Source organism: Pezoporus flaviventris, unplaced genomic scaffold, assembly GCF_033815535.1.
Source record: "Pezoporus flaviventris isolate CSIRO_AGI_PZ_B2104156 unplaced genomic scaffold, CSIRO_AGI_Pfla_v1 ptg000334l, whole genome shotgun sequence".
In the NCBI taxonomy this organism is placed as follows: domain Eukaryota; kingdom Metazoa; phylum Chordata; class Aves; order Psittaciformes; family Psittacidae; genus Pezoporus; species Pezoporus flaviventris.
This window is the reverse complement of record NW_026892881.1, coordinates 1,370-72,060: the sequence shown is the minus strand read 5'-3', so window position 1 is coordinate 72,060 and position 70,691 is coordinate 1,370. Positions and strand designations below refer to the sequence as shown.

Genomic DNA, 70,691 nt, shown 5'->3' with positions numbered 1-70,691 from the left:
AATGGTTAGAAATTGACAAAAAAGGGTCACAAAAGAAAAAAAAAAGCCTTACAAAGGGTTGGAATTTGACAAAAACGGCTTAGAAAAGGAATGAATGGCTTTAAAACGGTTAGAAATTGAGAAAAATGGGTTAGAAAAGAAAAAAAACTGCTTAAAAAGGATAGAAATTGAGAAAATGGGTTAGAAAAGTTAAATAAAGCAAGCATTCAAAAGACTTAGAAATGGGGTAAAATGGGTTGGAAAAGGGAAAATAACTGCTAAAAAATAGTTAGAAAAGGACAGAAATGGGTTAGAAAAGGACAAAAACGGCTTCCAAAGGGCTGGAATTTGACAAAAAAGGGTTAGCAAAGGGGAAAATGGCTTAAAATGGGTAAGAAATTCACAAAAATGGGTTAGAAATGGCCAAAAATGACTGAAAACAGGAAAAAATTGGGAAAAACCCAGGAAGAAAAAGAAAAAAATGGCTTAGAACCTGTTGAAACTTGCCAAAGATACGATCGAAATGGCTAAAAATGGCCAAAAATGAGCTTCAAATGGGGTTGAAAAGGCAAAAATTGCTTAGAAATAGCCAAACACGGCTTAAAAGCATTGAGAAATGGACAAAAATGGTTCAGAAAAGGAAATGAAAAAAAGGCTTCAAACGATTTAGAGATGGGCAAATAGGGGTTAGGAAAGGAAAAAAACTCTAAAAAATTGCTAGAAATTGACAAAAAAGGGTCACAAAAGAAAAAAAAGCCTTACAAAGGGTTGAAATTTGACAAAAACAGCTTAGAAAAGGAAAGAATGGCTTTAAAAGGGTTAGAAATTGAGAAAAATGGGTTAGAAAAGGAAAAAAAAACTGCTTAAAAAAGAAATTGAGAAAAATCGGTTAGAAAAGTTAAATAAAGCAAGCATTCAAATGACTTAGAAAAGGACAAAAATGGGTTAGAAAAAGAAAACAATGTCTTCCAAAGGCCTGGAATTTGACAAAAAAAGGGTTAGAAAAGGGGAAAATGGCTTAAAATGCGTTAGAAATTCACAAAAATGGGTTAGAAATGGCCAAAAATAACTGAAAGCAGGAAAAAATGGGGCAAAACCCAGTAAGAAAAAGAGAAAAATGGCTTAGAACCTTTTGAAACTTGCCAAAGATACGATAGAAATGGCCATAAATGGCTTTAAATGAGTTTCAAATGGGCACAAAGGGGATTGAAAAGGCAAAAATTGCTTAGAAATAGCCAAACACGGCTTAAAAGCATTGAGAAATGGACAAAAATGGTTCAGAAAAGGAAATGAAAAAAAGGCTTCAAACGACTTAGAGACGGGCAAAAAGGGGTTAGAAAAGGAAAAAACTTCTAAAAAATGGTTAGAAATTGACAAAAAAGGGTCACAAAAGAAAAAAAAAAGCCTTACAAAGGGTTGGAATTTGACAAAAACGGCTTAGAAAAGGAATGAATGGCTTTAAAAGGGTTAGAAATTGAGAAAAATGGGTTAGAAAAGGAAAAAAACTGCTTAAAAAGGATAGAAATTGAGAAAATGGGTTAGAAAAGTTAAATAAAGCAAGCATTCAAACGACTTAGAAATGGCCAAAAATGGGTTGGAAAAGGGAAAATAACTGCTAAAAAATAGTTAGAAAAGGACAGAAATGGGTTAGAAAAGGACAAAAACGGCTTCCAAAGGGCTGGAATTTGACAAAAAAAGGGTTAGCAAAGGGGAAAATGGCTTAAAATGGGTAAGAAATTCACAAAAATGGGTTAGAAATGGCCATAAATGACTGAAAACAGGAAAAAATGGGGCAAAACCCAGTAAGAAAAAGAAAAAAATGGCTTAGAACCTGTTGAAACTTGCCAAAGATACGATAGAAATGGCTAAAAATGGCTTTCAATGAGCTTCAAATGGGGTTGAAAAGGCAAAAATTGCTTAGAAATAGCCAAACACGGCTTAAAAGCATTGAGAAATGGACAAAAATGGTTCAGAAAAGGAAATGAAAAAAAGGCTTCAAACGACTTAGAGATGGGCAAAAAAGGGTTAGAAAAGGAATAAAACTTCTAAAAAATGGTTAGAAATTGACAAAAAAGGGTCACAAAAGAAAAAAAAAACACCTTACAAAGGGTTGGAATTTGACAAAAAGGGCTTAGAAAAGAAATGAATGGCTTTAAAAGGGTTAGAAATTGAGAAAAATGGGTTAGAAAAGGAAAAAAACTGCTTAAAAAGGATAGAAATTGAGAAAATGGGTGAGAAAATTTAAATAAAGCAAGCATTCAAACGACTTAGAAATGGGCAAAAATGGGTTGGAAAAGGGAAAATAACTGCTAAAAAACAGTTAGAAAAGGACAGAAATGGGTTAGAAAAGGACTAAAACGTCTTCCAAAGAGCTGGAATTTGACAAAAAAGGGTTAGAAAAGGGGAAAATGGCTTAAAATGGGTTAGAAATTCACAAAAATGGGTTAGAAATGGCCAAAAATGACTGAAAACAGGAAAAAATGGGGCAAAACCCAGTAAGAAAAAGAGAAAAATGGCTTAGAACCTTTTGAAACTTGCCAAAGATACGATAGAAATGGCCATAAATGGCTTTCAATGAGTTTCAAATGGGCACAAAGGGGATTGAAAAGGCAAAAATTGCTTAGAAATAGCCAAACACTGCTTAAAAGCGTTGAGAAATGGACAAAAATGGTTCAGAAAAGGAAATCAAAAAAGGCTTCAAACGACTTAGAGATGGGCAAAAAGGGGTTACAAAAGGAAAAAACTTCTAAAAAATTGTTCGAAATTCACAAAAAAAGGGTCACAAAAGAAAAAAAAAGCATTACAAAGGGTTGGAATTTGACAAAAACGGCTTAGAAAAGGAAAGAATGGCTTTAAAAGTGATAGAAATTGAGAAAAATGGGTTAGAAAAGAAAAAAAACTGCTTAAAAAAGGTAGAAATTGAGAAAATGGGTGAGAAAAGTTAAATAAAGCAAGCATTCAAACGACTTAGAAATGGGGTAAAATGGGTTGGAAAAGGGAAAAAAACACCTAAAAAATAGTTAGAAAAGGACAAAAATGGGTTCGAAAAGGAAAAAAATGTCTTCCAAAGCCCTGGAATTTGACAAAAAAAGGGTTAGAAAAGGGGAAAATGGCTTAAAATGTGTTAGAAATTCACAAAAATGGGTTAGAAATGGCCAAAAATGACTGAAAACAGGAAAAAATGGGGCAAAACCCAGTAAGAAAAAGAGAAAAATGGCTTAGAACCTTTTGAAACTTGCCAAAGATACGATAGAAATGGCCAAAAATGGCTTTCAATGAGTTTCAAATGGGCACAAAGGGGATTGAAAAGGCAAAAATTGCTTAGAAATAGCCAAACACGGCTTAAAAGCATTGAGAAATGGACAAAAATGGTTCAGAAAAGGAAATGAAAAAAAGGCTTCAAACGACTTAGAGACGGGCAAAAAGGGGTTAGAAAAGGAAAAAACTTCTAAAAAATGGTTAGAAATTGACAAAAAAGGGTCACAAAAGAAAAAAAAAAGCCTTACAAAGGGTTGGAATTTGACAAAAACGGCTTAGGAAAGGAATGAATGGCTTTAAAAGGGTTAGAAATTGAGAAAAATGGGTTAGAAAAGGAAAAAAACTGCTTAAAAAGGATAGAAATTGAGAAAATGGGTTAGAAAAGTTAAATAAAGCAAGCATTCAAACGACTTAGAAATGGGGTAAAATGGGTTGGAAAAGGGAAAATAACTGCTAAAAAATAGTTAGAAAAGGACAGAAATGGGTTAGAAAAGGACAAAAACGGCTTCCAAAGGGCTGGAATTTGACAAAAAAGGGTTAGCAAAGGGGAAAATGGCTTAAAATGGGTAAGAAATTCACAAAAATGGGTTAGAAATGGCCAAAAATGACTGAAAACAGGAAAAAATTGGGAAAAACCCAGGAAGAAAAAGAAAAAAATGGCTTAGAACCTGTTGAAACTTGCCAAAGATACGATAGAAATGGCTAAAAATGGCTTTCAATGAGCTTCAAATGGGGTTGAAAAGGCAAAAATTGCTTAGAAATAGCCAAACACGGCTTAAAAGCATTGAGAAATGGACAAAAATGGTTCAGAAAAGGAAATGAAAAAAAGGCTTCAAATGATTTAGAGATGGGCAAATAGGGGTTAGGAAAGGAAAAAAACTCTAAAAAATTGCTAGAAATTGACAAAAAAGGGTCACAAAAGAAAAAAAAAGCCTTACAAAGGGTTGAAATTTGACAAAAACAGCTTAGAAAAGGAAAGAATGGCTTTAAAAGGGTTAGAAATTGAGAAAAATGGGTTAGAAAAGGAAAAAAAACTGCTTAAAAAAGAAATTGAGAAAAATCGGTTAGAAAAGTTAAATAAAGCAAGCATTCAAATGACTTAGAAATGGACAAAAATGGGTAGGAAAAGGGAAAAAATGTCTTCCAAAGGGCTGGAATTTGACAAAAACGGGTTAGAAAAGGGGAAAATGGCTTAAAATGCGTTAGAAATTCACAAAAATGGGTTAGAAATGGCCAAAAATGACTGAAAACAGGAAAAAATGGGGCAAAAACTAGTAAAAAAATGAGAAAAATGGCTTAGAACCTTTTGAAACTTGCCAAAGATACGATAGAAATGGCCATAAACGGCTTTAAATGAGTTTCAAATGGGCGCAAAGGGGATTGAAAAGGCAAAAATTGCTTAGAAATAGCCAAACACGGCTTAAAAGCATTGAGAAATGGACAAAAATGGTTCAGAAAAGGAAATGAAAAAAAGGCTTCAAACGACTTAGAGATGGGCAAAAAAGGGTTAGAAAAGGAAAAAAACTTCTAAAAAATGGTTAGAAATTGACAAAAAAGGGTCACAAAAGAAAAAAAAAGACTTACAAAGGGTTGAAATTTGACAAAAAAAGCTTAGAAAAGGAAAGAATGGCTTTAAAAGGGTTAGAAATTGAGAAAAATGGGTTAGATAAGGAAAAAAACTGCTTAAAAAAGGTAGAAATTGAGAAAATGGGTGAGAAAAGTTAAATAAAGCAAGCATTCAAACGACTTAGAAATGGGGTAAAATGGGTTGGAAAAGGGAAAAAAACTCCTAAAAAATAGTTAGAAAAGGACAGAAATGGGTTAGAAAAGGAAAAAAACTGCTTCCAAAGGGCCGGAATTTGACAAAAAAGGGTTAGAAAAGGGGAAAATGGCTTAAAAAGCGTTAGAAATTCACAAAACTGGGTTAGAAATGGCCAAAAATGACTGAAAACAGGAAAAAATGGGGCAAAACCCAGTAAGAAAAAGAGAAAAATGGCTTAGAACCTTTTGAAACTTGCCAAAGATACGATAGAAATGGCCAAAAATGGCTTTCAATGAGTTTCAAATGGGCACAAAGGGGATTGAAAAGGCAAAAATTGCTTAGAAATAGCCAAACACGGCTTAAAAGCATTGAGAAATGGACAAAAATGGTTCAGAAAAGGAAATGAAAAAAAGGCTTCAAACGAATTAGAGACGGGCAAAAAGGGGTTAGAAAAGGAAAAAACTTCTAAAAAATGGTTAGAAATTGACAAAAAAGGGTCACAAAAGAAAAAAAAAAGCCTTACAAAGGGTTGGAATTTGACAAAAACGGCTTAGAAAAGGAATGAATGGCTTTAAAAGGGTTAGAAATTGAGAAAAATGGGTTAGAAAAGAAAAAAAAACTGCTTAAAAAGGATAGAAATTGAGAAAATGGGTTAGAAAAGTTAAATAAAGCAAGCATTCAAACGACTTAGAAATGGGCAAAAATGGGTTGGAAAAGGGAAAATAACTGCTAAAAAATAGTTAGAAAAGGACAGAAATGGGTTGGAAAAGGACAAAAACGGCTTCCAAAGGGCTGGAATTTGACAAAAAAGGGTTAGAAAAGGGGAAAATGGCTTAAAATGGGTAAGAAATTCACAAAAATGGGTTAGAAATGGCCAAAAATGACTGAAAACAGGAAAAAATTGGGAAAAACCCAGTAAGAAAAAGAAAAAAATGGCTTAGAACCTGTTGAAACTTGCCAAAGATACGATAGAAATGGCTAAAAATGGCCAAAAATGAGCTTCAAATGGGGTTGAAAAGGCAAAAATTGCTTAGAAATAGCCAAACACGGCTTAAAAGCATTGAGAAATGGACAAAAATGGTTCAGAAAAGGAAATGAAAAAAAGGCTTCAAACGATTTAGAGATGGGCAAATAGGGGTTAGGAAAGGAAAAAAACTCTAAAAAATTGCTAGAAATTGACAAAAAAGGGTCACAAAAGAAAAAAAAAGCCTTACAAAGGGTTGAAATTTGACAAAAACAGCTTAGAAAAGGAAAGAATGGCTTTAAAAGGGTTAGAAATTGAGAAAAATGGGTTAGAAAAGGAAAAAAAACTGCTTAAAAAAGAAATTGAGAAAAATCGGTTAGAAAAGTTAAATAAAGCAAGCATTCAAATGACTTAGAAATGGACAAAAATGGGTAGGAAAAGGGAAAAAATGTCTTCCAAAGGGCTGGAATTTGACAAAAACGGGTTAGAAAAGGGGAAAATGGCTTAAAATGCGTTAGAAATTCACAAAAATGGGTTAGAAATGGCCAAAAATGACTGAAAACAGGAAAAAATGGGGCAAAAACTAGTAAAAAAATGAGAAAAATGGCTTAGAACCTTTTGAAACTTGCCAAAGATACGATAGAAATGGCCATAAACGGCTTTAAATGAGTTTCAAATGGGCGCAAAGGGGATTGAAAAGGCAAAAATTGCTTAGAAATAGCCAAACACGGCTTAAAAGCATTGAGAAATGGACAAAAATGGTTCAGAAAAGGAAATGAAAAAAAGGCTTCAAACGACTTAGAGATGGGCAAAAAAGGGTTAGAAAAGGAAAAAAACTTCTAAAAAATGGTTTGAAATTGACAAAAAAGGGTCACAAAAGAAAAAAAAAACGCCTTACAAAGGGTTGGAATTTGACAAAAACGGCTTAGAAAAGGAATGAATGGCTTTAAAAGGGTTAGAAATTGAGAAAAATGGGTTAGAAAAGGAAAAAAACTGCTTAAAAAGGATAGAAATTGAGAAAATGGGTTAGAAAAGTTAAATAAAGCAAGCAATCAAACGACTTAGAAAAGGACAAAAATGGGTTAGAAAAGGAAAAAAATGTCTTCCAAAGGGCTGGAATTTGACAAAAAAGGGTTAGAAAAGGGGAAAATGGCTTAAAATGGGTTAGAAATTCACAAAAATGGTTAGAGATGGCCAAAAATGACTGAAAACAGGAAAAAATGGGGCAAAAACTAGTAAAAAAATGAGAAAAATGGCTTAGAACCTTTTGAAACTTGCCAAAGATACGATAGAAATGGCCATAAACGGCTTTAAATGAGTTTCAAATGGGCGCAAAGGGGATTGAAAAGGCAAAAATTGCTTAGAAATAGCCAAACACGGCTTAAAAGCATTGAGAAATGGACAAAAATGGTTCAGAAAAGGAAATGAAAAAAAGGCTTCAAACGACTTAGAGATGGGCAAAAAAGGGTTAGAAAAGGAAAAAAACTTCTAAAAAATGATTAGAAATTGACAAAAAAGGGTCACAAAAGAAAAAAAAAGACTTACAAAGGGTTGAAATTTGACAAAAAAAGCTTAGAAAAGGAAAGAATGGCTTTAAAAGGGTTAGAAATTGAGAAAAATGGGTTAGATAAGGAAAAAAACTGCTTAAAAAAGATAGAAATTGAGAAAATGGGTGAGAAAAGTTAAATAAAGCAAGCATTCAAACGACTTAGAAATGGGGTAAAATGGGTTGGAAAAGGGAAAAAAACTCCTAAAAAATAGTTAGAAAAGGACAGAAATGGGTTAGAAAAGGAAAAAAACTGCTTCCAAAGGGCCGGAATTTGACAAAAAAGGGTTAGAAAAGGGGAAAATGGCTTAAAATGGGTTAGAAATTCACAAAAATGGGTTAGAAATGGCCAAAAATGACTGAAAACAGGAAAAAATTGGGAAAAACCCAGGAAGAAAAAGAAAAAAATGGCTTAGAACCTGTTGAAACTTGCCAAAGATACGATCGAAATGGCTAAAAATGGCCAAAAATGAGCTTCAAATGGGGTTGAAAAGGCAAAAATTGCTTAGAAATAGCCAAACACGGCTTAAAAGCATTGAGAAATGGACAAAAATGGTTCAGAAAAGGAAATGAAAAAAAGGCTTCAAACGATTTAGAGATGGGCAAATAGGGGTTAGGAAAGGAAAAAAACTCTAAAAAATTGCTAGAAATTGACAAAAAAGGGTCACAAAAGAAAAAAAAGCCTTACAAAGGGTTGAAATTTGACAAAAACAGCTTAGAAAAGGAAAGAATGTCTTTAAAAGGGTTAGAAATTGAGAAAAATGGGTTAGAAAAGGAAAAAAAAACTGCTTAAAAAAGAAATTGAGAAAAATCGGTTAGAAAAGTTAAATAAAGCAAGCATTCAAATGACTTAGAAATGGACAAAAATGGGTAGGAAAAGGGAAAAAATGTCTTCCAAAGGGCTGGAATTTGACAAAAACGGGTTAGAAAAGGGGAAAATGGCTTAAAATGCGTTAGAAATTCACAAAAATGGGTTAGAAATGGCCAAAAATGACTGAAAACAGGAAAAAATGGGGCAAAACCCAGTAAGAAAAAGAGAAAAATGGTTTAGAATCTTTTGAAACTTGCCAAAGATACGATAGAAATGGCCATAAATGGCTTTAAATGAGTTTCAAATGGGCACAAAGGGGATTGAAAAGGCAAAAATTGCTTAGAAATAGCCAAACACGGCTTAAAAGCATTGAGAAATGGACAAAAATGGTTCAGAAAAAGAAATGAAAAAAAGGCTTCAAACGACTTAGAGATGGGCAAAAAAGGGTTAGAAAAGAAAAAAAACTTCTAAAAAATGGTTAGAAATTGACAAAAAAGGGTCACAAAAGAAAAAAAAAACGCCTTACAAAGGGTTGGAATTTGACAAAAACGGCTTAGAAAAGGAATGAATGGCTTTAAAAGGGTTAGAAATTGAGAAAAATGGGTTAGAAAAGGAAAAAAACTGCTTAAAAAGGATAGAAATTGAGAAAATGGGTTAGAAAAGTTAAATAAAGCAAGCATTCAAACGACTTAGAAATGGGCAAAAATGGGTTGGAAAAGGGAAAATAACAGCTAAAAAACAGTTAGAAAAGGACAGAAATGGGTTAGAAAAGGACTAAAACGTCTTCCAAAGGGCTGGAATTTGACAAATAAAGGGTTAGAAAAGGGGAAAATGGCTTAAAATGGGTTAGAAATTCACAAAAATGGTTAGAAATGGCCAAAAATGACAGAAAACTGGAAAAAAATGGGGCAAAAACGAGTAAGAAAAAGAGAAAAATGGCTTAGAACCTTTTGAAACTTGCCAAAGATACGATAGAAATGGCCATAAATGGCTTTCAATGAGTTTCAAATGGGATTGAAAAGGCAAAAATTGCTTAGAAATAGCCAAACACTGCTTAAAAGCGTTGAGAAATGGACAAAAATGGTTCAGAAAAGGAAATCAAAAAAGGCTTCAAACGACTTAGAGATGGGCAAAAAGGGGTTACAAAAGGAAAAAACTTCTAAAAAATGGTTAGAAATTGACAAAAAAAGGGTCACAAAAGAAAAAAGAAGCATTACAAAGGGTTGGAATTTGACAAAAACGGCTTAGAAAAGGAAAGAATGGCTTTAAAAGTGATAGAAATTGAGAAAAATGGGTTAGAAAAGAAAAAAAACTGCTTAAAAAAGGTAGAAATTGAGAAAATGGGTGAGAAAAGTTAAATAAAGCAAGCATTCAAACGACTTAGAAATGGGGTAAAATGGGTTGGAAAAGGGAAAAAAACTCCTAAAAAATAGATAGAAAAGGACAAAAATGGGTTAGAAAAAGAAAACAATGTCTTCCAAAGGCCTGGAATTTGACAAAAAAAGGGTTAGAAAAGGGGAAAATGGCTTAAAAAGCGTTAGAAATTCACAAAAATGGGTTAGAAATGGCCAAAAATAACTGAAAGCAGGAAAAAATGGGGCAAAACCCAGTAAGAAAAAGAGAAAAATGGCTTAGAACCTTTTGAAACTTGCCAAAGATACGATAGAAATGGCCAAAAATGGCTTTCAATGAGTTTCAAATGGGCACAAAGGGGATTGAAAAGGCAAAAATTGCTTAGAAATAGCCAAACACGGCTTAAAAGCATTGAGAAATGGACAAAAATGGTTCAGAAAAGGAAATGAAAAAAAGGCTTCAAACGACTTAGAGACGGGCAAAAAGGGGTTAGAAAAGGAAAAAACTTCTAAAAAATGGTTAGAAATTGACAAAAAAGGGTCACAAAAGAAAAAAAAAAGCCTTACAAAGGGTTGGAATTTGACAAAAACGGCTTAGAAAAGGAATGAATGGCTTTAAAAGGGTTAGAAATTGAGAAAAATGGGTTAGAAAAGGAAAAAAACTGCTTAAAAAGGATAGAAATTGAGAAAATGGGTTAGAAAAGTTAAATAAAGCAAGCATTCAAACGACTTAGAAATGGGCAAAAATGGGTTGGAAAAGGGAAAATAACTGCTAAAAAATAGTTAGAAAAGGACAGAAATGGGTTAGAAAAGGACAAAAACGTCTTCCAAAGGGCTGGAATTTGACAAAAAAGGGTTAGCAAAGGGGAAAATGGCTTAAAATGGGTTAGAAATTCACAAAAATGGGTTAGAAATGGCCAAAAATGACTGAAAACAGGAAAAAATGTGGCAAAACCCAGTAAGAAAAAGAAAAAAATGGCTTAGAACCTGTTGAAACTTGCCAAAGATACGATAGAAATGGCTAAAAATGGCTTTCAATGAGCTTCAAATGGGGTTGAAAAGGCAAAAATTGCTTAGAAATAGCCAAACACGGCTTAAAAGCATTGAGAAATGGACAAAAATGGTTCAGAAAAGGAAATGAAAAAAAGGCTTCAAACGACTTAGAGATGGGCAAAAAAGGGTTAGAAAAGGAATAAAACTTCTAAAAAATGGTTAGAAATTGACAAAAAAGGGTCACAAAAGAAAAAAAAAACACCTTACAAAGGGTTGGAATTTGACAAAAAGGGCTTAGAAAAGAAATGAATGGCTTTAAAAGGGTTAGAAATTGAGAAAAATGGGTTAGAAAAGGAAAAAAACTGCTTAAAAAGGATAGAAATTGAGAAAATGGGTGAGAAAATTTAAATAAAGCAAGCATTCAAACGACTTAGAAATGGGCAAAAATGGGTTGGAAAAGGGAAAATAACTGCTAAAAAACAGTTAGAAAAGGACAGAAATGGGTTAGAAAAGGACTAAAACGTCTTCCAAAGAGCTGGAATTTGACAAAAAAGGGTTAGAAAAGGGGAAAATGGCTTAAAATGGGTTAGAAATTCACAAAAATGGGTTAGAAATGGCCAAAAATGACTGAAAACAGGAAAAAATGGGGCAAAACCCAGTAAGAAAAAGAGAAAAATGGCTTAGAACCTTTTGAAACTTGCCAAAGATACGATAGAAATGGCCAAAAATGGCTTTCAATGAGTTTCAAATGGGCACAAAGGGGATTGAAAAGGCAAAAATTGCTTAGAAATAGCCAAACACTGCTTAAAAGCGTTGAGAAATGGACAAAAATGGTTCAGAAAAGGAAATCAAAAAAGGCTTCAAACGACTTAGAGATGGGCAAAAAGGGGTTACAAAAGGAAAAAACTTCTAAAAAATTGTTCGAAATTCACAAAAAAAGGGTCACAAAAGAAAAAAAAAGCATTACAAAGGGTTGGAATTTGACAAAAACGGCTTAGAAAAGGAAAGAATGGCTTTAAAAGTGATAGAAATTGAGAAAAATGGGTTAGAAAAGAAAAAAAACTGCTTAAAAAAGGTAGAAATTGAGAAAATGGGTGAGAAAAGTTAAATAAAGCAAGCATTCAAACGACTTAGAAATGGGGTAAAATGGGTTGGAAAAGGGAAAAAAACACCTAAAAAATAGTTAGAAAAGGACAAAAATGGGTTCGAAAAGGAAAAAAATGTCTTCCAAAGCCCTGGAATTTGACAAAAAAGGGTTAGAAAAGGGGAAAATGGCTTAAAATGTGTTAGAAATTCACAAAAATGGGTTAGAAATGGCCAAAAATGACTGAAAACAGGAAAAAATGGGGCAAAACCCAGTAAGAAAAAGAGAAAAATGGCTTAGAACCTTTTGAAACTTGCCAAAGATACGATAGAAATGGCCAAAAATGGCTTTCAATGAGTTTCAAATGGGCACAAAGGGGATTGAAAAGGCAAAAATTGCTTAGAAATAGCCAAACACGGCTTAAAAGCATTGAGAAATGGACAAAAATGGTTCAGAAAAGGAAATGAAAAAAAGGCTTCAAACGACTTAGAGACGGGCAAAAAGGGGTTAGAAAAGGAAAAAACTTCTAGAAAATGGTTAGAAATTGACAAAAAAGGGTCACAAAAGAAAAAAAAAAGCCTTACAAAGGGTTGGAATTTGACAAAAACGGCTTAGGAAAGGAATGAATGGCTTTAAAAGGGTTAGAAATTGAGAAAAATGGGTTAGAAAAGGAAAAAAACTGCTTAAAAAGGATAGAAATTGAGAAAATGGGTTAGAAAAGTTAAATAAAGCAAGCATTCAAACGACTTAGAAATGGCCAAAAATGGGTTGGAAAAGGGAAAATAACTGCTAAAAAATAGTTAGAAAAGGACAGAAATGGGTTAGAAAAGGACAAAAACGTCTTCCAAAGGGCTGGAATTTGACAAAAAAGGGTTAGCAAAGGGGAAAATGGCTTAAAATGGGTTAGAAATTCACAAAAATGGGTTAGAAATGGCCAAAAATGACTGAAAACAGGAAAAAATGGGGCAAAACCCAGTAAGAAAAAGAAAAAAATGGCTTAGAACCTGTTGAAACTTGCCTAAGATACGATAGAAATGGCTAAAAATGGCTTTCAATGAGCTTCAAATGGGGTTGAAAAGGCAAAAATTGCTTAGAAATAGCCAAACACGGCTTAAAAGCATTGAGAAATGGACAAAAATGGTTCAGAAAAGGAAATGAAAAAAAGGCTTCAAACGACTTAGAGATGGGCAAAAAAGGGTTAGAAAAGGAATAAAACTTCTAAAAAATGGTTAGAAATTGACAAAAAAGGGTCACAAAAGAAAAAAAAAACGCCTTACAAAGGGTTGGAATTTGACAAAAAGGGCTTAGAAAAGAAATGAATGGCTTTAAAAGGGTTAGAAATTGAGAAAAATGGGTTAGAAAAGGAAAAAAACTGCTTAAAAAGGATAGAAATTGAGAAAATGGGTGAGAAAATTTAAATAAAGCAAGCATTCAAACGACTTAGAAATGGGCAAAAATGGGTTGGAAAAGGGAAAATAACTGCTAAAAAACAGTTAGAAAAGGACAGAAATGGGTTAGAAAAGGACTAAAACGTCTTCCAAAGAGCTGGAATTTGACAAAAAAGGGTTAGAAAAGGGGAAAATGGCTTAAAATGGGTTAGAAATTCACAAAAATGGGTTAGAAATGGCCAAAAATGACTGAAAACAGGAAAAAATGGGGCAAAACCCAGTAAGAAAAAGAGAAAAATGGCTTAGAACCTTTTGAAACTTGCCAAAGATACGATAGAAATGGCCATAAATGGCTTTCAATGAGTTTCAAATGGGCACAAAGGGGATTGAAAAGGCAAAAATTGCTTAGAAATAGCCAAACACTGCTTAAAAGCGTTGAGAAATGGACAAAAATGGTTCAGAAAAGGAAATCAAAAAAGGCTTCAAACGACTTAGAGATGGGCAAAAAGGGGTTACAAAAGGAAAAAACTTCTAAAAAATTGTTCGAAATTCACAAAAAAAGGGTCACAAAAGAAAAAAAAAACGCCTTACAAAGGGTTGGAATTTGACAAAAACGGCTTAGAAAAGGAATGAATGGCTTTAAAAGGGTTAGAAATTGAGAAAAATGGGTTAGAAAAGGAAAAAAACTGCTTAAAAAGGATAGAAATTGAGAAAATGGGTTAGAAAAGTTAAATAAAGCAAGCATTCAAACGACTTAGAAATGGGCAAAAATGGGTTGGAAAAGGGAAAATAACAGCTAAAAAACAGTTAGAAAAGGACAGAAATGGGTTAGAAACGGACTAAAACGTCTTCCAAAGGGCTGGAATTTGACAAATAAAGGGTTAGAAAAGGGGAAAATGGCTTAAAATGGGTTAGAAATTCACAAAAATGGTTAGAAATGGCCAAAAATGACAGAAAACTGGAAAAAAATGGGGCAAAAACGAGTAAGAAAAAGAGAAAAATGGCTTAGAACCTTTTGAAACTTACCAAAGATACGATAGAAATGGCCATAAATGGCTTTCAATGAGTTTCAAATGGGATTGAAAAGGCAAAAATTGCTTAGAAATAGCCAAACACTGCTTAAAAGCGTTGAGAAATGGACAAAAATGGTTCAGAAAAGGAAATCAAAAAAGGCTTCAAACGACTTAGAGATGGGCAAAAAGGGGTTACAAAAGGAAAAAACTTCTAAAAAATGGTTAGAAATTGACAAAAAAAGGGTCACAAAAGAAAAAAGAAGCATTACAAAGGGTTGGAATTTGACAAAAACGGCTTAGAAAAGGAAAGAATGGCTTTAAAAGTGATAGAAATTGAGAAAAATGGGTTAGAAAAGAAAAAAATCTGCTTAAAAAAGGTAGAAATTGAGAAAATGGGTGAGAAAAGTTAAATAAAGCAAGCATTCAAACGACTTAGAAATGGGGTAAAATGGGTTGGAAAAGGGAAAAAAACTCCTAAAAAATAGATAGAAAAGGACAAAAATGGGTTAGAAAAAGAAAACAATGTCTTCCAAAGGCCTGGAATTTGACAAAAAAAGGGTTAGAAAAGGGGAAAATGGCTTAAAAAGCGTTAGAAATTCACAAAAATGGGTTAGAAATGGCCAAAAATAACTGAAAGCAGGAAAAAATGGGGCAAAACCCAGTAAGAAAAAGAGAAAAATGGCTTAGAACCTTTTGAAACTTGCCAAAGATACGATAGAAATGGCCAAAAATGGCTTTCAATGAGTTTCAAATGGGCACAAAGGGGATTGAAAAGGCAAAAATTGCTTAGAAATAGCCAAACACGGCTTAAAAGCATTGAGAAATGGACAAAAATGGTTCAGAAAAGGAAATGAAAAAAAGGCTTCAAACGACTTAGAGACGGGCAAAAAGGGGTTAGAAAAGGAAAAAACTTCTAAAAAATGGTTAGAAATTGACAAAAAAGGGTCACAAAAGAAAAAAAAAAGCCTTACAAAGGGTTGGAATTTGACAAAAACGGCTTAGAAAAGGAATGAATGGCTTTAAAAGGGTTAGAAATTGAGAAAAATGGGTTAGAAAAGGAAAAAAACTGCTTAAAAAGGATAGAAATTGAGAAAATGGGTTAGAAAAGTTAAATAAAGCAAGCATTCAAACGACTTAGAAATGGGCAAAAATGGGTTGGAAAAGGGAAAATAACTGCTAAGAAATAGTTAGAAAAGGACAGAAATGGGTTAGAAAAGGACAAAAACGGCTTCCAAAGGGCTGGAATTTGACAAAAAAGGGTTAGCAAAGGGGAAAATGGCTTAAAATGGGTTAGAAATTCACAAAAATGGGTTAGAAATGGCCAAAAATGACTGAAAACAGGAAAAAATGTGGCAAAACCCAGTAAGAAAAAGAAAAAAATGGCTTAGAACCTGTTGAAACTTGCCAAAGATACGATAGAAATGGCTAAAAATGGCTTTCAATGAGCTTCAAATGGGGTTGAAAAGGCAAAAATTGCTTAGAAATAGCCAAACACGGCTTAAAAGCATTGAGAAATGGACAAAAATGGTTCAGAAAAGGAAATGAAAAAAAGGCTTCAAACGACTTAGAGATGGGCAAAAAAGGGTTAGAAAAGGAATAAAACTTCTAAAAAATGGTTAGAAATTGACAAAAAAGGGTCACAAAAGAAAAAAAAAACACCTTACAAAGGGTTGGAATTTGACAAAAAGGGCTTAGAAAAGAAATGAATGGCTTTAAAAGGGTTAGAAATTGAGAAAAATGGGTTAGAAAAGGAAAAAAACTGCTTAAAAAGGATAGAAATTGAGAAAATGGGTGAGAAAATTTAAATAAAGCAAGCATTCAAACGACTTAGAAATGGGCAAAAATGGGTTGGAAAAGGGAAAATAACTGCTAAAAAACAGTTAGAAAAGGACAGAAATGGGTTAGAAAAGGACTAAAACGTCTTCCAAAGAGCTGGAATTTGACAAAAAAGGGTTAGAAAAGGGGAAAATGGCTTAAAATGGGTTAGAAATTCACAAAAATGGGTTAGAAATGGCCAAAAATGACTGAAAACAGGAAAAAATGGGGCAAAACCCAGTAAGAAAAAGAGAAAAATGGCTTAGAACCTTTTGAAACTTGCCAAAGATACGGTAGAAATGGCCAAAAATGGCTTTCAATGAGTTTCAAATGGGCACAAAGGGGATTGAAAAGGCAAAAATTGCTTAGAAATAGCCAAACACTGCTTAAAAGCGTTGAGAAATGGACAAAAATGGTTCAGAAAAGGAAATCAAAAAAGGCTTCAAACGACTTAGAGATGGGCAAAAAGGGGTTACAAAAGGAAAAAACTTCTAAAAAATTGTTCGAAATTCACAAAAAAAGGGTCACAAAAGAAAAAAAAAGCATTACAAAGGGTTGGAATTTGACAAAAACGGCTTAGAAAAGGAAAGAATGGCTTTAAAAGTGATAGAAATTGAGAAAAATGGGTTAGAAAAGAAAAAAAACTGCTTAAAAAAGGTAGAAATTGAGAAAATGGGTGAGAAAAGTTAAATAAAGCAAGCATTCAAACGACTTAGAAATGGGGTAAAATGGGTTGGAAAAGGGAAAAAAACACCTAAAAAATAGTTAGAAAAGGACAAAAATGGGTTCGAAAAGGAAAAAAATGTCTTCCAAAGCCCTGGAATTTGACAAAAAAAGGGTTAGAAAAGGGGAAAATGGCTTAAAATGTGTTAGAAATTCACAAAAATGGGTTAGAAATGGCCAAAAATGACTGAAAACAGGAAAAAATGGGGCAAAACCCAGTAAGAAAAAGAGAAAAATGGCTTAGAACCTTTTGAAACTTGCCAAAGATACGATAGAAATGGCCAAAAATGGCTTTCAATGAGTTTCAAATGGGCACAAAGGGGATTGAAAAGGCAAAAATTGCTTAGAAATAGCCAAACACGGCTTAAAAGCATTGAGAAATGGACAAAAATGGTTCAGAAAAGGAAATGAAAAAAAGGCTTCAAACGACTTAGAGACGGGCAAAAAGGGGTTAGAAAAGGAAAAAACTTCTAAAAAATGGTTAGAAATTGACAAAAAAGGGTCACAAAAGAAAAAAAAAAGCCTTACAAAGGGTTGGAATTTGACAAAAACGGCTTAGGAAAGGAATGAATGGCTTTAAAAGGGTTAGAAATTGAGAAAAATGGGTTAGAAAAGGAAAAAAACTGCTTAAAAAGGATAGAAATTGAGAAAATGGGTTAGAAAAGTTAAATAAAGCAAGCATTCAAACGACTTAGAAATGGCCAAAAATGGGTTGGAAAAGGGAAAATAACTGCTAAAAAATAGTTAGAAAAGGACAGAAATGGGTTAGAAAAGGACAAAAACGGCTTCCAAAGGGCTGGAATTTGACAAAAAAAGGGTTAGCAAAGGGGAAAATGGCTTAAAATGGGTAAGAAATTCACAAAAATGGGTTAGAAATGGCCAAAAATGACTGAAAACAGGAAAAAATGGGGCAAAACCCAGTAAGAAAAAGAAAAAAATGGCTTAGAACCTGTTGAAACTTGCCAAAGATACGATAGAAATGGCTAAAAATGGCTTTCAATGAGCTTCAAATGGGGTTGAAAAGGCAAAAATTGCTTAGAAATAGCCAAACACGGCTTAAAAGCATTGAGAAATGGACAAAAATGGTTCAGAAAAGGAAATGAAAAAAAGGCTTCAAACGACTTAGAGATGGGCAAAAAAGGGTTAGAAAAGGAAAAAAACTTCTAAAAAATGGTTAGAAATTGACAAAAAAGGGTCACAAAAGAAAAAAAAAACGCCTTACAAAGGGTTGGAATTTGACAAAAAGGGCTTAGAAAAGAAATGAATGGCTTTAAAAAGGTTAGAAATTGAGAAAAATGGGTTAGAAAAGAAAAAAAACCTGCTTAAAAAGGATAGAAATTGAGAAAATGGGTTAGAAAAGTTAAATAAAGCAAGCAATCAAACGACTTAGAAATGGCCAAAAATGGGTTGGAAAAGGGAAAATAACTGCTAAAAAATAGTTAGAAAAGGACAGAAATGGGTTAGAAAAGGACTAAAACGTCTTCCAAAGAGCTGGAATTTGACAAAAAAGGGTTAGAAAAGGGGAAAATGGCTTAAAATGGGTTAGAAATTCACAAAAATGGGTTAGAAATGGCCAAAAATGACTGAAAACAGGAAAAAATGGGGCAAAACCCAGTAAGAAAAAGAGAAAAATGGCTTAGAACCTTTTGAAACTTGCCAAAGATACGATAGAAATGGCCAAAAATGGCTTTCAATGAGTTTCAAATGGGCACAAAGGGGATTGAAAAGGCAAAAATTGCTTAGAAATAGCCAAACACTGCTTAAAAGCGTTGAGAAATGGACAAAAATGGTTCAGAAAAGGAAATCAAAAAAGGCTTCAAACGACTTAGAGATGGGCAAAAAGGGGTTACAAAAGGAAAAAACTTCTAAAAAATTGTTCGAAATTCACAAAAAAAGGGTCACAAAAGAAAAAAAAAGCATTACAAAGGGTTGGAATTTGACAAAAACGGCTTAGAAAAGGAAAGAATGGCTTTAAAAGTGATAGAAATTGAGAAAAATGGGTTAGAAAAGAAAAAAAACTGCTTAAAAAAGGTAGAAATTGAGAAAATGGGTGAGAAAAGTTAAATAAAGCAAGCATTCAAACGACTTAGAAATGGGGTAAAATGGGTTGGAAAAGGGAAAAAAACACATAAAAAATCGTTAGAAAAGGACAAAAATGGGTTCGAAAAGGAAAAAAATGTCTTCCAAAGGCCTGGAATTTGACAAAAAAGGGTTAGAAAAGGGGAAAATGGCTTAAAATGGGTTAGAAATTCACAAAAATGGGTTAGAAATGGCCAAAAATGACTGAAAACAGGAAAAAATGGGGCAAAACCCAGTAAGAAAAAGAGAAAAATGGCTTAGAACCTTTTAAAACTTGCCAAAGATGCGATAGAAATGGCCAAAAATGGCTTTCAATGAGTTTCAAATGGGCACAAAGGGGATTGAAAAGGCAAAAATTGCTTAGAAATAGCCAAACACGGCTTAAAAGCATTGAGAAATGGACAAAAATGGTTCAGAAAAGGAAATGAAAAAAAGGCTTCAAACGAATTAGAGACGGGCAAAAAGGGGTTAGAAAAGGAAAAAACTTCTAAAAAATGGTTAGAAATTGACAAAAAAGGGTCACAAAAGAAAAAAAAAAGCCTTACAAAGGGTTGGAATTTGACAAAAACGGCTTAGAAAAGGAATGAATGGCTTTAAAACGGTTAGAAATTGAGAAAAATGGGTTAGAAAAGAAAAAAAACTGCTTAAAAAGGATAGAAATTGAGAAAATGGGTTAGAAAAGTTAAATAAAGCAAGCATTCAAACGACTTAGAAATGGGGTAAAATGGGTTGGAAAAGGGAAAATAACTGCTAAAAAATAGTTAGAAAAGGACAGAAATGGGTTAGAAAAGGACAAAAACGGCTTCCAAAGGGCTGGAATTTGACAAAAAAGGGTTAGCAAAGGGGAAAATGGCTTAAAATGGGTAAGAAATTCACAAAAATGGGTTAGAAATGGCCAAAAATGACTGAAAACAGGAAAAAATTGGGAAAAACCCAGGAAGAAAAAGAAAAAAATGGCTTAGAACCTGTTGAAACTTGCCAAAGATACGATCGAAATGGCTAAAAATGGCCAAAAATGAGCTTCAAATGGGGTTGAAAAGGCAAAAATTGCTTAGAAATAGCCAAACACGGCTTAAAAGCATTGAGAAATGGACAAAAATGGTTCAGAAAAGGAAATGAAAAAAAGGCTTCAAACGATTTAGAGATGGGCAAATAGGGGTTAGGAAAGGAAAAAAACTCTAAAAAATTGCTAGAAATTGACAAAAAAGGGTCACAAAAGAAAAAAAAGCCTTACAAAGGGTTGAAATTTGACAAAAACAGCTTAGAAAAGGAAAGAATGGCTTTAAAAGGGTTAGAAATTGAGAAAAATGGGTTAGAAAAGGAAAAAAAAAACTGCTTAAAAAAGAAATTGAGAAAAATCGGTTAGAAAAGTTAAATAAAGCAAGCATTCAAATGACTTAGAAAAGGACAAAAATGGGTTAGAAAAAGAAAACAATGTCTTCCAAAGGCCTGGAATTTGACAAAAAAAGGGTTAGAAAAGGGGAAAATGGCTTAAAATGCGTTAGAAATTCACAAAAATGGGTTAGAAATGGCCAAAAATAACTGAAAGCAGGAAAAAATGGGGCAAAACCCAGTAAGAAAAAGAGAAAAATGGCTTAGAACCTTTTGAAACTTGCCAAAGATACGATAGAAATGGCCATAAATGGCTTTAAATGAGTTTCAAATGGGCACAAAGGGGATTGAAAAGGCAAAAATTGCTTAGAAATAGCCAAACACGGCTTAAAAGCATTGAGAAATGGACAAAAATGGTTCAGAAAAGGAAATGAAAAAAAGGCTTCAAACGACTTAGAGACGGGCAAAAAGGGGTTAGAAAAGGAAAAAACTTCTAAAAAATGGTTAGAAATTGACAAAAAAGGGTCACAAAAGAAAAAAAAAAGCCTTACAAAGGGTTGGAATTTGACAAAAACGGCTTAGAAAAGGAATGAATGGCTTTAAAAGTGTTAGAAATTGAGAAAAATGGGTTAGAAAAGGAAAAAAACTGCTTAAAAAGGATAGAAATTGAGAAAATGGGTTAGAAAAGTTAAATAAAGCAAGCATTCAAACGACTTAGAAATGGGCAAAAATGGGTTGGAAAAGGGAAAATAACTGCTAAAAAATAGTTAGAAAAGGACAGAAATGGGTTAGAAAAGGACAAAAACGTCTTCCAAAGGGCTGGAATTTGACAAAAAAGGGTTAGCAAAGGGGAAAATGGCTTAAAATGGGTTAGAAATTCACAAAAATGGGTTAGAAATGGCCAAAAATGACTGAAAACAGGAAAAAATGTGGCAAAACCCAGTAAGAAAAAGAAAAAAATGGCTTAGAACCTGTTGAAACTTGCCAAAGATACGATAGAAATGGCTAAAAATGGCTTTCAATGAGCTTCAAATGGGGTTGAAAAGGCAAAAATTGCTTAGAAATAGCCAAACACGGCTTAAAAGCATTGAGAAATGGACAAAAATGGTTCAGAAAAGGAAATGAAAAAAAGGCTTCAAACGACTTAGAGATGGGCAAAAAAGGGTTAGAAAAGGAATAAAACTTCTAAAAAATGGTTAGAAATTGACAAAAAAGGGTCACAAAAGAAAAAAAAAACGCCTTACAAAGGGTTGGAATTTGACAAAAAGGGCTTAGAAAAGAAATGAATGGCTTTAAAAGGGTTAGAAATTGAGAAAAATGGGTTAGAAAAGGAAAAAAACTGCTTAAAAAGGATAGAAATTGAGAAAATGGGTGAGAAAATTTAAATAAAGCAAGCATTCAAACGACTTAGAAATGGGCAAAAATGGGTTGGAAAAGGGAAAATAACTGCTAAAAAACAGTTAGAAAAGGACAGAAATGGGTTAGAAAAGGACTAAAACGTCTTCCAAAGAGCTGGAATTTGACAAAAAAGGGTTAGAAAAGGGGAAAATGGCTTAAAATGGGTTAGAAATTCACAAAAATGGGTTAGAAATGGCCAAAAATGACTGAAAACAGGAAAAAATGGGGCAAAACCCAGTAAGAAAAAGAGAAAAATGGCTTAGAACCTTTTGAAACTTGCCAAAGATACGATAGAAATGGCCATAAATGGCTTTCAATGAGTTTCAAATGGGCACAAAGGGGATTGAAAAGGCAAAAATTGCTTAGAAATAGCCAAACACTGCTTAAAAGCGTTGAGAAATGGACAAAAATGGTTCAGAAAAGGAAATCAAAAAAGGCTTCAAACGACTTAGAGATGGGCAAAAAGGGGTTACAAAAGGAAAAAACTTCTAAAAAATTGTTCGAAATTCACAAAAAAAGGGTCACAAAAGAAAAAAAAAGCATTACAAAGGGTTGGAATTTGACAAAAACGGCTTAGAAAAGGAAAGAATGGCTTTAAAAGTGATAGAAATTGAGAAAAATGGGTTAGAAAAGAAAAAAAACTGCTTAAAAAAGGTAGAAATTGAGAAAATGGGTGAGAAAAGTTAAATAAAGCAAGCATTCAAACGACTTAGAAATGGGGTAAAATGGGTTGGAAAAGGGAAAAAAACACCTAAAAAATAGTTAGAAAAGGACAAAAATGGGTTCGAAAAGGAAAAAAATGTCTTCCAAAGCCCTGGAATTTGACAAAAAAAGGGTTAGAAAAGGGGAAAATGGCTTAAAATGGGTTAGAAATTCACAAAAATGGGTTAGAAATGGCCAAAAATGACTGAAAACAGGAAAAAATGGGGCAAAACCCAGTAAGAAAAAGAGAAAAATGGCTTAGAACCTTTTGAAACTTGCCAAAGATACGATAGAAATGGCCAAAAATGGCTTTCAATGAGTTTCAAATGGGCACAAAGGGGATTGAAAAGGCAAAAATTGCTTAGAAATAGCCAAACACGGCTTAAAAGCATTGAGAAATGGACAAAAATGGTTCAGAAAAGGAAATGAAAAAAAGGCTTCAAACGACTTAGAGACGGGCAAAAAGGGGTTAGAAAAGGAAAAAACTTCTAAAAAATGGTTAGAAATTGACAAAAAAGGGTCACAAAAGAAAAAAAAAAGCCTTACAAAGGGTTGGAATTTGACAAAAACGGCTTAGAAAAGGAATGAATGGCTTTAAAAGTGTTAGAAATTGAGAAAAATGGGTTAGAAAAGGAAAAAAACTGCTTAAAAAGGATAGAAATTGAGAAAATGGGTTAGAAAAGTTAAATAAAGCAAGCATTCAAACGACTTAGAAATGGGCAAAAATGGGTTGGAAAAGGGAAAATAACTGCTAAAAAATAGTTAGAAAAGGACAGAAATGGGTTAGAAAAGGACAAAAACGTCTTCCAAAGGGCTGGAATTTGACAAAAAAGGGTTAGCAAAGGGGAAAATGGCTTAAAATGGGTTAGAAATTCACAAAAATGGGTTAGAAATGGCCAAAAATGACTGAAAACAGGAAAAAATGTGGCAAAACCCAGTAAGAAAAAGAAAAAAATGGCTTAGAACCTGTTGAAACTTGCCAAAGATACGATAGAAATGGCTAAAAATGGCTTTCAATGAGCTTCAAATGGGGTTGAAAAGGCAAAAATTGCTTAGAAATAGCCAAACACGGCTTAAAAGCATTGAGAAATGGACAAAAATGGTTCAGAAAAGGAAATGAAAAAAAGGCTTCAAACGACTTAGAGATGGGCAAAAAAGGGTTAGAAAAGGAATAAAACTTCTAAAAAATGGTTAGAAATTGACAAAAAAGGGTCACAAAAGAAAAAAAAAACGCCTTACAAAGGGTTGGAATTTGACAAAAAGGGCTTAGAAAAGAAATGAATGGCTTTAAAAGGGTTAGAAATTGAGAAAAATGGGTTAGAAAAGGAAAAAAACTGCTTAAAAAGGATAGAAATTGAGAAAATGGGTGAGAAAATTTAAATAAAGCAAGCATTCAAACGACTTAGAAATGGGCAAAAATGGGTTGGAAAAGGGAAAATAACTGCTAAAAAACAGTTAGAAAAGGACAGAAATGGGTTAGAAAAGGACTAAAACGTCTTCCAAAGAGCTGGAATTTGACAAAAAAGGGTTAGAAAAGGGGAAAATGGCTTAAAATGGGTTAGAAATTCACAAAAATGGGTTAGAAATGGCCAAAAATGACTGAAAACAGGAAAAAATGGGGCAAAACCCAGTAAGAAAAAGAGAAAAATGGCTTAGAACCTTTTGAAACTTGCCAAAGATACGATAGAAATGGCCATAAATGGCTTTCAATGAGTTTCAAATGGGCACAAAGGGGATTGAAAAGGCAAAAATTGCTTAGAAATAGCCAAACACTGCTTAAAAGCGTTGAGAAATGGACAAAAATGGTTCAGAAAAGGAAATCAAAAAAGGCTTCAAACGACTTAGAGATGGGCAAAAAGGGGTTACAAAAGGAAAAAACTTCTAAAAAATTGTTCGAAATTCACAAAAAAAGGGTCACAAAAGAAAAAAAAAGCATTACAAAGGGTTGGAATTTGACAAAAACGGCTTAGAAAAGGAAAGAATGGCTTTAAAAGTGATAGAAATTGAGAAAAATGGGTTAGAAAAGAAAAAAAACTGCTTAAAAAAGGTAGAAATTGAGAAAATGGGTGAGAAAAGTTAAATAAAGCAAGCATTCAAACGACTTAGAAATGGGGTAAAATGGGTTGGAAAAGGGAAAAAAACACCTAAAAAATAGTTAGAAAAGGACAAAAATGGGTTCGAAAAGGAAAAAAATGTCTTCCAAAGCCCTGGAATTTGACAAAAAAAGGGTTAGAAAAGGGGAAAATGGCTTAAAATGGGTTAGAAGTTCACAAAAATGGGTTAGAAATGGCCAAAAATGACTGAAAACAGGAAAAAATGGGGCAAAACCCAGTAAGAAAAAGAGAAAAATGGCTTAGAACCTTTTGAAACTTGCCAAAGATACGATAGAAATGGCCAAAAATGGCTTTCAATGAGTTTCAAATGGGCACAAAGGGGATTGAAAAGGCAAAAATTGCTTAGAAATAGCCAAACACGGCTTAAAAGCATTGAGAAATGGACAAAAATGGTTCAGAAAAGGAAATGAAAAAAAGGCTTCAAACGACTTAGAGACGGGCAAAAAGGGGTTAGAAAAGGAAAAAACTTCTAAAAAATGGTTAGAAATTGACAAAAAAGGGTCACAAAAGAAAAAAAAAGCCTTACAAAGGGTTGGAATTTGACAAAAACGGCTTAGAAAAGGAATGAATGGCTTTAAAAGGGTTAGAAATTGAGAAAAATGGGTTAGAAAAGGAAAAAAACGGCTTAAAAGGGATAGAAATTGAGAAAATGGGTTAGAAAAGCTAAATAAAGCAAGCATTCAAACGACTTAGAAATGGCCAAAAATGGGTTGGAAAAGGGAAAATAACTGCTAAAAAATAGTTAGAAAAGGACAGAAATGGGTTAGAAAAGGACAAAAACGGCTTCCAAAGGGCTGGAATTTGACAAAAAAGTGTTAGAAAAGGGGAAAATGGCTTAAAATGGGTAAGAAATTCACAAAAATGGGTTAGAAATGGCCAAAAATGACTGAAAACAGGAAAAAATTGGGAAAAACCCAGGAAGAAAAAGAAAAAAATGGCTTAGAACCTGTTGAAACTTGCCAAAGATACGATCGAAATGGCTAAAAATGGCCAAAAATGAGCTTCAAATGGGGTTGAAAAGGCAAAAATTGCTTAGAAATAGCCAAACACGGCTTAAAAGCATTGAGAAATGGACAAAAATGGTTCAGAAAAGGAAATGAAAAAAAGGCTTCAAACGATTTAGAGATGGGCAAATAGGGGTTAGGAAAGGAAAAAAACTCTAAAAAATTGCTAGAAATTGACAAAAAAGGGTCACAAAAGAAAAAAAAGCCTTACAAAGGGTTGAAATTTGACAAAAACAGCTTAGAAAAGGAAAGAATGGCTTTAAAAGGGTTAGAAATTGAGAAAAATGGGTTAGAAAAGGAAAAAAAAACTGCTTAAAAAAGAAATTGAGAAAAATCGGTTAGAAAAGTTAAATAAAGCAAGCATTCAAATGACTTAGAAATGGACAAAAATGGGTAGGAAAAGGGAAAAAATGTCTTCCAAAGGGCTGGAATTTGACAAAAACGGGTTAGAAAAGGGGAAAATGGCTTAAAATGCGTTAGAAATTCACAAAAATGGGTTAGAAATGGCCAAAAATGACTGAAAACAGGAAAAAATGGGGCAAAAACTAGTAAAAAAATGAGAAAAATGGCTTAGAACCTTTTGAAACTTGCCAAAGATACGATAGAAATGGCCATAAACGGCTTTAAATGAGTTTCAAATGGGCGCAAAGGGGATTGAAAAGGCAAAAATTGCTTAGAAATAGCCAAACACGGCTTAAAAGCATTGAGAAATGGACAAAAATGGTTCAGAAAAGGAAATAAAAAAAAGGCTTCAAACGACTTAGAGATGGGCAAAAAAGGGTTAGAAAAGGAAAAAAACTTCTAAAAAATGGTTAGAAATTGACAAAAAAGGGTCACAAAAGAAAAAAAAAGCCTTACAAAGGGTTGGAATTTGACAAAAACGGCTTAGAAAAGGAATGAATGGCTTTAAAAGGGTTAGAAATTGAGAAAAATGGGTCAGAAAAGGAAAAAAACTGCTTAAAAAGGATAGAAATTGAGAAAATGGGTTAGAAAAGTTAAATAAAGCAAGCATTCAAACGACTTAGAAATGGGCAAAAATGGGTTGGAAAAGGGAAAATAACTGCTAAAAAACAGTTAGAAAAGGACAGAAATGGGTTAGAAAAGGACTAAAACGTCTTCCAAAGGGCTGGAATTTGACAAAAATGAGTTAGAAAGAAGAAAATGGCTTAAAATGGGTTAGAAATTCACAAAAATGGGTTAGAAATGGCCAAAAATGACTGAAAACTGGAAAAAAATGGGGCAAAAACTAATAAGAAAAGGAAAAAACTGGCTTAAAACCCTTCGAAATTTGCCAAAGATACGCTAGAAATGTCAAAAAATGGCTTTCAATGAGTTTCAAATGGGAATGAAAAGGCAAAAATTGCTTAGAAATAGCCAAACACTGCTTAAAAGCGTTGAGAAATGGACAAAAATGGTTCAGAAAAGGAAATCAAAAAAGGCTTCAAACGACTTAGAGATGGGCAAAAAAGGGGTTACAAAAGGAAAAAACTTCTAAAAAATTGTTAGAAATTCACAAAAAAAGGGTCACAAAAGAAAAAAAAGCATTACAAAGGGTTGGAATTTGACAAAAACGGCTTAGAAAAGGAAAGAATGGCTTTAAAAGGGATAGAAATTGAGAAAAATGGGTTAGAAAAGAAAAAAAACTGCTTAAAAAAGATAGAAATTGAGAAAATGGGTGAGAAAAGTTAAATAAAGCAAGCATTCAAACGACTTAGAAATGGGGTAAAATGGGTTGGAAAAGGGAAAAAACTCCTAAAAAATAGTTAGAAAAGGACAAAAATGGGTTAGAAAAGGAAAACAATGTCTTCCAAAGGCCTGGAATTTGACAAAAAAGGGTTAGAAAAGGGGAAAATGGCTTAAAATGGGTTAGAAATTCACAAAAATGGGTTAGAAATGGCCAAAAATGACTGAAAACAGGAAAAAATGGGGCAAAACCCAGTAAGAAAAAGAGAAAAATGGCTTAGAACCTTTTGAAACTTGCCAAAGATACGATAGAAATGGCCAAAAATGGCTAAAAATGGCTTTCAATATGTTTCAAATGGGATTGAAAAGGCAAAAATTGCTTAGAAATAGCCAAACACGGATTAAAAGCATTGAGAAATGGACAAAAATGGTTCAGAAAAGGAAATCAAAAAAGGCTTCAAACGACTTAGAGATGGGCAAAAAGGGGTTACAAAAGGAAAAAACTTCTAAAAAATTGTTAGAAATTCACAAAAAAAGGGTCACAAAAGAAAAAAAAGCCTTACAAAGGGTTGGAATTTGACAAAAACGGCTTAGAAAAGGAAAGAATGGCTTTAAAAGGGATAGAAATTGAGAAAAATGGGTTAGAAAAGAAAAAAAACTGCTTAAAAAAGATAGAAATTGAGAAAATGGGTGAGAAAAGTTAAATAAAGCAAGCATTCAAACGACTTAGAAATGGGGTAAAATGGGTTGGAAAAGGGAAAAAAACACCTAAAAAATAGTTAGAAAAGGACAAAAATGGGTTCGAAAAGGAAAAAAATGTCTTCCAAAGGCCTGGAATTTGACAAAAAAGGGTTACAAAGGGGAAAATGGCTTAAAATGGGTTAGAAATTCACAAAAATGGGTTAGAAATGGCCAAAAATGACTGAAAACAGGAAAAAATGGGGCAAAACCCTGTAAGAAAAAGAGAAAAATGGCTTAGAACCTTTTGAAACTTGCCATAGATACGATAGAAATGGCCAAAAATGGCTAAAAATGGCTTTCAATGAGTTTCAAATGGGATTGAAAAGGCAAAAATTGCTTAGAAATAGCCAAACACGGCTTGAAAGCATTGAGAAATGGACAAAAATGGTTCAGAAAAGGAAATGAAAAAAAGGCTTCAAACGACTTAGAGATGGGCAAAAAGGGGTTACAAAAGGAAAAAACTTCTAAAAAATTGTTAGAAATTCACAAAAAAAGGGTCACAAAAGAAAAAAAAGCCTTACAAAGGGTTGGAATTTGACAAAAACGGCTTAGAAAAGGAAAGAATGGCTTTAAAAGGGATAGAAATTGAGAAAAATGGGTTAGAAAAGAAAAAAAACTGCTTAAAAAAGATAGAAATTGAGAAAATGGGTGAGAAAAGTTAAATAAAGCAAGCATTCAAACGACTTAGAAATGGGGTAAAATGGGTTGGAAAAGGGAAAAAAACACCTAAAAAATAGTTAGAAAAGGACAAAAATGGGTTCGAAAAGGAAAAAAATGTCTTCCAAAGGCCTGGAATTTGACAAAAAAGGGTTACAAAGGGGAAAATGGCTTAAAATGGGTTAGAAATTCACAAAAATGGGTTAGAAATGGCCAAAAATGACTGAAAACAGGAAAAAATGGGGCAAAACCCTGTAAGAAAAAGAGAAAAATGGCTTAGAACCTTTTGAAACTTGCCATAGATACGATAGAAATGGCCAAAAATGGCTAAAAATGGCTTTCAATGAGTTTCAAATGGGATTGAAAAGGCAAAAATTGCTTAGAAATAGCCAAACACGGCTTGAAAGCATTGAGAAATGGACAAAAATGGTTCAGAAAAGGAAATGAAAAAAAGGCTTCAAACGACTTAGAGACGGGCAAAAAAGGGTTAGAAAAGGAAAAAACTTCTAAAAAATGGTTAGAAATTGACAAAAAAGGGTCACAAAAGAAAAAAAAAGCCTTACAAAGGGTTGGAATTTGACAAAAACGGCTTAGAAAAGGAATGAATGGCTTTAAAAGGGTTAGAAATTGAGAAAAATTAGTTAGAAAAGGAAAAAAAACGTCTTCCAAAGGGCTGGAATTTGACAAAAAAGGGTTAGAAAAGGGGAAAATGGCTTAAAATGGCTTAGAAATTCAGGAAAATGGTTAGAAATGGCCAAAAATGACTGAAAACAGGAAAAAAATGGGGCAAAAACTAGTAAAAAAATGAGAAAAATGGCTTAGAACCTTTTGAAACTTGCCAAAGATACGATAGAAATGGCCATAAACGGCTTTAAATGAGTTTCAAATGGGCGCAAAGGGGATTGAAAAGGCAAAAATTGCTTAGAAATAGCCAAACACGGCTTAAAAGCATTGAGAAATGGACAAAAATGGTTCAGAAAAGGAAATGAAAAAAAGGCTTCAAACGACTTAGAGATGGGCAAAAAAGGGTTAGAAAAGGAAAAAAACTTCTAAAAAATGGTTAGAAATTGACAAAAAAGGGTCACAAAAGAAAAAAAAAGCCTTACAAAGGGTTGGAATTTCACAAAAACGGCTTAGAAAAGGAATGAATGGCTTTAAAAGGGTTAGAAATTGAGAAAAATGGGTTAGAAAAGGAAAAAAAACTGCTTAAAAAGGATAGAAATTGTGAAAATGGGTTAGAAAAGTTAAATAAAGCAAGCATTCAAACAACTTAGAAATGGGCAAAAATGGGTTGGAAAAGGGAAAATAACTGCTAAAAAACAGTTAGAAAAGGACAGAAATGGGTTAGAAAAGGACTAAAACGTCTCCAAAGGGCTGGAATTTGACAAAAATGAGTTAGAAAGAAGAAAATGGCTTAAAACGGGTTAGAAATTCACAAAAATGGGTTAGAAATGGCCAAAAATGACTGAAAACTGGAAAAAAATGGGGCAAAAACTAATAAGAAAAGGAAAAAACTGGCTTAAAACCCTTCGAAATTTGCCAAAGATACGCTAGAAATGTCAAAAAATGGCTTTCAATGAGTTTCAAATGGGAATGAAAAGGCAAAAATTGCTTAGAAATAGCCAAACACTGCTTAAAAGCGTTGAGAAATGGACAAAAATGGTTCAGAAAAGGAAATCAAAAAAGGCTTCAAACGACTTAGAGATGGGCAAAAAGGGGTTAAAAAAGGAAAAAACTTCTAAAAAATTGTTAGAAATTCACAAAAAAGGGGTCACAAAAGAAAAAAAAGCATTACAAAGGGTTGGAATTTGACAAAAACGGCTTAGAAAAGGAAAGAATGGCTTTAAAAGGGATAGAAATTGAGAAAAATGGGTTAGAAAAGGAAAAAAACTGCTTAAAAAAGATAGAAATTGAGAAAATGGGTGAGAAAAGTTAAATAAAGCAAGCATTCAAACGACTTAGAAATGGGGTAAAATGGGTTGGAAAAGGGAAAAAACTCCTAAAAAATAGTTAGAAAAGGACAAAAATGGGTTAGAAAAGGAAAACAATGTCTTCCAAAGGCCTGGAATTTGACAAAAAAGGGTTAGAAAAGGGGAAAATGGCTTAAAATGGGTTAGAAATTCACAAAAATGGGTTAGAAATGGCCAAAAATGACTGAAAACAGGAAAAAATGGGGCAAAACCCAGTAAGAAAAAGAGAAAAATGGCTTAGAACCTTTTGAAACTTGCCAAAGATACGATAGAAATGGCCAAAAATGGCTAAAAATGGCTTTCAATATGTTTCAAATGGGATTGAAAAGGCAAAAATTGCTTAGAAATAGCCAAACACGGATTAAAAGCATTGAGAAATGGACAAAAATGGTTCAGAAAAGGAAATCAAAAAAGGCTTCAAACGACTTAGAGATGGGCAAAAAGGGGTTACAAAAGGAAAAAACTTCTAAAAAATTGTTAGAAATTCACAAAAAAAGGGTCACAAAAGAAAAAAAAGCCTTACAAAGGGTTGGAATTTGACAAAAACGGCTTAGAAAAGGAAAGAATGGCTTTAAAAGGGATAGAAATTGAGAAAAATGGGTTAGAAAAGAAAAAAAACTGCTTAAAAAAGATAGAAATTGAGAAAATGGGTGAGAAAAGTTAAATAAAGCAAGCATTCAAACGACTTAGAAATGGGGTAAAATGGGTTGGAAAAGGGAAAAAAACACCTAAAAAATAGTTAGAAAAGGACAAAAATGGGTTCGAAAAGGAAAAAAATGTCTTCCAAAGGCCTGGAATTTGACAAAAAAGGGTTACAAAGGGGAAAATGGCTTAAAATGGGTTAGAAATTCACAAAAATGGGTTAGAAATGGCCAAAAATGACTGAAAACAGGAAAAAATGGGGCAAAACCCTGTAAGAAAAAGAGAAAAATGGCTTAGAACCTTTTGAAACTTGCCAAAGATACGATAGAAATGGCCAAAAATGGCTAAAAATGGCTTTCAATGAGTTTCAAATGGGATTGAAAAGGCAAAAATTGCTTAGAAATAGCCAAACACGGATTAAAAGCATTGAGAAATGGACAAAAATGGTTCAGAAAAGGAAATGAAAAAAAGGCTTCAAACGACTTAGAGAAGGGCAAAAAAGTGTTAGAAAAGGAAAAAACTTCTAAAAAATGGTTAGAAATTGACAAAAAAGGGTCACAAAAGAAAAAAAAAGCCTTACAAAGGGTTGGAATTTGACAAAAACGGCTTAGAAAAGGAATGAATGGCTTTAAAAGGGTTAGAAATTGAGAAAAATTAGTTAGAAAAGGACTAAAACGTCTTCCAAAGGGCTGGAATTTGACAAAAAAGGGTTAGAAAAGGGGAAAATGGCTTAAAATGGCTTAGAAATTCAGGAAAATGGTTAGAAATGGCCAAAAATGAGTGAAAACAGGAAAAAAATGGGGCAAAAACTAGTAAAAAAATGAGAAAAATGGCTTAGAACCTTTTGAAACTTGCCAAAGATACGATAGAAATGGCCATAAACGGCTTTAAATGAGTTTCAAATGGGCGCAAAGGGGATTGAAAAGGCAAAAATTGCTTAGAAATAGCCAAACACGGCTTAAAAGCCTTGAGAAATGGACAAAAATGGTTCAGAAAAGGAAATGAAAAAAAGGCTTCAAACGACTTAGAGACGGGCAAAAAAGGGTTAGAAAAGGAAAAAATCTTCTAAAAAATGGTTAGAAATTGACAAAAAAGGGTCACAAAAGAAAAAAAAAAGCCTTACAAAGGGTTGGAATTTGACAAAAACGGCTTAGAAAAGGATTGAATGGCTTTAAAAGGGTTAGAAATTGAGAAAAATGGGTTAGAAAAGGAAAAAAACTGCTTAAAAAGGATAGAAATTGAGAAAATGGGTTAGAAAAGTAAAATAAAGCAAGCATTCAAACGACTTAGAAATGGGGTAAAATGGGTTGGAAAAGGGAAAATAACTGCTAAAAAACAGTTAGAAAAGGACAAAAATGGGTTAGAAAAGGACAAAAACGGCTTCCAAAGGGCTGGAATTTGACAAAAATGAGTTAGAAAGAAGAAAATGGCTTAAAACGGGTTAGAAATTCACAGAAATGGGTTAGAAATGGCCAAAAATGACTGAAAACAGGAAAAATTTAGGCAAAACCCAGTAAGAAAAAGAGAAAAATGGCTTAGAAACTTTTGAAACTTGCCAAAGATACGATAGAAATGGCCAAAAATGGCTAAAAATGGCTTTCAATGAGTTTCAAATGGGATTGAAAAGGCAAAAATTGCTTAGAAATAGCCAAACACTGCTTAAAAGCATTGAGAAATGGACAAAAATGGTTCAGAAAAGGAAATGAAAAAAAGGCTTCAAACGACTTAGAGACGGGCAAAAAAGGGTTAGAAAAGGAAAAAACTTCTAAAAAATGGTTAGAAATTGACAAAAAAGGGTCACAAAAGAAAAAAAAAGCCTTACAAAGGGTTGGAATTTGACAAAAACGGCTTAGAAAAGGAATGAATGGCTTTAAAAGGGTTAGAAATTGAGAAAATGGGTTAGAAAAGTTAAATAAAGCAAGCATTCAAATGACTTAGAAATGGGCAAAAATGGGTTGGAAAAGGGAAAATAACTGCTAAAAAACAGTTAGAAAAGGACAGAAATGGGTTAGAAAAGGACAAAAACGTCTTCCAAAGGGCTGGAATTTGACAAAAATGAGTTAGAAAGAAGAAAATGGCTTAAAACGGGTTAGAAATTCACAAAAATGGGTTAGAAATGGCCAAAAATGACTGAAAACTGGAAAAAAATGGGGCAAAAACTAATAAGAAAAGGAAAAAACTGGCTTAAAACCCTTCGAAATTTGCCAAAGATACGATAGAAATGTCCAAAAATGGCTTTCAATGAGTTGCAAATGGGATTGAAAAGGCAAAAATTGCTTAGAAATAGCCAAACACTGCTTAAAAGCGTTGAGAAATGGACAAAAATGGTTCAGAAAAGGAAATCAAAAACGGCTTCAAACGACTTAGAGATGGGCAAAAAGGGGTTACAAAAGGAAAAAACTTCTAAAAAATTGTAAGAAATTCACAAAAAAAGGGTCAAAAAGGAAAAAAAGCATTACAAAGGGTTGGAATTTGACAAAAACAACTTAGAAAAGGAAAGAATGGCTTTAAAAGGGATAGAAATTGAGAAAAATGGGTTAGAAAAAAAAAAAACTGCTTAAAAAAGATAGAAATTGAGAAAATGGGTGAGAAAAGTTAAATAAAGCAAGCATTCAAACGACTTAGAAATGGGTTGGAAAAGGGAGAAAAACTCCTAAAAAATAGTTAGAAAAGGACAAAAATGGGTAGGAAAAGGAAAAAAATGTCTTCCAAAGGGCTGGAATTTGACAAAAAAGGGTTAGAAAAGGGGAAAATGGCTTAAAATGCGTTAGAAATTCACAGAAATGGTTAAAATGGCCAAAAATGACTGAAAACAGGAAAAAAAATGGGGTAAAAACTAAAAAGAAAAGGAAAAAACTGGCTTAAAACCCTACGAAATTTGCCAAAGATACGATAGAAATGTCAAAAAATGGCGTTAAATTAGTTTCAAATGGGATTGAAAAGGCAAAAATTGCTTAGAAATAGCCAAACACGGCTTAAAAGCATTGAGAAATGGACAAAAATGGTTCAGAAAAGGAAATCAAAAAAGGCTTCAAATGACTTAGAGATGGGCAAAAAAGGGGTTACAAAAGGAAAAAACTTCTAAAAAATTGTAAGAAATTCACAAAAAAAAGGGTCACAAAAGAAAAAAAAGCCTTACAAAGCGTTGGAATTTGACAAAAACGGCTTAGAAAAGGAAAGAATGGCTTTAAAAGGGTTAGAAATTGAGAAAAATGGGTTAGAAAAGGAAAAAAAACTGCTTAAAAAGGATAGAAATTGAGAAAATGGGTTAGAAAAGTTAAATAAAGCAAGCATTCAAACGACTTAGAAATTGAGAAAAATGGTTTGGAAAAGGGAAAATAACTGCTAAAAAACAGTTAGAAAAGGACAGAAATGGGTTAGAAAAGGACAAAAACGGCTTCCAAAGGGCTGGAATTTGACAAAAATGAGTTAGAAAGAAGAAAATGGCTTAAAACGGGTTAGAAATTCACAAAAATGGGTTAGAAATGGCCAAAAATGACTGAAAACTGGAAAAAAATGGGGCAAAAACTAATATGAAAAGGAAAAAACTGGCTTAAAACCCTTCGAAACTTGCAAAAGATACGATAGAAATGTCAAAAAATGGCTTTCAAAGAGTTTCAAATGGTATTGAAATGGCAAAAATTGCTTAGAAATAGCCAAACACTGCTTAAAAGCGTTGAGAAATGGACAAAAATGGTTCAGAAAAGGAAATCAAAAACGGCTTCAAACGAGTTAGAGATGGGCAAAAAGGGGTTACAAAAGGAAAAAACCTCTAAAAAATTGTTAGAAATTCACAAAAAAGGGTCACAAAAGAAAAAAAAGCATTAAAAAGGGTTGGAATTTGACAAAAACGGCTTAGAAAAGGAAAGAATGGCTTTAAAAGGGATAGAAATTGAGAAAAATGGGTTAGAAAAGGAATAAAACTGCTTAAAAAAGATAGAAATTGAGGAAATGGGTTAGAAAAGTTAAATAAAGCAAGCATTGAAACGACTTAGAAATGGGTAAAATGGGTTGGAAAAGGGAAAAAAACTCCTAAAAAATAGTTAGAAAAGGACAAAAATGGGTTAGAAAAGGAAAAAAATGTCTTCCAAAGCCCTGGAATTTGACAAAAAAGGGTTAGAAAAGGGGAAAATGGCATAAAATGGGTTAGAAATTCTCAAAAATGGGTTAGGAATGGCCAAAAATTACTGAAAACAGGAAAAAATGGGGCAAAACCCAGTAAGAAAAAGAGAAAAAAGGATTAGAACCTTTTGAAACTTGCCAAAGATATGATAGAAATGGCCAAAAATGGCTTTCAATGAATTTCAAATGGGATTGAAAAGGCAAAAATTGCTTAGAAATAGCCAAACACTGCTTAAAAGCGTTGAGAAATGGACAAAAATGGTTCAGAAAAGGTAATGAAAAAAAGGCTTCAATCGATTTAGAGATGGGCAAATAGGGGTTAGGAAAGGAAAAAAACTCTAAAAAATTGTTAGAAATTGACAAAAAAGGGACACAAAAGAAAAAAAGCATTACAAAGGGTTGGAATTTGACAAAAACAACATAGAAAAGGAAAGAATGGCTTTAAAAGGGTTAGAAATTGAGAAAAATGGGTTAGAAAAGGAAAAAAACTGCTTAAAAAAGATAGAAATTGAGAAAATGGGTTAGAAAAGTTAAATAAAGCATGAATTCAAACGACTTAGAAATGTGCAAAAATGGGTTAGAAAAGGGAAAAAACTGCTAAAAATAGTTAGAAAAGGACAAAAAAGGGTTAGAAAAGGGGAAAATGGCTTAAAATGGGTCAGAAATTCACAAAAATGGGTTAAAAATGGCCAAAAATGACTGAAAACAGGAAAAAATGGGGCAAAAGCCAGTAAGAAAAAGAGAAAAATGGCTTAGAACCTTTTGAAACTTGCCAAAGATACGATAGAAATGGCCAAAAATGGCTAAAAATGGCTTTCAATGAGTTTCAAATGGGATTGAAAAGGCAAAAATTGCTTAGAAATAGCCAAACACGGATTAAAAGCATTGAGAAATGGACAAAAATGGTTCAGAAAAGGAAATGAAAAAAAGGCTTCAAACGACTTAGAGAAGGGCAAAAAAGTGTTAGAAAAGGAAAAAACTTCTAAAAAATGGTTAGAAATTGACAAAAAAGGGTCACAAAAGAAAAAAAAAGCCTTACAAAGGGTTGGAATTTGACAAAAACGGCTTAGAAAAGGAATGAATGGCTTTAAAAGGGTTAGAAATTGAGAAAAATGGGTTAGAAAAGGAAAAAAACTGCTTAAAAAAGATAGAAATTGAGAAAAATCGGTGAGAAAGGTTAAATAAATCAAGCATTCAAACGACTTAGAAATGGGCAAAAATTTGTTGGAAAAGGGAAAAAACAGCTAAAAATTAGTTAGAAATTGACAAAAAAGGGTTAGAAAACGAAAATAAAAAAAAAAACCTAAGACAACTTAGAAATGGGCAAAAATGGTTTAGAAGTGGACAAAAATGCCTTAAAAAATTGGAATTTGAAAAAAATGGCTTAGAAAAAAAGAAAATATCTCTGAAAAGGCTAGAAATTGAAAAAATGAGTCAGAAAAAGAAAAAAAAATGGCTTCAAGAGGATTAGAAATTAAAAAAAAATTGTTAGAAAAGGAAGAAATGGCTTAAAAAGGTTTGGAATTTGAGAAAAATGGGTTAGAAATAGGAAAAATGGCTTAAAAAAAAAAAGACCTAAAACAACATGGAAATGGGCAAAAATGGTTTAAAAATGGACAAAAATGCCTTAAAGAGGTTGGAATTTGAAAAAAAATGGCTTAGAAAAAGAGAAAATATCTTTAAAAGGGCTAGAAATTGACAAAAATGGGTTAGAAAAGGTAATCAAAAAAGGATTCAAAATACTTAGAAAAGGTCAAAATGGGATAGAAATGGGCTACTTGGTTGAAAAAGGGCAAAAGAAGGCTTGAAATGGGTTAGAAATCAGCAAATATGGTCTAGAAAAGGAAAATAAGAACGACTTAACAGGAGATCGAAATGGGAAAAAAACCACTTAAAACGACTGAGAAAAGGGCAAAAATGGGATAGAAAACGAAAAAACAGCTGCTAAAATTGCCAGAAATTGAAAAAATGTGTTAGAAAAGGAAAAAATTATCTTAAAAAGTTGGAATTTGACAAAAATGGGTTACAAAAGGGGAAAATATCTTTAAAAGGGCTCGAAATAGACACAAATGGGTTAGAAAAAGAAATCAAAAAAGGATCCAAAATGCTTAGAAAAGGGCAAAAATGGGATAGAAATGGGCTACATGATTGAAAAAGTGCAAAAGGTGGCTTGAAGTGATTTAGAATGCAGCAAATATGGTTCAGAAAAGGCAAAAAAGAAGGACTTAACAGGAGTTCGAAACGGCAAAAAAAAACCACTTAAAACGACTTAGAAAAGTGCAAAAATGGGGTAGAAAAGGGAAAAATGGCTTTAAAAGGGTTAGAAATTGAAAAAATGGGTCAGAAAAAGAAAAAAAATGGCTTCAAAAGGATTAGAAATTGAAAAAAAATTGTTAGAAAAGGAAGAAATGGCTTAAAAAGGTTTGGAATTTGAGAAAAATGGGTTAGAAATAGGAAAAATGGCTTAAAAGGTTTAGAAATTGACAAAAAAGTGTTAGAAAACGGCTACTTGGTTGAAAAAGGGCAAAAGAAGGCTTGAAATGGGTTAGAAATCAGCAGGACTTAACAGGAGTTAGAAAAAACAACAGCTAAAACGACTTAGAAAAGGGCAAAAATGGGGAAGAAAAAAAAACACCTGCTAAAAATTGCTAGAAATTGAAAAAATGGGTTAGAAATGGAAGAAATGGCTTAAAAGCATTGGAAACTGGAAAAAAATGGGTTAGAAAAGGAAGAAAAAGCTTCAAAAGGGTTAGAGGTTGGGAAAAATGGGTTAGAAAAAGAAAAAATGGATTCAAAAGGGTTAGAGATTGAGAAAAATGGGTTAGGAAAGAAAAAATGGCTTTAAAAGTGTTGGAATTTGAGAAACATGGGTTAGAAAAGGAAAAAAATGGCTTAAAAAGGGTTGGAATTTGACCAAAATGGGTGAGAAAAGGAAATCAAAAAGGGATTCCAAATACTTAAAAAAGGGCAAAAAATGGGATAGAAATGGGTTCTTGGTTGAAAAAGGGCAAAAGAAGGCTTGAAATGGGTTACAAATCAGCAAATATGGTTTAGAAAAGGCAAAAAAAGAACGACTTAACAGGAGTTCGAAATGGGAAATTGAAAGAAAAGGATTAGTAAAGGAAAAAAGTGGGTTAAAAAGTGTTGGAAACTGGAAAAAAAATGGGTTAGAAAAAGAAAAAAAGGCTTCAAAAGGGTTAGAAATTGAAAAAAAGGGCTAGAAAAGGAAATTAAAAAAACCCTGAAACAAAATAAAAATAAGCAAAAATGGGTTAGAAAAGGAAAAAAAAAGGCTTAAAAAGGGTTGGAATTTGACAAAAATGGGTTAGAAAAGGAAACCAAAAAAGGGATTCAAAAATACTTAGAAAAGGGCAAAAATGGGATAGAAATGGGCTACTTGGTTGAAAAAGAACAAAAGAAGACTTGAAATGGGTTAGAAATCAGCAAATACGGTTCAGAAAAGGCCGAAGGACTTAACAGGAGTTAGAAAAAAAACCACTTAAAACGACTTAGAAAAGGGAAAAAATGGGGGAGAAAAAAAAAAAAAAACACCTGCTACAAATTGCTAGAAATTGAAAAAAATGGGTTAGAAAAGGAAAATATGGCTTAAAAGGCTTGGAAACTGGAAAAAAATGGGTTAGAAAAGGAAAAAAAGGCTTCAAAAGGGTTAGGGATAGAGAAAAATGGGATAGAAAAGGAAAAAAAGGCTCCAAAAGGGTTAGAGTTTGAGAAAAATGGGTTAGAAAAGGAAATAAAAAAAAAACTGAAACAACATAGAAATAAGCAAAAATGGGTTAGAAACGGAAAAAAAAAGGCTTAAAAAGGGTTGGAATTTGACAAAAATGGCTTAGAAAAGGTAATCAAAAAAGGATTCCAAAAACTTAAAAAAGGGCAAAAATGGGATAGAAATGGGTTCTTGGTTGAAAAAGGGCAAAGGAAGGCTTGAAATGGGTTAGAAATCAGCAAACATGGTTTAGAAAAGGCAAAAAAGAACGACTTAACAGGAGTTCGAAATGGGAAAAAAACACTTAAAACGAGTGAGAGAAAAGCAAAAATGGGGTAGGAAAAAAAAAAACACCTGCTAAAAATTGCTAGAAATTGAAATAAAAAGGATTAGAAAAGGAAAAAAATGGCTTAAAAAGGGTTGGAAACTGGAAAAAAATGGGTTAGAAAAGGAAAAAAGGCTTGAAAAGGGTTAGGGATAGAGAAAAATGGGTTAGAAAAGGGAAAAATGGCTTCAAAAGGGTTAGAGATTGAGGAAAATGGGTTAGAAAAAGAAAAAAAATAGCTTCAAAAGGGTTAGAGATTGAGAAAAATGGGTTAGGAAAGGAAAAGAAAAAAAGCACTGAAACAACTTAGAAATGGTCAGAATTGGGTTAGAGAAGGAAAAAAATGACTTAAAAAGGTTGGAATTTGACAAAAATGGGTCAGAAAAGGGGAAAATATCTTTAAAAGGGTAGAAATTGACAAAAATGGCTAAGAAAAGGAAACCAAAAAAGGGATTCAAAAATATTTGGAAAAGGGCAAAAATGGGATAGAAATGGGCTACTTGGTTGAAAAAAGGCAAAAGAAGGCTTGAAATGTGTTTGAAATCAGCAAATTTGTTTTAGAAAAGGCAAAAAAGATCGAATTAACAGGAGTTTGAAATGGGAAAAAAAAGGCAAAAATGGGGTAGAAAACGAAAAAACACCTGCTAAAAATTGCTAGAAATTGAAAAAATGGGTTAGAAAAAGAAAAAATTGCTTCAAAAGCGTCAGGGATTGAGAAAAATGGGTTAGAAAAGGAAATCAAAAAAAGCCCTGAAACAACATTGAAATAAGCAAAAATGGGTTAGAAAAGGAAAAAAAAAAGGCTTAAAAAGGGTTGGAATTTGACAAAAATGGCTTAGAAAAGGTAATCAAAAAAGGATTCCAAATACTTAAAAAAAGGGCAAAAATGGGAGAGAAATGGGTTCTTGGTTGAGAAAGGGCAAAGGAAGGCTTGAAATGGGTTAGAAATCAGCAAATATGGTTTAGAAAAGGCAAAAAAGAACGACTTAACAGGAGTTCGAAATGGGAAAAGAAGCACTTAAAACGACTTAGAAAAAGGCAAAAATGGGGTAGGAAAAAGAAAAAAAACACCTGCTAAAAAATTGCTAGAAATTAAAAAAAAAATTTAGAAAAGGAAAAAAAATGGCTTAAAAAGTGTTGGAAACTGGAAAAAAATGGGTTAGAAAAGGAAAAAAATGGCTTAAAAAGTGTTGGAAACTGGACAAAAAAATGTGTTAGAAAAGGAAAAATAGGCTTCAAAAGGGTTAGAGGTTGGGTAAAATGGGTTAGAAAAAGGAAAAATTGATTCAAAAGGGATAGAGAATGAGAAAAATGGGTTAGAAAAGGAAATAAAAAAAAACCTGAAACAACATAGAAATAAGCAAAAATGGGTTAGGAAAGGAAAAAAAAAGGCTTAAAAAGGGTTGGAATTTGACAAAAATGGCTTAGAAAAGGTAATCAAAAAGTATTCCAAATACTTAAAAAAAGGGCAAAAATGGGATAGAAATGGGTTCTTGGTTGAGAAATGGCAAAGGAAGGCTTGAAATGTGTTAGAAATCAGCAAATTTGTTTTAGAAAAGGCAAAAAAGAACGACTTAACAGGAGTTCGAAATGGGAAAAAAAGCACTTAAAACGACTTAGAAAAGGGCAAAAATGGGTTAGGAAAAAAAAAAAACCACCTGCTTAAAATTCCTTGAAATTGAAAAAAAGGATTAGAAAAGGAAAAAAATGGCTTAAAAAGTGTTGGAAACTGGAAAAAAATGGGTTAGAAAAGGAGAAAAAAGGCTTGAAAAGGGTATGGGATAGAGAAAAATGGGTTAGGAAAGAAAAAAAATGGCTTCAAAAGGGTTGGAATTTGATCAAAAGGGCAAAAATGGGATAGAAATTGGCTACTTGGTTGAAAAAAGGCAAAAGAAGGCTTGAAATGTGTTAGAAATCAGCAAATTTGTTTTAGAAAAGGCAAAAAAGATCGACTTAACAGGAGTTTGAAATGGGAAAAAAAAAGGCAAAAATGGGGGAGAAAAGGAAAAAACACCAGCTAAAAATTGCTAGAAATTGAAAAAAATGTGTTAGAAAAGGAAAAAATGGCTTTAAAAGGGTAGGAAATTGAAAAAAAATGTGAAAAAAAGGAAAAAAATGGCTTGAAAAGGGTTGGAATTTGACAAAAATGGGTTAGAAAAGGAAACCAAAAAAGGGATTCAACAATACTTAGAAAAGGGCAAAAATGGGATAGAAATGGGCTACTTGGTTGAAAAAGAACAAAAGAAGACTTGAAATGGGTTAGAAATCCGCAAATACGGTTCAGAAAAGGCAGAAAAGAAGGACTTAACAGGAGTTAGAAAAAAAACCACTTAAAACGACTTAGAAAAGGGCAAAATGGGGGAGAAAAAAAAAAACACCTGCCAAAAATTGCTAGAAATTGAAAAAATGGGTTAGAAAAGAAAAAAATGGCTTTAAAGGCTTGGAAACTGGAAAAAATGGGTTAGAAAAGGAAAAAAAGGCTTCAAAAGGGTTAGGGATAGAGAAAAATGGGTTAGAAAAGGAAAGAAAGGCTTCAAAAGGCTTAGAGATTGAGAAAAATGGGTTAGAAAAAGAAATAATGGCTTCAAAAGGGTTAGTGATTGAGAAAAATGGGTTAGAAAAGGAAATAAAAAAAAACAGAAACAACATAGAAATAAGCAAAAATGGGTTAGAAACGGGAAAAAAAAGGCTTAAAAAGGGTTGGAATTTGACAAAAATGGCTTAGAAAAGGTAATCAAAAAAGGATTCCAAAAACTTAAAAAAGGGCAAAAATGGGATAGAAATGGGTTCTTGGTCGAAAAAGGGCAAAGGAAGGCTTGAAATGGGTTAGAAATCAGCAAACATGGTTTAGAAAAGGCAAAAAAGAACGACTTAACAGGAGTTCGAAATGGGAAAAAAGCACTTAAAACGACTTAGAAAAGGGCCAAAATGGGGTAGGAAAAAAAAAAACACCTGCTAAAAATTGCTAGAAATTGAAAAAAAAAGGATTAGAAAAGGAAAAAAATGGCTTAAAAAGTGTTGGAAACTGGAAAAAAATGGGTTAGAAAAGGAAAAAAAGGCTTCAAAAGGGTTAGAGGTTGGGAAAAATGGCTTAGAAAAAGAAAAAATAGCTTCAAAAGGGTTAGAGATTGAGAAAAATGGGTTTGAAAAAGAAAAATGTCTTCAAAAGGGTTAGAGATTGAGAAAAATGGGTTAGAAAAGGAAATTAAAAAAAACCTGAAACAACATAGAAATAAGCAAAAATGGGATAGAAAAGGAAAAAAAAAGGCTTAAAAAGGGTTGGAATTTGACAAAAATGGCTTAGAAAAGGTAATCAAAAAAGTATTCCAAATACTTTAAAAAAGGGCAAAAATGGGATAGAAATGGGTTCTTGGTTGAGAAAGGGCAAAGGAAGGCTTGAAATGGGTTAGAAATCAGCAAATATGGTTTAGAAAAGGCAAAAAAGTACGACTTAACAGGTGTTCGAAATGGGAAAAAAGCACTTAAAACGACTTAGAAAAGGGCAAAAATGGGTTAGGAAAAAAAAAACACCTGCTAAAAATTGCTAGAAATAAAAAAAAAAAGGATTAGAAAAGGAAAAAAATGGCTTAAAAAAGTGTTGGAAACTGGAAAAAAAAATGGGTTAGAAAAGGAAAAAATTGCTTAAAAAGGGTTTGGATTTGAGAAAAAAGGCTTAGGAAAGGGAAAAAATGGCTTTAAAAGGGTTGGAATTTGAGAAAAATGGGTTAGAAAAGGAAAAGAAAAGAAGCCCTGAAACAACTTAGAAATGAAGAGATTTGGGTTAGAGAAGGAAAAAAATGACTTTAAATGGTTGGAATTTGACAAAAATGGGTCAGAAAAGGGGAAAATATCTTTAAAAGGGAAGAAATTGACATAAATGGGTAAGAAAAGGAAACCAAAAAGGGATTCAAATATACTTAGAAAAGGGAAAATGGGATAGAAATGGGCTACTTGGTTGAAAAAAGGCAAAAGAAGGCTCGAAATGTGTTTGAAATCAGCAAATTTGTTTTAGAAAAGGCAAAAAAGATCGACTTAACAGGAGTTTGAAATGGGAAAAAAAAGGCAAAAATGGGGGAGAAAAGGAAAAAACACCAGCGAAAAATTGCTAGAAATTGAAAAATGGGTTAGAAAAGGAAAAAATTGCTTCAAAAGCGTTAGGGATTGAGAAAATTGGGTTAGAAAAGAAAAAATGGCTTCAAAAGGGTTAGAGATTGAGAAAAATGGGTTAGAAAAGGAAATAAAAAAGAACCTGAAACAGCATAGAACTAAGCAAAAATGGGTTAGGAAAGGAAAAAAAAAAGGCTTAAGAAGGGTTGGAATTTGACAAAAATGGCTTAGAAAAGGAAATCAAAAAAGGATTCCAAATACTTAAAAAAAGGGCAAAAATGGGATAGAAATGGGTTCTTGGTTGAGAAAGGGCAAAGGAAGGCTTGAAATGGGTTAGAAATCAGCAAACATGGTTTAGAAAAGGCAAAAAAGAACGACTTAACAGGAGTTCGAAATGGGAAAAAAGCACTTAAAACGACTTAGAAAAGGGCCAAAATGGGGTAGGAAAAAAAAAAACACCTGCTAAAAATTGCTAGAAATTGAAAAAAAAAGGATTAGAAAAGGAAAAAAATGGCTTAAAAAGTGTTGGAAACTGGAAAAAAATGGGTTAGAAAAGGAAAAAAAGGCTTCAAAAGGGTTAGAGGTTGGGAAAAATGGCTTAGAAAAAGAAAAAATAGCTTCAAAAGGGTTAGAGATTGAGAAAAATGGGTTTGAAAAAGAAAAATGTCTTCAAAAGGGTTAGAGATTGAGAAAAATGGGTTAGAAAAGGAAATTAAAAAAAACCTGAAACAACATAGAAATAAGCAAAAATGGGATAGAAAAGGAAAAAAAAAGGCTTAAAAAGGGTTGGAATTTGACAAAAATGGCTTAGAAAAGGTAATCAAAAAAGTATTCCAAATACTTTAAAAAAGGGCAAAAATGGGATAGAAATGGGTTCTTGGTTGAGAAAGGGCAAAGGAAGGCTTGAAATGGGTCAGAAATCAGCAAATATGGTTTAGAAAAGGCAAAAAAGAACGACTTAACAGGAGTTCGAAATGGGAAAAAAACACTTAAAACGAGTGAGAAAAGGGCAAAAATGGGTTAGGGAAAAAAAAAAAACACCTGCTAAAAAATGCTATAAATTGAAAAAAAAAAAAGATTAGAAAGGGAAAAATGGCTTCAAAAAAAAATGGCTTCAAAAGGGTTTGAATTTGAGAAAAATGGGTTAGAAAAGGAAAAAAATGGCTTAAAAAGCGTAAGAATTAGATCAAAATGGGTGAGAAAAGGAAATCCAAAAGGGATTCCAAATACTTAAAAAAGGGCAAAAAATGGGATAGAAATGGGTTCTTGGTCGAAAAAGGGCAAAAGAAGGCTTGAAATGGGTTACAAATCAGCAAATATGGTTTACAAAAGGCAAAAAAAGAACGACTTAACAGGAGTTCGATAATGGGAAAAAAAAACACTTAAAACAACTTTGGAAAGGATAAAAACGGGGTAAGAAAAAAAAATATAAAAATTGCTAGAAATTGAAAGAAAAGGATTAGAAAAGGAAAAAAATGGCTCAAAAAGTGTTGAAAACTGGAAAAAAATGAGTTAGAAAAGGAAAAAAATGGCTGCAAAAGGGTTTGAATTTGAGAAAAATGGGTTAGAAAAGGAAAAAAATGGCTTCAAAAGGGTTGGAATTTGATCAAAATGGGTGAGAAAAGGAAATCAAAAAGGGATTCCAAATACTTAAAAAAGGGCAAAAAATGGGATAGAAATGGGTTCTTGGTCGAAAAAGGGCAAAAGAAGGCTTGAAATGGGTTAGAAATCAGCAAATATGGTTTACAAAAGGCAAAAAAAGAACGACTTAACAGGAGTTCGATAATGGGAAAAAAAAACACTTAAAACAACTTTGGAAAGGATAAAAACGGGGTAAGAAAAAAAACATATAAAAATTGCTAGAAATTGAAAGAAAAGGATTAGAAAAGGAAAAAAATGGCTTAAAAAGTGTTGGAAACTGGAAAAAAAATGGGTTAGAAAAGGAAAAAATTGCTTAAAAAGGGTTTGAATTTGAGAAAAATGGGTTAGGAAAGGGAAAAAATGAAACAACTTAGAAATGGTCAGAATTGGGTTAGAGAAGGAAAAAAATGACTTAAAAAGGTTGGAATTTGACAAAAATGGGTCAGAAAAGGGGAAAATATCTTTAAAAGGGTAGAAATTGACAAAAATGGCTAAGAAAAGGAAACCAAAAAAGGGATTAAAAAATATTTGGAAAAGGGCAAAAAATGGGACAGAAATGGGCTACTTGGTTGAAAAAAAGGCAAAAGAAGGCTTGAAATGTGTTTGAAATCAGCAAATTTGTTTTAGAAAAGGCAAAAAAAATCGACTTAACAGGAGTTTGAAATGGGAAAAAAAAGGCAAAAATGGGGTAGAAAAGGAAAAAACACCTGCTAAAAATTGCTAGAAATTGAAAAAATGGGTTAGAAAAGGAAAAAATTGCTTCAAAAGCGTTAGGGATTGAGAAAATTGGGTTAGAAAAGGAAAAAATGGCTTCAAAAGGGTTAGAGATTGAGAAAAATGGGTTAGAAAAGGAAATAAAAAAAAACCTGAAACAGCATAGAACTAAGCAAAAATGGGTTAGGAAAGAAAAAAAAAGGCTTAAAAAGGGTTGGAATTTGACAAAAATGGGTTAGAAAAAATAATCAAAAAAGGATTCCAAATACTTAAAAAGGGCAAAAATGGGATACAAATGGGTTCTTGGTTGAGAAAGGGCAAAGGAAGGCTTGAAATGGGTTAGAAATCAGCAAATACAGTTCAGAAAAGGCAGAAAAGAAGGACTTAACAGGAGTTAGAAAAAAAAACACTGAAAACGACTTAGAAAACGGCAAAAATGGGGGAGAAAAAAAAAACACCTGCTAAAAATTCCTAGAAATTGAAAAAATGGGTTAGAAAAGGAAAAAATGGCTTAAAAGGCTTGGAAACTGGAAAAAATGTGTTAGAAAAGGAAAAAAAGGCTTCAAAAGGGTTAGGGATTGAGAAAAATGGCTTAGAAAAGGTAATCAAAAAAGGATTCCGAATACTTAAAAAAAGGGCAAAAATGGGAGAGAAATGGGTTCTTGGTTGAGAAAGGGCAAAGGAAGGCTTGAAATGGGTCAGAAATCAGCAAATATGGTTTAGAAAAGGCAAAAAAGAACGACTTAACAGGAGTTCGAAATGGGAAAAAAACACTTAAAACGAGTGAGAAAAGGGCAAAAATGGGGTAGGGAAAAAAAAAAAACACCTGCTAAAAAATGCTATAAATTGAAAAAAAAAAAAGATTAGAAAAGGAAAAAAATGGCTCAAAAAGTGTTGGAAACTGGAAAAAAATGGGTTAGAAAAGGAGAGAAAAGGCTTGAAAAGGGTTAGGGATAGAGAAAAAATGGGTTAGGAAAGAAAAAATGGCTTTAAAAGGGTTGGAATTTGAGTAAAATGGGTTAGAAAAGGAAAAAAATAACTTCAAAAGGGTTTGAATTTGGGAAAAATGGGTTAGAAAAGGAAAAAAATGGCTTAAAAAGGGTTGGAATTTGATCAAAATGGGTGAGAAAAGGAAATCAAAAAGGGATTCCAAATACTTAAAAAAGGGCAAAAAATGGGATAGAAATGGGTTCTTGGTTGAAAAAGGGCAAAAGAAGGCTTGAAATGGGTTAGAAATCAGCAAATATGGTTTACAAAAGGCAAAAAAAGAACGACTTAACAGGAGTTCGAAATGGGAAAAAAAACACTTAAAACGACTTTGGAAAGGATAAAAACGGGGTAAGAAAAAAAACATATAAAAATTGGTAGAAATTGAATGAAAAGGATTAGTAAAGGAAAAAAATGGGTTAAAAAGTGTTGGAATCTAGAAAAAAAATGGGTTAGAAAAGGAAAAAGTTGCTTAAAAAGGGTTGGGATTCGAGAAAAATGGGTTAGGAAAGGGAAAAATGGCTTTAAATGTGTTGGAATTTGAGAAAAATGGGTTAGAAAAGGAAAAGAAAAAAAGCCCTGAAAAACTTAGAAATGGACAGAATTGGGTTAGGGAAGGAAAAAAATGACTTAAAAAGCTTGGTATTTCGCAAAAATGGGTGAGAAAAGGGGAAAATATCTTTAAAAGGGTAGAAATTGACAAAAATGGCTAAGAAAAGGAAACCAAAAAAGGGATTAAAAAATATTTGGAAAAGGGCAAAAATGGGATATAAAGGGGCTACTTGGTTGAAAAAAGGCAAAAGAAGGCTTGAAATGTATTAGAAATCAGCAAATTTTTTAGAAAAGGCAAAAAAGATCGACTTAACAGGAGTTTGAAATGGGAAAAAAAAAGGCAAAAACGGGGAGAAAAGGAAAAAACACCTGCTAGAAATTGCTAGAAATTGAAAAAATGGGTTAGTGTCCTGGGTTCAGCAGTAGCAGTCATGTTTTTTCCTTTGTGTTAACTGGTGCAGTGCTGTGTTTTGACTTCTAGTTTGAGAACAGCGTTGGTGAAGCCGATGTTGTCGGTTGTTGCTAAGTGATGTTTACCCTGACCAAGGACTCTGTGAGGCTCATGCTCTGCCAGGGAGGAGGGGAAGCTGTGAGGAAGCAGAGACGGGGCGCCTGACCCGGGCTAGCCGGGGAGGTATTCCATACCACAGCACGTCATGCCCGGGGTGGGGGGTAACTGGGAGTTACCCGGAAGGACAGGGGCTTCCGGGTGGAACTCGTTTTCTTGGCTGGTGGTATCGTATTCTCTTCCCTTGTTATTTTCCCTTATCATTGTTTTAGCTGATAGTAGCGGTGGTGATTTGTTGCTGGACTGTTCTTGTCTCAACCCGTAGGAGTTGCACTCTCTCGATCCTCCTCCCCGTTCCTCCGGGAGCGGGGAAGGGGAGAGCCCCGGTGCAGGGGGGGGGGGAGACGGACACGGACCTTGATTGTTGTCAGCTCGGCACCACTCACTGGGAGTGAGTGAACAAGTTACCTGACTGGGTTTAAACCACGACAGTTCTTTTTGGCGCCCAACGTGGGGCCCGAACCCACGACCCTGAGATTAAGAGTCTCATGCTCTACCGACTGAGCTAGCCGGGCGCTTGCCTTGGCGGGTTGGTGGCAGTGTGATATAGTCAATCTGCCAGGCCTCCCCATATTTATACTTCAACCATCGTCCTCCATACCAAAGAGGCTTTAACCGCTTGTTGGTTGTTCTGGTGTTCCTCAGTGGCCCGACTCTTGGGTACATGGGCATCTACATGACGTACCTTCACCACCAGGTTCTGCACCCAGGCAGCAATATCTTTCCACAGTGCAGCAGCCCAGATGGGTTTACCTCTGCGTTGCCAGTTGTTCTGCTTCCATTGCTTCAACTACCCCCACAGGGCATTTGCCACCATCCATGAGTCAGTATAGAGATAAAGTACTGGCCACTTTTCTCGTTCAGCAATGTCCAGGGCCAGCTGGATGGCTTTCACCTCGGCAAATTGACTCGATTCACCCTCTCCTTCAGCAGTTTCTGCAACTTGTCGTCCAGGACTCCATACAGCTGCCTTCCATCTCCGATGCTTTCCCACAATACGGCAAGAGCCATCAGTAAACAAGGCATACTGCTTTTCACTTTCTGGCAGTTTATTATATGGTGGGGCCTCTTCAGCACGCACCACCTCCTCCTCTGGTGACATTCCGAAGTCTTTGCCCTCTGGCCAGTCCATGATGACTTCTAGAATGCCTGGACGACTGGGATTTCCTATTCGAGTTCGTTGTGTAATTAGTGCAGCCCATTTACTCCATGTAGCATCAGTTGCATGATGTGTAGAGGAGACCCTGCCTTTGAACATCCAGCCCAGCACGGGCAGCCGGGGTGCCAGGAGGAGCTGTGCTTCAGTGCCAATCACTTCCGAAGCAGCTCGAACCCCTTCATACGCTGCCAGTATCTCTTTCTCAGTTGGGGTATAGCTGGCCTCAGATCCTTTGTATCCCCGACTCCAAAAGCCGAGGGGTCGACCTCGAGTCTCCCCTGGAGCTTTCTGCCAGAGGCTCCAGGTAGGACCGTTCTCCCCAGCTGCAGTGTACAGCACATTTTTTACATCTGGCCCGGTCCGGACTGGTCCAAGGGCTACTGCATGAACTATCTCGCGTTTAATTTGCTCGAAGGCTTGTTGCTGCTCAGGGCCCCATTTAAAATCATTCTTCTTCCGGGTCACATGATAGAGAGGGCTTACAATCGAACTGTAATTTGGGATGTGCATTCTCCAGAACCCCACTGCACCCAAGAAAGCTTGCGTTTCTTTCTTATTAGTTGGTGGAGACATTGCTGTTATCTTGTTGATCACATCTGTGGGGATCTGTCTACGTCCATCTTGCCATTTTATTCCCAAAAACTGAATCTCCTGTGCAGGTCCCTTGACCTTACTCCGTTTTATGGCAAAACCGGCTTTCAGCAGGATTTGGATTATTTTCCTCCCTTTCTCAAAGACTTCTTCCGCTGTATCGCCCCACACAATAATGTCATCAATGTATTGCAGGTGTTCTGGAGCTTGCCCCTGTTCCAGTGCAGTCTGGATCAGTCCATGGCAAATGGTAGGGCTGTGTTTCCACCCCTGGGGCAGTCGGTTCCAAGTGAACTGGACACCCCTCCAAGTAAAAGCAAACTGTGGCCTGCACTCTGCTGCCAAAGGAATGGAGAAAAATGCATTGGCAATATCAATCGTGGCATACCACTTGGCTGCCTTTGACTCTAGTTCATACTGAAGTTCTAGCATGTCCGGTACGGCAGCACTCAATGGTGGTGTGACTTCATTCAGGCCACGATAGTCTACTGTTAGTCTCCATTCTCCATTAGACTTTCGCACTGGCCATATGGGGCTATTGAAGGGTGAGCGGGTCCTGCTGATCACCCCCTGACTCTCCAGTCTACGGATCAGCTGATGGATGGGAATCAGGGAGTCTCGGTTGGTGCGATATTGCCGCCGGTGCACTGTTGTGGTCGCAATTGGCACTTGTTGTTCTTCAACTTTCAGCAACCCCACAGCAGAGGGATCTTCTGAGAGACCAGGCAAGGTGGACAGCTGCTCAATTTCCTCAGTCTCCAAAGCAGCAATACCAAAAGCCCACCGGTACCCTTTTGGGTCTTTGAAGTACCCTCTCTTGAGGTAGTCTATGCCGAGGATGCATGGAGCCTCTGGACCAGTCACAATAGGGTGCTTTTGCCACTCCCTCCCAGTCAGGCTGATTTCAGCCTCCAGCACAGTCAACTCTTGGGATCCTCCTGTTACTCCAGAAATATAGATGGGTTCCACCCCTTGACAGCTTGATGGCATCAGGGTACACTGTGCACCGGTATCTACTAGAGCCTTATACTTCTGTGGGACTGATGTGCCAGGCCATCTGATCCACACAGTCCAGTAAATCCGATTGTCCCCTACCTCCACCTGGCTGGAGGCAGGGCCCCTCTAATGGTCGTCACAGCATTGGACACTTAAGTCGTGTTGAAAGGGATTATTCTTCGTTATCACAGGAGCTGGAGTAAAATCAGCTCTTCCACTCCATCTGGGAAACTGCTCACCAGAGACTGAAGCCGTAGCTCTCATGGGACGATCAGTCTTGGCCCTTGCTCCCCTCTTCAGTTCACTCACCCGTTCCTCCAAAGCTGAAGTAGGTTTTCCATCCCACTTTGTCATGTCTTCTCCGTGATCCAGCAGGTAAAACCATAGGGTACCCCGTGGCGTATACCTTCTGTATCTCCTCTCTTGAATAATAGGACGTCTTTTGTTAATAGCTGAGACGTGTGTTGGTACACGTGAGGAGCTGGATAAATCAGACACATCGTCCCTCAATTTGTCGAGGTCCTGGGACAGTTTTTTCACAGCTGAGATGATGGAAGGAGTGAGATTGTCGTCGAACTCTCGGAGTTTATGAACCATTTCATCCACTGTTAGTGGTACTATGTCATTCCAGGTCACTGTTGCCAATGAATGGGCATATGATGACGGTGCATTCCGTGTAAGTTTTCGCCACATGGGTCGTGTACATTCAACTTCATCTGGATCTATAGGTGTATCCCTGTTATTCGGCTTGATGTGATAGATCATCTCTACGATGGCCGATTCCCTCAGAGACTGGATGCCTTTGTCTATAGTAGTCCACTTGGCCGACCGACTCGTAACATCGTCCTTGTAGGGAAACCTTTCTTTCACAGCTGCCAAGAGCCTCCTCCAAAGGCTGAGGGACTTTTTCTCTCTTGCAATTGCTTTGTCAATTCCCCCTTCTCTAGCAAGTGATCCCAGCTGCTTGGCTTCTGTACCTTCTAGTTCGTGACCATCGGCCCCATTGTCCCAGCATCGGAGTAACCAGGTGATGATGTGCTCCCCTGGTTGACGGGTAAAATCTTTTCGCATATTCCGCAGCTCGGTTGAGGTTCGAGGTCGAGAAGTTACCTCTTCTTCTTCTTCGTCATGTGATGATGACTCCTGATCAGATTCTGGACCGGGTGGTGAATTCATTGGTTCTTCATCTCACTTCACCCTTTTTGCCTCCTTTTTGCTTGTTCTCTTGCGTACAGGGGCAACTGATATTGGTACGAATTGGTCCTCTGGTTTGGCTGCAGTGATTATCACTGTGGTTTGAGTAGCGACTGTACTTGTTGCTGGGGGTGGTGTAGCTACCGTGCTTGGAGCTGGGGTAACCGCGCTGTCTGTTGCAGTTGAAGTTTGAGCAGCTGCTGTACTTGCCACTGGGGTAGCTGCGCAGTTCATTGCAGCCAAAGTTTGAGTAGCGACTGTCGCTTTGCCCTCAAATCCGCCGATATTCTTTTCCTTTTGAAGGTGCTGGATAGTGTTGAACAAGGCCCTGTAAGCATAGGCCAAGCCCCAGCACGTTGCCGTGATTTGTCCATCTCTGGTATGGCCAGAATGACCACACACCTCATTTAAGTGTTTTACTAATTCTTCTGGATTTTGCAGTTGTTCGGTAGTGAAATTCCAAAATACTGGAGGGGCCCACTGACCTAGATACTTGCCCATACTATCCCACACACCCTGCCACTCATGGCTGTCCAGCCTCTGGGAAAATCTCTCGGTCCTCCTACATCGTCTTTTGACCCCAGACAAGACCCAAACCTGAATCTGCTTAACTCTTGAAATCAGTAGTGGGCAAAACACACTCTGTATGCGTGTTAGCATGGTGATTCCCATCACCATCAGTAAACAAGTCTCAACAGCATTAAAAGGCCATTTAAAAAATTCAAAACTCTCAAATGTAAATGGTCTGGGGGGACGACTAGGAGGGTAAAAGGATGTCTCCTTCACAGGTTGAGCACCTGAGAAGGAGAAAAAAGATGTGTAATTGCTAAGCACCTCCATCATATACCTCCCAAAGTATAAAGGTGGTGACCACACTGGGAACATAAACCAGATCAGTTTCATGATCAATGATTCTATTGTATTACAAGTCATTACCATAAAGTACAATGGGATAAAAACCTTAGCCCAAGCCCCACACTTGAAAAACACTAATACAGCCAATACCGGATGGACGTAAGATATGGTATACTGAAATGGTGAGATCAAGAGGAAAAACCTTGAGAGCCAATAAATCAGCATTGTCACGAGTGACTATCAATCCAGTCAGATCTGTTCTTATCTCAACCCCTCGTGCCCCACGCTGGGCGCCAAAAAGAACTGTCGTGGTTTAAACCCAGTCAGGTAACTTGTTCACTCACTCCCAGTGAGTGGTGCCGAGCTGACAACAATCAAGGTCCGTGTCGGTCTCCCCCCCCCCCTGCACCGGGGCTCTCCCCTTCCCCGCTCCCGGAGGAACAGGGAGGAGGATCGAGAGAGTGCAACTCCTACGGGTTGAGACAAGAACAGTCCAGCAACAAATCACCACCGCTACTATCAGCTAAAACAATGATAAGGGAAAATAACAAGGGAAGAGAATACGATACCACCGGCCAAGAAAACGAGTTCCACCCGGAAGCACCTTTCCTTCCGGGTAACTCCCAGTTACCCCCCACCCCGGGCATGACATGCTGTGGTATGGAATACCTCCCCGGCTAGCCCGGGTCAGGCGCCCCGTCTCTGCTTCCTCACAGCTTCCCCTCCTCCCTGTCAGAGCATGAGCCTCACAGAGTCCTTGGTCAGGGTAAACATCACTTAGCAACAACCGACAACATCGGCTTCACAAAGGCTGTTCACAAACTAGAAGTCAAAACACAGCACTGCACCAGTTAACACAAAGGAAAAAACATGACTGCTACTAATGAACCCAGGACAGTTAGTAAAGGAAAAAATGGCTTTAAAAGGGTTAGAAATTGAAAAAAATGTGAAAAAAAGGAAAAAAATGGCTTGAAAAGGTTTGGAATTTGACAAAAATGGCTTAGAAAAGGAAAACAAAAAAGGGATTCAAAAATACTTAGAAAAGGGCAAAAATGGGATAGAAATGGGCTACTTGGTTGAAAAAGAACAAAAGAAGACTTGAAATGGGTTAGAAATCAGCAAATACGGTTCAGAAAAGGCAGAAAAGAAGGACTTAACAGGAGTTAGAAAAAAAACCACTTAAAACGACTTAGAAAAGGGCAAAAATGGGGGAGAAAAAAAAAAAAAACACCTGCTACAAATTGCTAGAAATTGAAAAAATGGGTTAGAAATGAAAAAAATGGCTTAAAAGGCTTGGAAACTGGAAAAAATGGGTTAGAAAAGGAAAAAAAGGCTTCAAAAGGGTTAGAGATTGAGAAAAATGGGTTAGAAAAGGAAAAAAAGGCTTCAAAAGGGTTAGAGATTGAGAAAAATGGGTTAGAAAAAGAAAAAAAGGCTTCAAAAGGGTTAGAGATTGAGAAAAATGGGTTAGAAAAGGAAATAAAAAAAACCCTGAAACAACATAGAAATAAGAAAAAATGGGTTAGAAAAGGGAAAAAAAAAGGCTGAAAAAGGGTTGGAATTTGACAAAAATGGGTTAGAAAAGGTAATCAAAAAAGGATTCCAAATACTTAAAAAAGGGCAAAAATGGGATAGAAATGGGTTCTTGGTCAAAAAAGGGCAAAGGAAGGCTTGAAATGGGTTAGAAATCAGCAAATATGGTTTAGAAAAGGCAAAAAATGAACGACTTAACAGGAGTTCGAAATTGGAAAAAAGCACTTAAAACAACTCAGAAAAGGGCAAAAGTGGGTTAGGAAAAAAAAAAAAAACACCTGCTTAAAATTCCAAGAAATTGAAAGAAAAAGATTAGAAAAGGAAAAAAATGGCTTAAAAAGTGTTGGAAACTGGAAAAAAAATGGGTTAGAAAAGGAAAAAATTGCTTAAAAAGGGTTGTGATTTGAGAAAAAAATGGTTAGGAAAGGGAAAAAATGGCTTTAAAAGGGTTGGAATTTGAGAAAAAAGGGTTAGGAAAGGGAAAAAATGGCTTTAAAAGGGTTGGAATTTGAGAAAAAAGGGTTAGGAAAGGAAAAGAAAAAAAGCCCTGAAACAACCTAGAAATGGTTAGAATTGGGTTAGAGAAGGAAAAAAATGACTTAAAAAGGTTGGAATTTGACAAAAATGGGTCAGAAAAGGGGAAAATATCTTTAAAAGGGTAGAAATTGACAAAAATGGCTAAGAAAAGGAAACCAAAAAAGTGGTTCAAAAATATTTGGAAAAGGGCAAAAATGGGATAGAAATGGGGTACTTGGTTGAAAAAAGGCAAAAGAAGGCTTGAAATGTGTTTGAAATCAGCAAATTTGTTTTAGAAAAGGCAAAAAAGATCGACTTAACAGGAGTTTGAAATGGGAAAAAAAAAGGCAAAAATGGGTTAGAAAAGGAAAAAAAAGGGTTAAAAAGGGTTGGAATTTGACAAAAATGGCTTAGAAAAGTTAATCAAAAAAGGATTCGAAATACTTAAAAAAAGGGCAAAAATGGGAGAGTAATGGGTTCTTGGTTGAGAAAGGGCAAAGGAAGGCTTGAAATGGGTTAGAAATCAGCAAATATGGTTTAGAAAAGGCAAAAAAGAACGACTTAACAGGAGTTCGAAATGGGAAAAAAACACTTAAAACGACTTAGAAAAGGGCAAAAATGGGGTAGGAAAAAAAAAAAAAAACACCTGCTAAAAATTGCTAGAAATTGAAAAAAAAAAGATTAGAAAAGGAAAAAAATGGCTTAAAAAGTGTTGAAAACTGGAAAAAAATGGGTTAGAAAAGGAAAAAAAAGGCTCCAAAAGGGTAGGGATTTGAGAAAAATGGGTTACAAAAAGAAAAAAATGGCTTCAAAAGGGTTAGAGATTGAGAAAAATGGGTTAGAAAAGGAAAAAAATGGCTTTAAAATGGTTGGAATTTGACCAAAATGGGTGAGAAAAGGAAATCAAAAAGGGATTCCAAATACTTAAAAAAGGGAAAAAATGGGATAGAAATGGGTTCTTGGTCGAAAAAAGGGCAAAAGAAGGCTTGAAATGGGTTAGAAATCAGCAAATATGGTTTATAAAAGGCAAAAAAAGAACGACTTAACAGGAGTTCGAAATGGGAAAATAAGCACTTAAAACAACTTTGGAAAGTATAAAAACGGGGTAAGAAAAAAAACATATAAAAATTGCTAGAAATTGAAAGAAAAGAATTAGAAAAGGAAAAAAATGGCTTAAAAAGTGTTGAAACTGGAAAAAAATGGGTTAGAAAAGGAAAAAAAGGCTACAAAAGGTTTGGGATTTGAGAAAAATGGGTTAGAAAAAGAAAAAATGGCTTTAAAAGGGTTGGAATTTGAGAAAAACGGGTTAGAAAAGGAAAAGAAAAAAAGCCCTGAAACAACCTAGAAATGGTCAGAACTGGGTTAGAGAAGGAAAAAAATGACTTAAAAAGGTTGGAATTTGACAAAAATGGGTCAGAAAAGGGGAAAATATCTTTAAAAAGGTAGAAATTGACAAAAATGGCTAAGGAAAGGAAACCAAAAAAGGGGTTCAAAAATATTTGGAAAAGGGCAAAAATGGGATAGAAATGGGGTACTTGGTTGAAAAAAGGCAAAAGAAGGCTTGAAATGTGTTTGAAATCAGCAAATTTGTTTTAGAAAAGGCAAAAAAGATCGACTTAACAGGAGTTTGAAATGGGAAAAAAAAAGGCAAAAATGGGTTAGAAAAGGAAAAAAAAAGGCTTAAAAAGGGTTGGAATTTGACAAAAATAGCTTAGAAAAGGTAATCAAAAAAGTATTCCAAATACTTAAAAAAAGGGCAAAAATGGGATAGAAATGGGTTCTTGGTTGAGAAAGGGCAAAGGAAGGATTGAAATGGGTTAGAAATCAGCAAATATGGTTTAGAAAAGCCAAAAAAGAACGACTTAACAGGCGTTCGAAATGGGAAAAAAAACACTTAAAACGAGTTAGAAAAGGGCAAAAATGGGTTAGGAAAAAGAAAACACCTCCTTAAAATTCCTAGAAATTGAAAAAAAAAATTAGAAAAGGAAAAAAATGGCTTAAAAAGTGTTGAAAACTGGAAAAAAATGGGTTAGAAAAGGAAAAAAAATGGCTTCAAAAGGGTTGGGATTTGAGAAAAATGGGTTCGGAAAGAAAAAATGGCTTTAAAAGGGTTGGAATTTGAGTAAAATGGGTTAGAAAAGGAAAAAAATGGCTTTAAAAGGGTTGGAATTTGACCAAAATGGGTGAGAAAAGGAAATCAAAAAGGGATTCCAAATACTTAAAAAAGGGCAAAAAAACGGGAGAGAAATGGGTTCTTGGTTGAAAAAGGGCAAAAGAAGGCGTGAAATGGGTTAGAAATCAGCAAATATGGTTTAGAAAAGGCAAAAAAGAACGACTTAACGGGAGTTCGAAATGGGAAAAGAAGCACTTAAAACGACTTAGAAAAAGGCAAAAATCGGTTAGGAAAAAAAAAAACACCAGCTAAAAATTCCTAGAAATTGAAAAAAAAAAAGATTAGAAAAGGAAAAAATTGCTTAAAAAGTGTTGAAAACTGGAAAAAAATGGGTTAGAAAAGGAAAAAATGGCTTCAAAAGGGTTTGAATTTGAGAAAAATGGGTTAGAAAAGGAAAAAAATGGCTTAAAAAGGGTTGGAATTTGATCAAAATGGGTGAGAAAAGGAAATCAAAAAGGGATTCCAAATACGTAAAAAAGGGCAAAAAATGGGATAGAAATGGGTTCTTGGTTGAAAAAGGGCAAAAGAAGGCTTGAAATGGGTTAGTAATCAGCAAATATGGTTTAGAAAAGGCAAAAAAAGAACGACTTAATAGGAGTTCGAAATGGGGAAAAAAAAGGCAAAAATGGGGGAGAAAAGGAAAAAACACCTGCTAAAAATTGCTAGAAATTGAAAAAATGGGTTAGAAAAGGAAAAAATGGCTTTAAAAGGGTTAGAAATTGAAAAGAAATGTGAAAAAAAGGAAAAAAAATGGCTTGAAAATGGTTGGAATTTGAAAAAAATGGGTTAGAAAAGGAAACCAAAAAAGGGATTCAAAAATACTTAGAAAAGGGCAAAAATGGGATAGAAATGGGCTACTTGGTTGAAAAAGAACAAAAGAAGACTTGAAATGGGTTAGAAATCAGCAAATACGGTTCAGAAAAGGCAGAAAAGAAGGACTTAACAGGAGTTAGAAAAAAAACCACTTAAAACGACTTAGAAAAGGGCAAAAATGGAGGAGAAAAGGAAAAAACACCTGCTAAAAATTGCTAGAAATTGAAAAAATGGTTTAGAAAAGGAAATAATGGCTTTAAAGGCTTGGAAACTGGAAAAAATGTGTTAGAAAAGGAAAAAAAGGCTTCAAAAGGGTTAGGGATAGAGAAAAATAGGTTAGAAAAGGAAAAAAAAGGCTTCAAAAGAGTTAGAGATTGAGAAAAATGGGTTAGAAAAAGAAAAAATGGCTTCAAAAGGGTTAGTGATTGCGAAAAATGGGTTAGAAAAGGAAATAAAAAAAAAACCTGAAACAACATAGAAATATGCAAAAAAGGGTTAGAAAAGGAAAAAAAAAAGGCTTAAAAAGGGTTGGAATTTGACAAAAATGGCTTAGAAAAGGTAATCAAAAAAGGATTCCAAATACTTAAAAAAAGGGCAAAAAAGGGATAGAAATGGGTTCTTGGTCGAAAAAGGGCAAAGGAAGGATTGAAATGGGTTAGAAATCAGCAAATATGGTTTAGAAAAGGCAAAAAAGAACGACTTAACAGGAGTTTGAAATGGGAAAAAAACACTTAAAACGACTTAGAAAAGGGCAAAAATGGGGTAGGGAAAAAAAAAACCACCTGCTAAAAATTGCTAGAAATTGAAGAAAAAAGGATTACAAAAGGAAAAAAATGGCTTAAAAAGTGTTGGAAACTGGAAAAAAATGTGTTAGAAAAGGAAAAAAAGGCTTCAAAAGGGTTAGGGATAGAGAAAAATGGGTTAGAAAAAGAAAAAATTGCTTCAAAAGGGTTAGAGAATGAGAAAAATGTGTTAGAAAAGGGAATAAAAAAAAAACTGAAACAACATAGAAATAAGCAAAAATGGGTTAGAAAAGGAAAAAAAAAAGGCTTAAAAAGGGTTGGAATTTGACAAAAATGGCTTAGAAAAGGTAATCAAAAAAGTATTCCAAATACTTAAAAAAAGGGCAAAAATGGGATAGAAATGGGTTCTTGGTTGAGAAAGGGCAAAGGAAGGATTGAAATGGGTTAGAAATCAGCAAATATGGTTTAGAAAAGCCAAAAAAGAACGACTTAACAGGCGTTCGAAATGGGAAAAAAAACACTTAAAACGAGTTAGAAAAGGGCAAAAATGGGTTAGGAAAAAGAAAACACCTCCTTAAAATTCCTAGAAATTGAAAAAAAAAATTAGAAAAGGAAAAAAATGGCTTAAAAAGTGTTGAAAACTGGAAAAAATGGGTTAGAAAAGGAAAAAAAATGGCTTCAAAAGGGTTGGGATTTGAGAAAAATGGGTTCGGAAAGAAAAAATGGCTTTAAAAGGGTTGGAATTTGAGTAAAATGGGTTAGAAAAGGAAAAAAATGGCTTTAAAAGGGTTGGAATTTGACCAAAATGGGTGAGAAAAGGAAATCAAAAAGGGATTCCAAATACTTAAAAAAGGGCAAAAAAACGGGAGAGAAATGGGTTCTTGGTTGAAAAAGGGCAAAAGAAGGCGTGAAATGGGTTAGAAATCAGCAAATATGGTTTAGAAAAGGCAAAAAAGAACGACTTAACGGGAGTTCGAAATGGGAAAAGAAGCACTTAAAACGACTTAGAAAAAGGCAAAAATGGGTTAGGAAAAAAAAAAAACACCAGCTAAAAATTCCTAGAAATTGAAAAAAAAAAAGATTAGAAAAGGAAAAAATTGCTTAAAAAGTGTTGAAAACTGGAAAAAAATGGGTTAGAAAAGGAAAAAATGGCTTCAAAAGGGTTTGAATTTGAGAAAAATGGGTTAGAAAAGGAAAAAAATGGCTTAAAAAGGGTTGGAATTTGATCAAAATGGGTGAGAAAAGGAAATCAAAAAGGGATTCCAAATACGTAAAAAAGGGCAAAAAATGGGATAGAAATGGGTTCTTGGTTGAAAAAGGGCAAAAGAAGGCTTGAAATGGGTTAGTAATCAGCAAATATGGTTTAGAAAAGGCAAAAAAAGAACGACTTAATAGGAGTTCGAAATGGGGAAAAAAAAGGCAAAAATGGGGGAGAAAAGGAAAAAACACCTGCTAAAAATTGCTAGAAATTGAAAAAATGGGTTAGAAAAGGAAAAAATGGCTTTAAAAGGGTTAGAAATTGAAAAGAAATGTGAAAAAAAGGAAAAAAAATGGCTTGAAAATGGTTGGAATTTGAAAAAAATGGGTTAGAAAAGGAAACCAAAAAAGGGATTCAAAAATACTTAGAAAAGGGCAAAAATGGGATAGAAATGGGCTACTTGGTTGAAAAAGAACAAAAGAAGACTTGAAATGGGTTAGAAATCAGCAAATACGGTTCAGAAAAGGCAGAAAAGAAGGACTTAACAGGAGTTAGAAAAAAAACCACTTAAAACGACTTAGAAAAGGGCAAAAATGGAGGAGAAAAGGAAAAAACACCTGCTAAAAATTGCTAGAAATTGAAAAAATGGTTTAGAAAAGGAAATAATGGCTTTAAAGGCTTGGAAACTGGAAAAAATGTGTTAGAAAAGGAAAAAAAGGCTTCAAAAGGGTTAGGGATAGAGAAAAATAGGTTAGAAAAGGAAAAAAAAGGCTTCAAAAGAGTTAGAGATTGAGAAAAATGGGTTAGAAAAAGAAAAAATGGCTTCAAAAGGGTTAGTGATTGCGAAAAATGGGTTAGAAAAGGAAATAAAAAAAAAACCTGAAACAACATAGAAATATGCAAAAAAGGGTTAGAAAAGGAAAAAAAAAAGGCTTAAAAAGGGTTGGAATTTGACAAAAATGGCTTAGAAAAGGTAATCAAAAAAGGATTCCAAATACTTAAAAAAAGGGCAAAAAAGGGATAGAAATGGGTTCTTGGTCGAAAAAGGGCAAAGGAAGGATTGAAATGGGTTAGAAATCAGCAAATATGGTTTAGAAAAGGCAAAAAAGAACGACTTAACAGGAGTTTGAAATGGGAAAAAAACACTTAAAACGACTTAGAAAAGGGCAAAAATGGGGTAGGGAAAAAAAAAACCACCTGCTAAAAATTGCTAGAAATTGAAAAAAAAAGGATTACAAAAGGAAAAAAATGGCTTAAAAAGTGTTGGAAACTGGAAAAAAATGTGTTAGAAAAGGAAAAAAAGGCTTCAAAAGGGTTAGGGATAGAGAAAAATGGGTTAGAAAAAGAAAAAATTGCTTCAAAAGGGTTAGAGAATGAGAAAAATGTGTTAGAAAAGGGAATAAAAAAAAAACTGAAACAACATAGAAATAAGCAAAAATGGGTTAGAAAAGGAAAAAAAAAAGGCTTAAAAAGGGTTGGAATTTGACAAAAATGGCTTAGAAAAGGTAATCAAAAAAGTATTCCAAATACTTAAAAAAAGGGCAAAAATGGGATAGAAATGGGTTCTTGGTTGAGAAAGGGCAAAGGAAGGATTGAAATGGGTTAGAAATCAGCAAATATGGTTTAGAAAAGCCAAAAAAGAACGACTTAACAGGCGTTCGAAATGGGAAAAAAAACACTTAAAACGAGTTAGAAAAGGGCAAAAATGGGTTAGGAAAAAGAAAACACCTCCTTAAAATTCCTAGAAATTGAAAAAAAAAATTAGAAAAGGAAAAAAATGGCTTAAAAAGTGTTGAAAACTGGAAAAAATGGGTTAGAAAAGGAAAAAAAATGGCTTCAAAAGGGTTGGGATTTGAGAAAAATGGGTTCGGAAAGAAAAAATGGCTTTAAAAGGGTTGGAATTTGAGTAAAATGGGTTAGAAAAGGAAAAAAATGGCTTTAAAAGGGTTGGAATTTGACCAAAATGGGTGAGAAAAGGAAATCAAAAAGGGATTCCAAATACTTAAAAAAGGGCAAAAAAACGGGAGAGAAATGGGTTCTTGGTTGAAAAAGGGCAAAAGAAGGCGTGAAATGGGTTAGAAATCAGCAAATATGGTTTAGAAAAGGCAAAAAAGAACGACTTAACGGGAGTTCGAAATGGGAAAAGAAGCACTTAAAACGACTTAGAAAAAGGCAAAAATGGGTTAGGAAAAAAAAAAAACACCAGCTAAAAATTCCTAGAAATTGAAAAAAAAAAAGATTAGAAAAGGAAAAAATTGCTTAAAAAGTGTTGAAAACTGGAAAAAAATGGGTTAGAAAAGGAAAAAATGGCTTCAAAAGGGTTTGAATTTGAGAAAAATGGGTTAGAAAAGGAAAAAAATGGCTTAAAAAGGGTTGGAATTTGATCAAAATGGGTGAGAAAAGGAAATCAAAAAGGGATTCCAAATACGTAAAAAAGGGCAAAAAATGGGATAGAAATGGGTTCTTGGTTGAAAAAGGGCAAAAGAAGGCTTGAAATGGGTTAGTAATCAGCAAATATGGTTTAGAAAAGGCAAAAAAAGAACGACTTAATAGGAGTTCGAAATGGGGAAAAAAAAGGCAAAAATGGGGGAGAAAAGGAAAAAACACCTGCTAAAAATTGCTAGAAATTGAAAAAATGGGTTAGAAAAGGAAAAAATGGCTTTAAAAGGGTTAGAAATTGAAAAGAAATGTGAAAAAAAGGAAAAAAAATGGCTTGAAAATGGTTGGAATTTGAAAAAAATGGGTTAGAAAAGGAAACCAAAAAAGGGATTCAAAAATACTTAGAAAAGGGCAAAAATGGGATAGAAATGGGCTACTTGGTTGAAAAAGAACAAAAGAAGACTTGAAATGGGTTAGAAATCAGCAAATACGGTTCAGAAAAGGCAGAAAAGAAGGACTTAACAGGAGTTAGAAAAAAAACCACTTAAAACGACTTAGAAAAGGGCAAAAATGGAGGAGAAAAGGAAAAAACACCTGCTAAAAATTGCTAGAAATTGAAAAAATGGTTTAGAAAAGGAAATAATGGCTTTAAAGGCTTGGAAACTGGAAAAAATGTGTTAGAAAAGGAAAAAAAGGCTTCAAAAGGGTTAGGGATAGAGAAAAATAGGTTAGAAAAGGAAAAAAAAGGCTTCAAAAGAGTTAGAGATTGAGAAAAATGGGTTAGAAAAAGAAAAAATGGCTTCAAAAGGGTTAGTGATTGCGAAAAATGGGTTAGAAAAGGAAATAAAAAAAAAACCTGAAACAACATAGAAATATGCAAAAAAGGGTTAGAAAAGGAAAAAAAAAAAGGCTTAAAAAGGGTTGGAATTTGACAAAAATGGCTTAGAAAAGGTAATCAAAAAAGGATTCCAAATACTTAAAAAAAGGGCAAAAAAGGGATAGAAATGGGTTCTTGGTCGAAAAAGGGCAAAGGAAGGATTGAAATGGGTTAGAAATCAGCAAATATGGTTTAGAAAAGGCAAAAAAGAACGACTTAACAGGAGTTTGAAATGGGAAAAAAACACTTAAAACGACTTAGAAAAGGGCAAAAATGGGGTAGGGAAAAAAAAAACCACCTGCTAAAAATTGCTAGAAATTGAAAAAAAAAGGATTACAAAAGGAAAAAAATGGCTTAAAAAGTGTTGGAAACTGGAAAAAAATGTGTTAGAAAAGGAAAAAAAGGCTTCAAAAGGGTTAGGGATAGAGAAAAATGGGTTAGAAAAAGAAAAAATTGCTTCAAAAGGGTTAGAGAATGAGAAAAATGTGTTAGAAAAGGGAATAAAAAAAAAACTGAAACAACATAGAAATAAGCAAAAATGGGTTAGAAAAGGAAAAAAAAAAGGCTTAAAAAGGGTTGGAATTTGACAAAAATGGCTTAGAAAAGGTAATCAAAAAAGTATTCCAAATACTTAAAAAAAGGGCAAAAATGGGATAGAAATGGGTTCTTGGTTGAGAAAGGGCAAAGGAAGGATTGAAATGGGTTAGAAATCAGCAAATATGGTTTAGAAAAGCCAAAAAAGAACGACTTAACAGGCGTTCGAAATGGGAAAAAAAACACTTAAAACGAGTTAGAAAAGGGCAAAAATGGGTTAGGAAAAAGAAAACACCTCCTTAAAATTCCTAGAAATTGAAAAAAAAAATTAGAAAAGGAAAAAAATGGCTTAAAAAGTGTTGAAAACTGGAAAAAATGGGTTAGAAAAGGAAAAAAAATGGCTTCAAAAGGGTTGGGATTTGAGAAAAATGGGTTCGGAAAGAAAAAATGGCTTTAAAAGGGTTGGAATTTGAGTAAAATGGGTTAGAAAAGGAAAAAAATGGCTTTAAAAGGGTTGGAATTTGACCAAAATGGGTGAGAAAAGGAAATCAAAAAGGGATTCCAAATACTTAAAAAAGGGCAAAAAAACGGGAGAGAAATGGGTTCTTGGTTGAAAAAGGGCAAAAGAAGGCGTGAAATGGGTTAGAAATCAGCAAATATGGTTTAGAAAAGGCAAAAAAGAACGACTTAACGGGAGTTCGAAATGGGAAAAGAAGCACTTAAAACGACTTAGAAAAAGGCAAAAATGGGTTAGGAAAAAAAAAAAACACCAGCTAAAAATTCCTAGAAATTGAAAAAAAAAAAGATTAGAAAAGGAAAAAATTGCTTAAAAAGTGTTGAAAACTGGAAAAAAAATGGGTTAGAAAAGGAAAAAATGGCTTCAAAAGGGTTTGAATTTGAGAAAAATGGGTTAGAAAAGGAAAAAAATGGCTTAAAAAGGGTTGGAATTTGATCAAAATGGGTGAGAAAAGGAAATCAAAAAGGGATTCCAAATACGTAAAAAAGGGCAAAAAATGGGATAGAAATGGGTTCTTGGTTGAAAAAGGGCAAAAGAAGGCTTGAAATGGGTTAGTAATCAGCAAATATGGTTTAGAAAAGGCAAAAAAAAGAACGACTTAATAGGAGTTCGAAATGGGGAAAAAAAAGGCAAAAATGGGGGAGAAAAGGAAAAAACACCTGCTAAAAATTGCTAGAAATTGAAAAAATGGGTTAGAAAAGGAAAAAATGGCTTTAAAAGGGTTAGAAATTGAAAAGAAATGTGAAAAAAAGGAAAAAAAATGGCTTGAAAATGGTTGGAATTTGAAAAAAATGGGTTAGAAAAGGAAACCAAAAAAGGGATTCAAAAATACTTAGAAAAGGGCAAAAATGGGATAGAAATGGGCTACTTGGTTGAAAAAGAACAAAAGAAGACTTGAAATAGGTTAGAAATCAGCAAATACGGTTCAGAAAAGGCAGAAAAGAAGGACTTAACAGGAGTTAGAAAAAAAAACCACTTAAAACGACTTAGAAAAGGGCAAAAATGGAGGAGAAAAGGAAAAACACCTGCTAAAAATTGCTAGAAATTGAAAAAAATGGTTTAGAAAAGGAAATAATGGCTTTAAAGGCTTGGAAACTGGAAAAAATGTGTTAGAAAAGGAAAAAAAGGCTTCAAAAGGGTTAGGGATAGAGAAAAATAGGTTAGAAAAGGAAAAAAAAGGCTTCAAAAGAGTTAGAGATTGAGAAAAATGGGTTAGAAAAAGAAAAAATGGCTTCAAAAGGGTAGTGATTGCGAAAAATGGGTTAGAAAAGGAAATAAAAAAAAAACCTGAAACAACATAGAAATATGCAAAAAAGGGTTAGAAAAGGAAAAAAAAAAGGCTTAAAAAGGGTTGGAATTTGACAAAAATGGCTTAGAAAAGGTAATCAAAAGGATTCCAAATACTTAAAAAAAGGGCAAAAAAGGGATAGAAATGGGTTCTTGGTCGAAAAAGGGCAAAGGAAGGATTGAAATGGGTTAGAAATCAGCAAATATGGTTTAGAAAAGGCAAAAAAGAACGACTTAACAGGAGTTTGAAATGGGAAAAAAACACTTAAAACGACTTAGAAAAGGGCAAAAATGGGGTAGGGAAAAAAAAAACCACCTGCTAAAAATTGCTAGAAATTGAAAAAAAAGGATTACAAAAGGAAAAAAAATGGCTTAAAAAGTGTTGGAAACTGGAAAAAAATGTGTTAGAAAAGGAAAAAAAGGCTTCAAAAGGGTTAGGGATAGAGAAAAATGGGTTAGAAAAAGAAAAAATTGCTTCAAAAGGGTTAGAGAATGAGAAAAAATGTGTTAGAAAAGGGAATAAAAAAAAAACTGAAACAACATAGAAATAAGCAAAAATGGGTTAGAAAAGGAAAAAAAAAAAGGCTTAAAAAGGGTTGGAATTTGACAAAAATGGCTTAGAAAAGGTAATCAAAAAAGTATTCCAAATACTTAAAAAAAGGGCAAAAATGGGATAGAAATGGGTTCTTGGTTGAGAAAGGGCAAAGGAAGGATTGAAATGGGTTAGAAATCAGCAAAATATGGTTTAGAAAAGCCAAAAAAGAACAACTTAACAGGCGTTCGAAATGGGAAAAAAAACACTTAAAACGAGTTAGAAAAGGGCAAAAATGGGTTAGGAAAAAGAAAACACCTCCTTAAAATTCCTAGAAATTGAAAAAAAAAATAGAAAAGGAAAAAAATGGCTTAAAAAGTGTTGAAAACTGGAAAAAATGGGTTAGAAAAGGAAAAAAATGGCTTCAAAAGGGTTGGGATTTGAGAAAAATGGGTTCGGAAAGAAAAAATGGCTTTAAAAGGGTTGGAATTTGAGTAAAATGGGTTAGAAAAGGAAAAAAAATGGCTTTAAAAGGGTTGGAATTTGACCAAAATGGGTGAGAAAAGGAAATCAAAAAGGGATTCCAAATACTTAAAAAAGGGCAAAAAAACGGGAGAGAAATGGGTTCTTGGTTGAAAAAGGGCAAAAGAAGGCGTGAAATGGGTTAGAAATCAGCAAATATGGTTTAGAAAAGGCAAAAAAAGAACGACTTAACGGGAGTTCGAAATGGGAAAAGAAGCACTTAAAACGACTTAGAAAAAGGCAAAAATGGGTTAGGAAAAAAAAAAACACCAGCTAAAAATTCCTAGAAATTGAAAAAAAAAAAGATTAGAAAAGGAAAAAATTGCTTAAAAAGTGTTGAAAACTGGAAAAAAATGGGTTAGAAAAGGAAAAAATGGCTTCAAAAGGGTTTGAATTTGAGAAAAAATGGGTTAGAAAAGGAAAAAAATGGCTTAAAAAGGGTTGGAATTTGATCAAAATGGGTGAGAAAAGGAAAATCAAAAAGGGATTCCAAATACGTAAAAAAGGGCAAAAAATGGGATAGAAATGGGTTCTTGGTTGAAAAAGGGCAAAAGAAGGCTTGAAATGGGTTAGTAATCAGCAAATATGGTTTAGAAAAGGCAAAAAAAGAACGACTTAATAGGAGTTCGAAATGGGGAAAAAAAAGGCAAAAATGGGGAGAAAAGGAAAAAACACCTGCTAAAAATTGCTAGAAATTGAAAAAATGGGTTAGAAAAGGAAAAAATGGCTTTAAAAGGGTTAGAAATTGAAAAGAAATGTGAAAAAAAGGAAAAAAAATGGCTTGAAAATGGTTGGAATTTGAAAAAAATGGGTTAGAAAAGGAAACCAAAAAAGGGATTCAAAAATACTTAGAAAAGGGCAAAAATGGGATAGAAATGGGCTACTTGGTTGAAAAAGAACAAAAGAAGACTTGAAATGGGTTAGAAATCAGCAAATACGGTTCAGAAAAGGCAGAAAAGAAGGACTTAACAGGAGTTAGAAAAAAAAAACCACTTAAAACGACTTAGAAAAGGGCAAAAATGGAGGAGAAAAAGGAAAAAACACCTGCTAAAAATTGCTAGAAATTGAAAAAATGGTTTAGAAAAGGAAATAATGGCTTTAAAAGGCTTGGAAACTGGAAAAAATGTGTTAGAAAAGGAAAAAAAGGCTTCAAAAGGGTTAGGGATAGAGAAAAATAGGTTAGAAAAGGAAAAAAAAGGCTTCAAAAGAGTTTAGAGATTGAGAAAAATGGGTTAGAAAAAGAAAAAATGGCTTCAAAAGGGTTAGTGATTGCGAAAAATGGGTTAGAAAAGGAAATAAAAAAAAAAACCTGAAACAACATAGAAATATGCAAAAAAGGGTTAGAAAAGGAAAAAAAAAAGGCTTAAAAAGGGTTGGAATTTGACAAAAATGGCTTAGAAAAGGTAATCAAAAAAGGATTCCAAATACTTAAAAAAAGGGCAAAAAAGGGATAGAAATGGGTTCTTGGTCGAAAAAGGGCAAAGGAAGGATTGAAATGGGTTAGAAATCAGCAAATATGGTTTAGAAAAGGCAAAAAAGAACGACTTAACAGGAGTTTGAAATGGAAAAAAACACTTAAAACGACTTAGAAAAGGGCAAAAATGGGGTAGGGAAAAAAAAAACCACCTGCTAAAAATTGCTAGAAATTGAAGAAAAAAGGATTACAAAAGGAAAAAAATGGCTTAAAAAGTGTTGGAAACTGGAAAAAAATGTGTTAGAAAAGGAAAAAAAAGGCTTCAAAAGGGTTAGGGATAGAGAAAAATGGGTTAGAAAAAGAAAAAATTGCTTCAAAAGGGTTAGAGAATGAGAAAAATGTGTTAGAAAAGGGAATAAAAAAAAAACTGAACAACATAGAAATAAGCAAAAATGGGTTAGAAAAGGAAAAAAAAAAGGCTTAAAAAGGGTTGGAATTTGACAAAAATGCTTAGAAAAGGTAATCAAAAAAGTATTCCAAATACTTAAAAAAAGGGCAAAAATGGGATAGAAATGGGTTCTTGGTTGAGAAAGGGCAAAGGAAGGATTGAAATGGGTTAGAAATCAGCAAATATGGTTTAGAAAAGCCAAAAAAGAACGACTTAACAGGCGTTCGAAATGGGAAAAAAAAACACTTAAAACGAGTTAGAAAAGGGCAAAAATGGGTTAGGAAAAAGAAAACACCTCCTTAAAATTCCTAGAAATTGAAAAAAAAAATTAGAAAAGGAAAAAAATGGCTTAAAAAGTGTTGAAAACTGGAAAAAATGGGTTAGAAAAGGAAAAAAAATGGCTTCAAAAGGGTTGGGATTTGAGAAAAATGGTTCGGAAAGAAAAAATGGCTTTAAAAGGGTTGGAATTTTGAGTAAAATGGGTTAGAAAAGGAAAAAAATGGCTTTAAAAGGGTTGGAATTTGACCAAAATGGGTGAGAAAAGGAAATCAAAAAGGGATTCCAAATACTTAAAAAAGGGCAAAAAAACGGGAGAGAAATGGGTTCTTGGTTGAAAAAGGGCAAAAGAAGGCGTGAAATGGGTTAGAAATCAGCAAATATGGTTTAGAAAAGGCAAAAAAGAAACGACTTAACGGGAGTTCGAAATGGGAAAAGAAGCACTTAAAACGACTTAGAAAAAGGCAAAAATGGGTTAGGAAAAAAAAAAAAACACCAGCTAAAAATTCCTAGAAATTGAAAAAAAAAAAGATTAGAAAAGGAAAAAATTGCTTAAAAAGTGTTGAAAACTGGAAAAAATGGGTTAGAAAAGGAAAAAATGGCTTCAAAAGGGTTTGAATTTGAGAAAAATGGGTTAGAAAAGGAAAAAAATGGCTTAAAAAGGGTTGGAATTTGATCAAAATGGGTGAGAAAAGGAAATCAAAAAGGGATTCCAAATACGTAAAAAAGGGCAAAAAATGGGATAGAAATGGGTTCTTGGTTGAAAAAGGGCAAAAGAAGGCTTGAAATGGGTTAGTAATCAGCAAATATGGTTTAGAAAAGGCAAAAAAGAACGACTTAATAGGAGTTCGAAATGGGGAAAAAAAGGCAAAAATGGGGGAGAAAAGGAAAAAACACCTGCTAAAAATTGCTAGAAATTGAAAAAATGGGTTAGAAAAGGAAAAAATGGCTTTAAAAGGGTTAGAAATTGAAAAGAAATGTGAAAAAAAAGGAAAAAAAATGGCTTGAAAATGGTTGGAATTTGAAAAAAATGGGTTAGAAAAGGAAACCAAAAAAGGGATTCAAAAATACTTAGAAAAGGGCAAAAATGGGATAGAAATGGGCTACTTGGTTGAAAAAGAACAAAAGAAGACTTGAAATGGGTTAGAAATCAGCAAATACGGTTCAGAAAAGGCAGAAAAGAAGGACTTAACAGGAGTTAGAAAAAAAAACCACTTAAAACGACTTAGAAAAGGGCAAAAATGGAGGAGAAAAGGAAAAAACACCTGCTAAAAATTGCTAGAAATTGAAAAAATGGTTAGAAAAGGAAATAATGGCTTTAAAAGGCTTGGAAACTGGAAAAAATGTGTTAGAAAAGGAAAAAAAGGCTTCAAAAGGGTTAGGGATAGAGAAAAATAGGTTAGAAAAGGAAAAAAAAAGGCTTCAAAAGAGTTAGAGATTGAGAAAAATGGGTTAGAAAAAGAAAAAATGGCTTCAAAAGGGTTAGTGATTGCGAAAAATGGGTTAGAAAAGGAAATAAAAAAAAAACCTGAAACAACATAGAAATATGCAAAAAAGGGTTAGAAAAGGAAAAAAAAAAGGCTTAAAAAGGGTTGGAATTTGACAAAAATGGCTTAGAAAAGGTAATCAAAAAAGGATTCCAAATACTTAAAAAAAGGGCAAAAAAGGGATAGAAATGGGTTCTTGGTCGAAAAAGGGCAAAGGAAGGATTGAAATGGGTTAGAAATCAGCAAATATGGTTTAGAAAAGGCAAAAAAGAACGACTTAACAGGAGTTTGAAATGGGAAAAAAACACTTAAAACGACTTAGAAAAGGGCAAAAATGGGGTAGGGAAAAAAAAAAACCACCTGCTAAAAATTGCTAGAAATTGAAAAAAAAAGGATTACAAAGGAAAAAAATGGCTTAAAAAGTGTTGGAAACTGGAAAAAAATGTGTTAGAAAAGGAAAAAAAGGCTTCAAAAGGGTTAGGGATAGAGAAAAATGGGTTAGAAAAAGAAAAAATTGCTTCAAAAGGGTTAGAGAATGAGAAAAATGTGTTAGAAAAGGGAATAAAAAAAAAACTGAAACAACATAGAAATAAGCAAAAATGGGTTAGAAAAGGAAAAAAAAAAGGCTTAAAAAGGTTGGAATTTGACAAAAATGGCTTAGAAAAGGTAATCAAAAAAGTATTCCAAATACTTAAAAAAGGGCAAAAATGGGATAGAAATGGGTTCTTGGTTGAGAAAGGGCAAAGGAAGGATTGAAATGGGTTAGAAATCAGCAAATATGGTTTAGAAAAGCCAAAAAAGAACGACTTAACAGGCGTTCGAAATGGGAAAAAAAACACTTAAAACGAGTTAGAAAAGGGCAAAAATGGGTTAGGAAAAAGAAAACACCTCCTTAAA

The 70,691-nt window shown here is 34.1% G+C and overlaps 1 non-coding gene across 1 annotated transcript; it reads right to left on the bottom strand.

Moving 5' to 3' along the window:
- Positions 1–48,192: 48,192 nt before the first annotated feature.
- Positions 48,193–48,265, bottom strand: TRNAK-CUU (transfer RNA lysine (anticodon CUU)). Its single transcript has one exon. It is a non-coding gene; the product is annotated as a tRNA-Lys (tRNA).
- Positions 48,266–70,691: the final 22,426 nt, after the last annotated feature.